At 45.3% G+C, this 72,089-nt stretch overlaps 2 protein-coding genes across 2 annotated transcripts; one reads left to right on the top strand and one right to left on the bottom strand.

The window, feature by feature from the left end:
* The first annotated feature begins 25,021 nt into the window (after positions 1-25,021).
* Positions 25,022-28,153, top strand: LOC120836893. The gene is made up of 7 exons (XM_040205987.3): positions 25,022-25,336; positions 26,085-26,270; positions 26,452-26,511; positions 26,682-26,733; positions 27,067-27,107; positions 27,237-27,323; positions 27,986-28,153. The coding sequence occupies exons 1-7, from the start codon at positions 25,087-25,089 to the stop codon at positions 28,138-28,140; spliced, it is 831 nt and encodes a 276-aa protein (XP_040061921.1). The 5' UTR covers positions 25,022-25,086; the 3' UTR covers positions 28,141-28,153.
* Positions 28,154-28,192: 39 nt separating this feature from the next.
* On the bottom strand, positions 28,193-33,352 carry LOC115322762 (putative nuclease HARBI1). The gene is made up of 4 exons (XM_029983115.4): positions 32,942-33,352; positions 32,144-32,413; positions 29,389-29,658; positions 28,193-28,763 (listed from the first exon to the last, which is right to left on the bottom strand). The coding sequence occupies exons 1-4, from the start codon at positions 33,057-33,059 to the stop codon at positions 28,651-28,653; spliced, it is 771 nt and encodes a 256-aa protein (XP_029838975.4). The 5' UTR covers positions 33,060-33,352; the 3' UTR covers positions 28,193-28,650.
* Positions 33,353-72,089: the final 38,737 nt, after the last annotated feature.

Below are 72,089 nucleotides of genomic sequence, written 5' to 3' on the forward strand. Positions count from 1 at the left end.
ACACCTGGGCTTTCAAGCAAGACACAGCTAGCATTCTAGTGGTTCTATCATGGGTACACTGAATGACAAATACGCTGGCGCTGATCCGCAATGGCGATGGCACTGACCCGCATTCATGCTGGCACTGATCTGTTACGCTGGGACTAATCTGCAATTGGACTGGCTCTGACCCGGAAATACGCTGGCTCACTGATGGTTTTCTGCCGTACCGCCGGTTTCGTGCCGGGTTTCTGTGTCGGGAGCTCACTGGGAACATCCCGTATTCCCGGCATCCCCGTTTCCCAATAAGTTCCCGGTACCGGCCGGATTCTTGCATTCGGGCCCGGCCGATGTCGCCCCTTGGGGCGTTTCCGGTACTGGCCGGTATTAGTATCCCGGCAGGCCAATACCGCCCCATATCCATCCCGAAGTGGTGTGCTACTTGTTGTTATTCATAAAAAAACTGATATTGAAAGATCGTTCTCTCGGTTCAGATATGTCCAAGAGCAGGACCCCTCTTGGTTTTAGATTAATTATTAAATAAACAAGGACACTTTATGAAACGTCAAAAAACCGAATGAGCCATTTTAAATGTGGTCATGTCAGCATTTACTTTAAATATTTGGTTTCATAACAAATATTCAGTATACTAAGAGTAATATAACCTCGTTATTGTTAAGCATGCATATTTATTTTCAAATATAAACAGAAAACGGCGAATCGCACGGCATTTTTTGTTGTAAAACCCGATATTTAGCTGATTATGAACGTAGAAAAAAAACGCCCGATATTTATATACCCCCCGCCCCCCTTCGATTTCATCAATCAATATAAACGGAATACAAAGGACCCTATTAGTTAAATAGGAGGAAGTTCAAATTGTCGTCAAAATTTGGAGGCACGAGATTTTCTTGCAGCCATGGTCCATCTCAAGATAATTTGCTCGCTCGTAATTTCTCTCGAACATTAACTGTCATCATCGTCATAAGAGCTTAAAAGAAATCCGTTGAATAAATAAACAATTACTAATGCAATTTTTGTTTTGTTTATAATTCAATTACTTTTGAGGTTGCTTTGTTGGCCTTTTAAATTATGCACAGAACGTTTTCGACAGCTACACAGGCGTGAAAAGTTAATTCACAAACAAGCCGATGAACACTGCGCATACATATTTTTCCCAAACAAGTCTGGAGGCGTTGTTTTTATCTCATTCATACATCGTGAGTCTACGTTTTCTGAGCAATATGCAGGAATAAAACAACCTGGTATTTTTTATGCAAAGGCAGAAAAGTACAACAAACAGTTTATTTAAGTTTATTTCCAGCTGCTACTCACATATCGTGCAGCAAAAGCTCCATTTTTGTTAGTCTGCTTGAGGGCGTCAATTTATTATAACCTGTCAAACAGTTCTTACATGTGGTACCACGATATCCTAGCTTTCCTACTATTTCTCACGTAGGCTGCTATATAGCAATATTTTACTATTTCATTAGGTTGGGCCTAGTCATTGCGCTATAGTCTGTGTCCCAGTTTTCATCTACATATTTTTAGACCGCATTTCATTTGTTGCAAAACAATATGTTGAAACCGATCTCGATATAACGCGCATGCTTCGAATTCATGCCTTCAGTGTGTGAATCATGTAATTCTTGGATCTGAAACATTCCTACATACACCCGAAAGAGGTCTTAACATTATTCGTGTTGTTCATTGTTAACGAAACTTCATTTAAAGGGCTTGTTATATATATATTAAACTTTTCCATTTTCTTTTAAATTATCTGTTTAATAATAGTTCGCAGGTGTAATCATTGTAAGAGTTCGCGGCTTTTATAATGTTTCCACCTGTTGCGGAGTTAGGCAGTGTTAACAATAATGTTCTATATTTGCAAGGACCTCTGGTGTACAGACTTATTGCTCACGTACTATGTAGATCTGAGAGTTTAAATTTTACCAGGTAAGAACTATTTACGCGTGCGAACAATTCAAAGGATATATTGCTTTTTGTTTATATATTGATCACAGTTATAAGACCTGAATGTTTGATTAATAGGAGTGTCTAATAATGTAGATTTATATATTGTACAGCCCGGTTTGCCGAGCCAATACAGGAGGCATTTTTTTAGGTGGGCTGTGTGAGATAATATGTACGTTTGCGTTAGGCACTGAGTGCAGACTATTCACGAGAATTGACTATCGAGCCAAAAACCTTCAATTCTTCTCCAAAATTACCTCTGGGTACTCGAAACCAGTCGCACATTACAGTTCTGAATATAAGGTAACACTGGCAATTACTTATATATTGTATTAACAATTTGAACGCCTAGCTCGAATGACTAATACTCTCTAAATATGTATACATCTCAGACTGCTAAAAGTTAACCTTTACTTCAAGGGGCACTGACACATCAAAATTATATTTTTTTTTATTATCCTAAACGATTGAAAACGATGCCGGGACAATACCCTCAAAATCTGAAATTTGGGAATTCAGTATTTGTGAAGTAAAAAACAATTTCCAAATGCCGAATTCGAAGTTCCCACGCTATCCGCGCCGGTGCGTTGACGCCAAATATTGCGGAGTCCTGAGAGTCCACTTTTTTCACGACTCCCTGCTGTTGCCATGGCGACCCAAAGCGAGGTGGAAAGGAGCGAGTGCTCGGCGGACCGGTTTTGAGCGGTGTCGCCTGTTTTCCGTCGGAGGATGCAAATCCAGGAGACGGCGCCACAACGACCTTCCGATTTTTTGTACTTCAAAAAAAAGGGCCGTAGTGCGTTCGCGATTGCGTTAAAAAAACATGTTTTAGGATTGCCGTTATTAAATGTTATAGAGATGCCGCCTACAAAGTTTCTAAATATCATGATTATTGACGTCACGAGGCGGGAGAATCAAACGCCTTTGCCTCCAAGCGAGGAGGCAAAGGCGGGAGAATCAAACGCCAAAAATAAAAAGGCGCGCGCGCGCGCGGGAAAATTTGTTTCGCGATGCGGCTTTTTTGCGTGTTTATGACTGCAACTTGCATCGTTTTAGACAATAAAAAAATACGACTTTTGGGGTGTCAGTGCCCCTTTCAGTAAATTGATTACACTTAGCGAAGAAAATTGACATGCATGCTATAAACAAAATGTTTATTTAATATTAAACAGAATAAGTTCTGTCCTATTGTATTTTGAACACTGAATTTGTCTGTATCTAGTATACTGCACACTCTATAAAAGTACTGATTTTGAAGAAATATAAAAATAAAACAGTACTTATTTTATGCGTTTAATTTTCTCTTTTTGTGTTATAATGTGTGACGTCGTTAGATTTTCAAATTCCGCTTTAAACTGAGAATTATGATTATTTTTTTAAATCACGAAAGCATCAGTTTTAGGCGTGTTTATAACAACACAATATTCTTCGCATTGAAAGTAAGCGTTCGAAAGCTAACAATAGCAAATGTGTTAACCAGACTTGATGCTTCACATAAAGATCGACTCATGTGAGCATACGACTTTAGTACATATAGAATACATACGCCGAACGTACTTCGTTAATTGACTTTTCAAATAAATATGTTGACATTGAATGCCTTATCTGCCGGTTGTTTTTTCTGAAATTTGACTAAATATTTTTTTTCTAATCCGCCATCGCAATAAAATACTTTTAAATATAGAATTAGAGATTGCATACTCCATACTAAGTGCTGGTTGTAGTAGCAACAAACACGGAGAGTGAGACTCATGTACCAGAAGAAGTTCGTGTGTTACATCTGTTTTTTTTATTGTATTTATTTTTTATCGAAACTTGTTTTTTATACTGCGAAACTTGAATATAATAAATCTGAGTCGCAAACTTTACTATGTAGAACATGTATTTAAGGTGAGACTTAGATATTGACTTGTGCTCGTATATGTTGCGGTGCTGCAAATAACCGCTATTAAAAGCAGCCTCCACATCTGTGCGTCAAAATGTACCGGAACGTAAAATCATTTAAAAACTTTTTTGAATAAATTAAGAGAAAAACGCACGAGAAACTGATATGTCATGGTAAACCAATCAGAGACAAATACGGATATAGGTGTAGCGCATGTTTAGACTGCAGTTTTTGGGTCAAAGCGATCATGGTTTGAGTTACGAAAAATTGAAAATGCAGATTGTCAAAATTTCACTAAAACGTCGGTTTAAAAACCAGGCAAGTTATAAACCAACACAAAGTTGGCTGTAACACCTGAGCAAAATAAATCAAACTCAAAACAGCTATGTCTGGACTACAGTCCTTGGACTAAAGCGATCTTTGCTTTAATTGCGAACAATACATAATTCTCCGGCTGTAATTTTACGGAGCCGTTGGTTTCTAAAAAAAAGAGAACTGATGTTGTGAACAAAGCTGGTTCCAGTACCTTAGCGAACGAAATCAGACAAAAGCAGGAATGCCAAGATGCAGTCATTGGGTCGAAGCGATCATTGTTCGAATTACAAGCAATTCACAACCAGTCCCAAATTTTGACGTGGGTGTTGAGAACAAGCAACGCAATGCCATGAACGAAACTGGCTGCGGCGCCTTAGAAAAATACAGCAAACACAAAACAGCAATATCTAGGCTACAGTCAATGCGTGGCAGCGATCATTATTAGAATTAAGAACAATGCGCAATGCTTTGTATGTAATTTTTACGGAGACATTGGTTTCGCTAGCGAACAAGCGTATCCCGTGAACAGAGCTGGCTCCAGCACCTTAGCAACAGAAAGCAGACAAAACAGGTTTGCCTAGACTACACTCCCTCGGTCGAAGCGATCATGGTTTGAATTACGAACAATGCACAATGCAGAGTCTAAATGTTGGACTACTACGTAGGTTTGAATAACAACACATTATTGCCATGAACATAGCTGACTGTAACGTGTCAGAAAAATAAATCAAACATAAAAGCTATGTCTGGACTACAGTCCTTGGGATGAACTGAACATTGTTTGAATTACGTGCAATGACAATGGCCCGTCTGTAATTTTTACGAAGACGTTGGTTTCGCTAACCACCAACCTGATGCCGTGAACAAAGCTGGCTCCTGCAACCTAGCAAACGAAAGAATACCAGAAAAAGAGGCATCTGATAAACCAGGAAATGTCAAATCAAATGTGCGAAAAAATATAATTGTTACATGCTAGATAAGAGGTTGATATTCTGCGATAATTTAGATGACCATATCTCTGGAGTTCATGCGTCCCAAAAGAACAGCACAACATTCCCATTTTATAATTGACAAAAATTGTGAATAAGCATACCTTGTTCTGAATGTTGTAAGCTTTATTTACGTTTCGTTCATTGATACTGTGTTTTCGATTATTATACAAACAAATCTTCTGAATTTATCAGGATAAAGACGGCTACCTTTGAAGTAACGGTGAATTAGTTATCTAAAGAAATCAAGTAGTACCTATTGAATTCGTTGAAGCCAAGTGTAATTGTAATTGTAGTCAATATTTTATCCAACTATTAGAAGACTAACACCAATGAGGATCCAACATTGATATGTTTGAACTTTTGTGAATGAAAACGGTGGCTCCATATCGATGTTATTTCTGTTTTCAATAGTGGATCCATATATTTTCAGCAGTGGCGCTACGCATAGGTTTGTGGGCTATGTAGGAGCAGCTTTTGTTTTGTCCGTGCCAACACAACTTCCAGATGAAGCTCTGAAGTATAAACAGGGTATAAACAAACGAAACGTAAGTAATGTCCATTGAAACCCTAAACTGCCATGAACACATTTTTTTTTTGTCAATAATTAAGTTATGTGTTTAGTGTATTAGATTATGGCTTAACAGATATTTCTAAAAGCCTTGAATGGTGCACTGATATAGTATAGGCAAATTATATTGCCGTCCGCGTTGCCAACTGAGCCGTGGCCGAATGGTTACCGCGATTTTTTTATCACGGAAATGCTCCGGGTTCGATTCCAGTGAGCGAAAGTCCCATTTTATTTCTTCTTTCAACATAAGATTCTTGTAAATTAAATTAAATAACTTTGTCATCTGGTCGAGTTAGGAATGTTCTACGCGCTCAACGTTCTAGGCCGAATGTTCCAGAAACCCACGTGGCTACAAAGGTTCTCCTTTTGGGGAGTCAGGGGCAGTCTCGCCTCTAGCGATCCTGCTGTTTCGCCGCCTTCGACGCTAGACTTTTTCTATTCTGTTTTAAAAACACGTTCGGCCCATTTAGCGTTTTGTTTTGCTTTTGTTTTATTCGCCTCATCAATTGTCATTCGTGACAATATGATATGTTAGTTCGATATAGTTGAGGGAAGTAAGCGACCGAAAAACTATTCCTGAACCAGTTATTCTTTTTCTTTTTTCTTAAGTTTTAGGTTATATTTAGCCAAGTATATATTATTAGAGGATATAAACTGCAACTTATTAGCTTATCTTAGAAAATATGTTTTAGCCTAATTGCGCTCCGAAGGCATAACACAAATTCTACGAACCCTTTTATTTCAAATAAATCTTCTAAATTTCGCCTGACACCTGCTGTCATAACCTTAGTTTTGATACATAGCACGACAAATTGCTTAGGTAGTCACGCAAATACTTGACCGTTAAACTAGGCAAAAAAATATAGAATGAATTACCTGCGGGCATTGTTAAAAAAAAACATAAACAGTGCTTTTCAGGTGAATATCTTTTGCGATAAAAGCAGTCAAATCAGATCCCTTTGCATACTTTCATTCATTATTGTTCATTGCAGATAAATGTATAAGAAACTCAATTTTGAAAGGTTAAATAAATTTTGTTTTATATAAAAAGGGGATGAGCATGTTTGTACAAGAAATTACAAAAAAGAAGTTGTCTCAGTGAAAACAAATTTAAGTACCTTGTTCCAGTAAGTGTCAATGGGAGACACAATTCACCTGATTTGTAGCTCGGGTCCTCGCTAGTCTTGCTTCAGGATGCCAAGCCTGCTTTTGTTGATATTGTTCAGGCTTGATACAGTTCAAGCTTGATTGTTGACCTTTATTTTGTTCAGGAGGTACATAGAAAGTCCTCCTTTATGCTTGTGGCTCTCCTGCCCTGTGCCTTGAGCTCGGTTGAAACCATACCAGCCAACAAGTCTTGCGGTGCACAGCAATGGTCGTTTGTTAAACGGAAGTGGATCATAAGTAGCTAGTGCCTCATACTACATAGGCGAAATGAATTCACTGTAGCTCTTAGAGAAATTACAGACGTAAGTTTTAAAGCGGGCAGTAAGCGCATCAGTCAAATGTTCTTTGCCTTCCCGACCAGTTTTTTTTTTTAGAATGGAAAAGACTCCAAAGATTAAAAAATATTGAATAATAATGAATTACTTACACATCATGAAAATAATGACTACCCAGGAAGCACGCCAGAGGAATGCCCAACTTGGGCAAAGGTCTGGCAAACATAAGAGCCCAACTTTGGCGCAGTCAGGTTTTTGCACCATGGCACTCATCAGAGCCAAAGTACGGTGCCTAACTATAGCCTTAGTTGGGCGATCCTAGGGCATGCCAAAGTTTGGCTTCATGTTACAAGGCGCAAAAACACGGACACAAGAGAGAAAGAGACAAAACAGGCGCCACTCACAACTATATTTGAAAAGTGCAGAAAGAAAGGAATACAATCCTCGTCATCTTCATCTCGTCCACGCACGCGCTTAGCCATGTGACATACGCTTATCGCCCAATTTACAAAAACTTATCAAATAATCTAACCTCGGCATTATAGAGTGCAACAGATGTGTCACTTACGCATCGTGCACCCCTTTTTCTAATGAAACTGCACTCTATAATGCCGAGGTTAGATTATTTGATAAGCTTTTGTAAGTTGGGCGATAAGCGTATGTCACATGGCTAAGCGCGCGTGTGGACGAGATGAAGATGACGAGGATTGTATTCCTTTCTTTCTCCACTTTTCAAATATAGTTGTGAGTGGCGCCTGTTTTGTCTCTTTCTCTCTTGTGTCCGTGTTTTTGCGCCTTGTAACATGAATACCAACGTTTACCAACTAGCCCAACTACAAGTTCTTCTACAAAGTTTGGCTCTTCTCTGGTACGCCAGAGGAGCGCCAAAGTTGGTGCCATACTTGAGCCGTAACTGCCATAGTAAATCCTAATCTGGGAATTCCGGGCATGCCAAGGTGTGGCGTTTCTCTCGCCCGCCAGAGGAGCGCCAAAGTTGGTGCCATACTTGAGCCATAACTGCCATAGTAAATCCTAATGTGGGAATTCGGGGCATGTCAAGGTTTGGCGTTTCTCTGGTCCGCCAGAGGAGCGCCAAAGTTGGTGCCATACTTCAGCCATAACTGCCAGAGCAACGCCTAATTTTGGTGTTTGGGAGGTGCCAAAGTTTAACTTTTCTCTGGTCCACCAGAGGAGCGCCAAAGTTGGTGCCATACTTCAGCCATAACACCCATAGTAAATCCTAATCTGGGAATTCGGGGCATGCCAAAGTTTGGCGTTTCTCTGGTCCGCCAGAGGAGCGCCAAAGTTGGTGCCATACATCAGCCATAACTTCCAGAGCAACGCCTAATATCGGTATTTGGAACGTGCCAAAGTTTGGCTTTTCTCTGGTCCGCCAGAGGAGCGCCAAAGTTGGTGCCATAGTTTAGCCATAACTGCCGGAGCAACGCCTAATTTGGGTATTTTAGACATGCCAAAGTTTGGCTTTTCTCTGGTCTGCCACAGGAGTGCCAAAGTAGTGCCATACTTGAGCCATAGCTGCCGCAGTAAATCTTAATTTGGCGATTCGGTGCAAGTCGAAGTGTGGCTCTTCTCTGGCAACCCACTGAAGTGCCAAATAAGTGCCAAAAGTGGCCAAGCAAACCAAGATGCCTGCCCAAGTTTGTAATATCTCTGGTGTATCACAGAAGTCCTCTTTCACGCGCCCCAGAAAAGAATTAAATTAAATAAGCATTGGAAACATGATGGTCAGATGCCATCACCTCCATTCCCAAGCAGCACGGCAATACTTTGCAGTATCGTGACAGTACCGGGCGAAACTCGGTTCCAATATCACTCAATCACCCAGTTTTGCACCACCGTTTGATATTCGGCAAGCATCGGCGTACAGCCGTTTTGCCCGGCCAAGCGTTCGCGCAATATTGTCCGAATACTCTACGATGCGTCTGCTCCGTATTGGCCGAGCTTCGTGCAAGTATGATATGTTGCATATCATCTGTTGCATATCAATCCCATATACGGACAAACAAAATGTTTTGGATCGCTACCAGAAGTTTATTAAACCACTATCATTACACACGGTGTATTCTCGACATATCTACAAAGGTCACACTTCTCTGTAAAACGAAAAGCAAATTATAAAACAAAATCCACACTGTCCTCATGCCAGGCAAAACTCATCACACAAAAGACCGCGGAGATTGAGAGAAAAGCAGGACTACTATCAGAAGCGTGCTTGCAGTGTACTTACTACTAAAAGAGCGATATCATGTAGTCCTTGATAGATGCATAATCCAACTCAGGCACCGCACAAACACACTTGAGAACGAAGGTTGCGCACATTCGACTGACGTCTCGTCGTCGGCGAAGAGCAGTTTTGGTCGAAGCGCGTCCAACAAACACATCACCAGAATTGCACAATCTCCGCTGAAAAAAAAAATGCTGTTACCGAAAAATCGGCATGGACGTATTCCGATCGTTTACGACGAAAAAACACAGCCGTGTCTGCAACGCACGAAAGCAACAGAACACTGAAGAGCAAATTTCGAAAACCGGACCTACGTGGCCCGCCTATTTCTATAACTAGGCAAACGGCGAAAACAACAGCCCCAGAGATCCCATCAGCGTGACAGCGAGAGTCACGTGACAAATTTTCGTCCAAAAGTTTTTGTCCTATGCGTCTTACATAGAGAGGTCACGCGTTTCGCTCCACCCTTTTGATCTGCTTCAAGCGGGTGTCGCTTTCGCTGACAGCCACACGAAGACAAAAGATCAATTGCGGAGGATTTGCAAAAGGCGCGGTTGAAGGGGCATCAACAACGCAAATAAGCTCCCTCTGCGCTTTAGAGTAAAAAAAAAAACAAAAAAAAAACAAGTACAACTTATAAAAAAAAAACAAAAAAAACAAGAACTCTTCTGTACAGCCAAAGCTACAGGGGAGAGAGTGTATCCCGACCTGTTCAACAGTAGGGAAATAAGGGACGGAAGAATCCCAGCCCTTCTCTGGAATGAAATGGACCGGAATGAAAGGCCAATTCTGCCGGTGACCTTGTCGCCTTGCCTTTTATAGTCTGTTAGCGTTCGGCTTCCATTGTGAGCCTCAAAAATAATCTCCTTTCTCGAGATCGAAATGGACGGGGTGCTTATGTTTTGCGGGCTTGTCGACATCCGATAGGCCTCAATTATGTCTCTCCCGACTCGCTCGCAGTGGCCTCCCGTGGCTTTTGTGCCGGTAAAATTAGGAGCGCAGCCGGGACATTTTCTCCAGTGAATGACGATCGGGTGCTGAGAAGCAGCTCTTTCGGCGGCCATTTGATATTCTCGGAGTCGGTCGTTGAGGCATCGCCCCGTTTGCCCGATGTACCTGGTCCCGCAGGACAGAGGGATCGCGTACACTTCCTCCGCCTCCTCGGGTTTCCTCCGCCTCCTCGGGAGTACGGGAATTCACTTTCCCGTACTCCCACGGAGCGGGCGGGCTTTGAGCTCGACGCCGAATATAAATGTTGTTGAAGTTGAAAGATTGTCCCCTCTGTATCATCGCTTGTGTGTCTCCACTTTCTAAATGTTTAAAAAGTACCAACACGCTAAAATATTACAAGTTCCGGAATTTAATTTTAATTCCCCAAGTGTGATGCGGGAGCGGCGCCACGGAGCCCCGGTCGTTTCCGCTCTTTGTTATTGCTAGGATTTGACAGTGCTCAATCACAATACTAGACACGCACAGAGCCACGCTCGCTTTTGCAAAGTGCCACCTAATAATAATATCTGTCGAGGAGACGTGCGCACATCAGTCTCGCGCTCGCTAGCTCGACGGCAGCACTTTTTGTAGAGGCGCATTCTCACCGAGGATCTAAGATGTCGCGCGGCGCGACTAAATCGCATCGAAAAAAATATAATTAGATGTTCACTCTGGCGTGCGCGATGAGCGAGTCCAACGTCCTCTTTGGCAAGTCGCTTCTCAAAGACTCTCGCTTCGAACGCCGTTGATTGGCTCAGCCCCTCCGCGACTAGATCGCATCGCAAAAAGTCGGGTCAGCAAAATAAGATGAAGTGGCCAGCCAAATAAAACTTGATTTCTATTTAATTAAGATGAAGACCACCCCCGCACATCAAATACCTCATCAGCCGAACTCCAAGGCAGTATGCCTAGTTCTGGCACATGTTTGGCAACTTTGGCCCGTAGCTGCCAGATGACAGCCGAACTATCGGGAAGTGAGGCCTATCTTTGGCACTTTTTTGGCGACTTTGGCCCGTAGCTGCCAGATGGCCGCCGAACTATCGGGAAGCGAAGCCTAACTTTGGCACTTGTTTGGCGTCTTGGGCACAAAGATGCCAGATGACAGCCGAACTACCAGGCAGTGAAGCCTAAGTTTGGCATTTGTTTGGCGAATTAGGGCCAAAATACCCAGACTGTTGCCAAGGGAGGTGAGGTTTCGCTCTACTTTGGCCTCTTCGGGTTTTTCAACGCCCTAAACTCCCAGACAAAAGCCACGTTTTGGCCCAGAACTCGGTGCTACCTGGGTAATTCCATGAGGTGTATTTAATGTTTTTACAAGCAAAAGGTGAGCTGGGGTTTACGGGTTTGGCCATATCTCAAGAATAACAAAAGGCAGAAAAATGATTTTGCTTTTCAAATATTTAAAAAAAATAATTTTGCGTGCTCATAACGCAAACATTATATATTATAGCTTAGTGTTTAGTAAGAGAGAATACGCAATTTGTTCTAGTTAGGAACTTGCCCATTGTCACCAAATGCTAATAAAGGAGTCAATTTTAGAATGATTTGTAGCGCAACGGAAGCTCTGTCGTGCTATGAAGTTACAACATTTGCTACAGATGCAGGGTTGGAAGCACGTAAACGCGGAGCACCGGAACTACCTCGCGAGCGCGTCGGATTTCGGCGCATTCTCGAGGGACAAAAAGAACTATATACGTTCATTAAATATTTCTATCAATTCATATCTTTTTATGACGCTTAGAAGATGTAATATCAAGAATGACTGGCATGTTTTCAATGAGTAAAAATTCAGTAAATACGATTAATTCATTGTTTTAGTTATCTTGGCGACTAGCATGCTGTCTTCATGGTCCTCATCTCACCTGTATATTCTTGATTACTGCACCGTTCACGATTTCATTTTTAGAAAATAACTGTTCACCTTAATATACAACATCATGCATAAGGACCATGATCTGGTTAGCTAGTTCTTAATTATATAAATTAATCAAAACTCCACAAATTAAAAATCGTAATTTGGTGCCGGGTCATAAAAATTCTTTATCGATAATTTACACTGTATCAGAGGTTAGACAACACTCACGCAAGCGATATGATTTTATAAAGACCACCCCAGTTGTACACTGATACGTCTCACTCCCGAATACGTACATATCAAATCACAACTTACTAAAACAGTTGTTCATAGATAGTGCCAGATTACGTTATAAATCGTAAATAAAGGTGTGATTGCCAACAAAAGACAACAGTCTAGAAGTGCACTGTCACGGTATATTTTTGGTGTTTCAAAGCTCAAGGCGACACTGGCATTCACAAAAATTATTTATTTATTTATTCACCTTACATCAAAGGTCCAATTAAGGGCAATATGTAAGGGGGAGGGTACATTCATGATAAGTATCATCAATAAGACGACGCTTCTTGTGACCATGTCATTCCGCACCATTAAGCTTCACCTATCGAACTTATTATGTCGCCTTATCAAAGCTTTCTGGTCATAAAGAATAGAATTGTCGATATTAATCGCGCATTTTAATAAAATACGAATATATGAAACCGATCTTTACGCAAGTAGGCTGTAGAAAAGAATGATTCTCTAGTTTTTTTTTTTCTTTGGCGGGCTTCCTTATAGTGATATTTTATTATTTTATTAAGCTTTTCCAACAAAAAGTGAAGTTTTATCCTTCAATTTATTTTAATTTAAATAACGATGTTCTGGAACGACAGATAAATATTATACTTTTATTTTATTTTCAATTATAGCACATCCGATGTTTATTGGTGGACGGGCCAACCTAGTAGAAGCAAGATCGCAGCGCCATGGCGCCTGTCACTTTTATATACATGTGCTCTTATTCATTAAACCAATCAGCCTTAACCACTGGGCCGTGTAATTGCGCTTTAATGTGTGTCTCATTTTTCATTACATAAACGAATAACGGCATAACGTGCATCCCTCGAATTCCGCCTTTAGTATGTGCATCCTGTACATCATGGATCCGAAACATTGCTACATCCACCAAAAAACACGTCTGATCTTTTTTATATTGTTAATTGTTAATTGCACTTGATTTAGAAGGCGTGTTATATATTCTGTACTTTTGTATTTTTTTTTAAATTATATTTTTAATATCAGTTCGGAGGCGAAATCAGTTTGAGATTTCGCTGCTTTTATGATGTTCCAAACTTATGCTACCAGTTCCGAAGTTAGGCAATGGTCCCAACTACAGTTCTAGACTTGCAAGGGCCTTCCCAAGTAGCACAACTCGCTGGTTTGGGACTGGGGCGGTACCGGTCTGCCGGTAAGATCCCACTGGGGCGACGCTGGAAATGCACCGCGGGGCGACAACGGGCCAGTGAGATGGCCAGTCACCGGCCAGTGACTGGAACTGACTGGTACGCCCGGCACTGGGCGTCCCAGCGAGTTCCCGGGATGCTGCCAGCACAAATCCCCAGCGTAGTACCAGTAACGCGGTAAGATACCAGCAAGACCCCAGGCTAGCGGCCTCAAGCCATACAATTCCCGGGCTTGTTTTGTCCCAGCGTCTTCCCGGGATGCTGCCAGCACAAATCCCCAGCGTAGTACCAGTAACACGGTAAGATACCAGCAAGACCCCAGGCTAGCGGCCTCAAGCCATACAATTCCAGGGCTTGTTTTGTTCCAGCGAGTTCCCGGGATGCTGCCAGCACAAATCCCCAGCGTAGTACCAGTAACGCGGTAAGATACCAGCAAGACCCCAGGCTAGCGGACTCAAGCCATACAGTTCCCGGGCTTGTTTTGTCCCAGCGTGTTCCCGGGCTGCTGCCAGCACAAATCCCCGGTGCACTACCAGCAGTACCGCAAGATACCAGCAAGACCCCAGGCTAGCGGGCTAAAATCGTACAGTTCCCGGTGTTGTCTTAAAGCCTAAGATGTGGTTTTGTGTGCAATTTACACCTGCATAGAAATGATCTAGTTCATAAGAGGGTTAATTTTAACAACAAATGAGTGTAAACATTTATGTCGGAGTGTACATGAAAGTTAATTTCTGGCGTAGGTATACACCTTTTTGGTAAAGCGGCTGCCACAGCCATCTGTCGCTCATACACATGGTAGCAAATAAAACACACAAAATTGTTACCGTAATTGTTTATTGTCAGCTCCAGTGAAGCTACAGCTTGGCTGGTCATCATGGGCTTGTCGCTAGAGGAGTGCGCTGGATGAAAAAGGCTGCATGTCACGGGCCTAGGAAATGTTCGTCCCACTTTTCATGCAGCTTGTGATGCAAGTCGACTATGCACCCAGTAAGGGGAGTCCTTCATTAGAGCACCTGCAAAGAGAATCAACAGCACAGTAAAATGACAGGGTATATCAATACCAGCTGCACATGATAATCCAGAAATTCCAAAGTGGGGCGAGGGCTTAAAAGGTTAAAACAGCGCAAAGGACGACGGACAGGGTAAAGGACACGGACAGAGCGCTGACTCGAAACCAAATTTTCATTGAACTCAACGGTGCAATATATACACACTATTGAGAACAAGAAGAAGAAAATCAGCCTGAAAAACACCCAAAACGAAAGCACAAAAACTAAGTATCACCTTTAAAAAGATAAACCAAGGTAATCAAGTGGCCAGAAAACCTGGGGGCATGAGACAAGAAGCCCATGTAAAAGAAAATCTTTTTGTAACTAATGCGTTAATTGTCTTCATTTCATTTTCAATCTGGAAACTATATCAAAGCAAAAATACTTTGATTTCCCTAAGGGACACCTGTTACAACACACTGGATGACCAAGCGGCAAAAATGGCCCAGTTATTTCATAATCAAGGTCAGCTACTTGCATGAAGAAGGCCCACTTCAGAGAAAGGCTCGTGGAAATCATCTACTTTAATTCAAAAGCGCGTGTCGAGAGACGGGCAAACTCGCCGGAGTAGTTGGCATGTAGTTTAACATTACCGTTCGTCCCGATAGGTACGAGATCCAGCATTTTTAGGTAAATATAGCGATTCATTAGGCTTACTGAGACAATGACAAATCATATCCTTGACATAATCGCGACTCCAGCAAGACGGACAGCACCAAGCGGGAAAACCGGGAACCAGCCAGAACAGGTCGCTCTGCGCGTCTCCACGTCTCTGGCGGCTTTCGCGGACACGTGTTGTCGACGCGGTGGCAACCAATCTAATTTGATGAAGGTCCGAACAGTTCTCAAGTTTGCCTGAGTGTTCATTAGTGTGGTGAAGCCTCAGTAAATTGTTTTCTTCTATCACGTGTTTGAAAGCCTGTTTACTCCATAACACACGATCGCGTGCTTTCAATTTCTTGGATGGGGAGGAATCAAGGAAAAACATTTTAATTTCTTCTCTGTCTCGAATGACATTCAAAGTGACGACTACTCGGTAACTGATAAGTGGTATGTAGAACAGTGGACTGAGGACGACAGACGAGGTGTTTCACTGGAGGGAACCCCATTGCTGCAGTCAAGTAAATGGGAAGGTTCAATAGCTGCTTTTCTTGAATTTGTTTGTGTTTGATTAGCGTCAAGATTGAGCAACCCACGCTGGTCGGTGCATTGGCTATTCATCTTGGCTGCTTTTCACCGAAAAAGCCTCTGGACCACACCGAAAAAGTTGGGCTGATTTCACATTTACTTGATCTGGAAAACCTGCTCGCTGCATACGAATAATGAAGGATATTGTCTGCTTTAAAAAGGTGGGGGACGCGCCTCACAAAGTTAGAAGCTGTCACGACATTATGATCTATTGCGCCTCCAATATTTATAACATACCCTCGTTGAAGCCAGCAGCAATATTCGTCTACATTGCTCAGGTTGTCCGGCCACAAAAGATACTCTATTTCTCTATTCAAGATTTCAAGTCAAGTTTAATGCAGAGGGGTTCTGCGTGAATCTCCGATGAAGACTCTCTTCAAATTTGTCCGCAATCACCTCCGTGCTGCCGGCTAGAACCCTATGGCTGAGTTTTGGTAGTATCTCTCTGTCTGTCAAATATACTTTAATTCAGCAGTTCAACTAATAGCTTGTCAAGTAAGCTCATATTTCAGCCCAAATAATATACTAATATCCCTTTAGTGGGACATGGTACATAATATAATGCATAACCCGCACATTCGTCAAAATGACTTCTCGATTGTCACTAAAACCTGAGTTGAAATACGAGTATCAGCTGCTTAGTGGGGATCAAGAAGCTCAAGCTTGGCTCAAGAAGCGCTTGCTTAATTTTCGTAATTTTCCTGCAGCCTGTGTTGCTGATCGAGCAGACGACTGGAGCTGTTTCTTAATACGCACAAAAGCTCGATTTCGCCAACAGATAAGTCGTATGGTTGAGGGATGCAAGTTAGTTAAAAAATTACTGTCGGTCGAACAACTCTGTAGTCATTGCTGCTTTCGTTACCTGATCAAAACTGATTAGAGTCTATTACCGTCTCTCCGGAGCCCATAGTTTCGGTAATGAACGAAACCTCCGAAACAAACGTTTGACATGAAAAGAACAAAAAGCACCGAGAAAACAAAACTATGCTCTGCAATTTATGCGCACCGGCTACACTTAACCGTAGCAGTTGAAATACCTATAAAATAGGGCATTAAACAAAAGAAAATATGTTAAATTGAATGCGCTACCCGTTCAGACGGCCCGGCCGAGCCGACGCGACCTGTTCCCAGCCGCGAAGTTTGTTTGGTGGTGGCGCCCCCTATTGATCGTTGGAGTCGCGAATACAGCTCATTGTTGTACACATACTAATGAGATTGGGTAGACACATGTAAACATATAATATATTGCAGAGTATGGCCCCTGTGTTCCCACATAATGGCAACCTGACTAAAAGTCCATCTGCAGACTTCACCAAATAAAAAATAGCGACTTACACAGAAACTAGTATATATTATTAGCGTCTACCATAAACTCACATTGAGTGTTTACCATCGGCATGCCCCATAGCCCATGAAAATGCCCTCAAGCCTCAGTTACTTTAAGCATATGACATCATATGACAAGAAACATTCCCTCGTGATCATCATTAATATCTACAGGTGCGAACAGTTCAGGCAAATCAATAGAAAGATAACAAATCAGTAGTGAGGTGGTGTACAGGGGCTGGTAGGTGCAGGTTAATATGTATGGGACATCTATTTTCTAAGTAATATTGTTTATTTGGTCAATTTGATTCACAAACCCATCACATACTGAGACAAGGTTCTCAATACAGTGAAAAACAGGAAGGAGGAGTGAGTTCCATATCTAGTTTTGCACAAGTTATGTGGCAACTGACTTCATCCTCTTTATTGGAGTGGATCTGGGTATTATTATGTCTAGCCCGGCAATACTGCTAGGAGCACCTTCAAAACCTTCTGAAAGGGGTAGAGGAAGTTTGAATCATAATTTCTGTATTGCGATGAGAGCTGCTCATACTGAGAATTGATGTGAGCCAATGTCGGCCATCCTTCTGCCTGAAATATCTATGCGTCAGCCACCCCCTATCAGAAAAAGTTTTAGCTGAGCGCTTTTTACGGCCCGCTCCGCTCAGCCACTGAGCAGGAAAGTAACCAGGCACGCACGTAGCGCTCAGTCGGCAGTGGTCATCGAGGTGTAGGAGTTGTCTGCTCCATCGGCATCTGCGCTCCGACTGGTCGTTGCTGACTGAGCGTTGTGAGCATGCAGGTGCTTTCCTTTTAAGTGGAGCGGGTAGTAACAATGCTCAGATAAAACTATCTAATGTCTATGTCGCAGCCTTAACAGCCAAACGAGCACTCTTCTTCCTCGCTTGCACAATAGACCAAAATTGCACTGCATACAGCTTTAGAGGTTTGTTCGCATGTTTCACACTCACTCTCTGCAGACAGCTAGGACTGTCAATAAGCCAGGAAAAAAAAAGTGTGAACACATATCATGCACTCCAAAAGAAAACATCCATGGGACTACACGAGACTGCATTAGAGTTGCCAATTGGGCGCGTTTTATACCGCACAGCCACTGTGTGTGCACAAGTGAACTAGCTCTACATATACCGCTCAGAACACCACAGCTAGGCTGAATCACATAAGTGTCACACTTGCCGAGCTTGAAGTACAGTCGTGATCTCTACAAATGTGAACAAGCGATCGTCGTCTGCTCAGTACTGGGAGCATCATGCACCAGCGGACTTGCTCTCCTTTTAAAATGCCTTGCGAACCAAGCATGGTAAGTCATCTGATAAGGAGAGAACGTCACCACGGACAGCACTGAGCAGTTGATAATCACCTGCTTACCTTCATATGCATCAAGTCTCTACCTGGTCGAAGTAGGCAGTATGTGTGCAGCAGAAACGGCTGTACTGAAATCTCAAAAGGATGGAAGATCAGAACAGGCTTGGTAAGGTTTCACGTTGCAAGTATGCCCATGCAAATTTCACTTTCTAAAACATAAGCACGCATTTCAAATTGTCATCCAGGACAAGCTGCTATTACACAGCTGTACCTATAAGGCAGCTTACCATCAAAAACCTTTGCAGACTGCCATGGACCTGATCCTCGGGTCGGCTGGTGATGCAAGAACGAATTGGCCTAGTCGATGCTAGCTTCCGTTCGGCAAGGGCTGCACTGAGTATAAAGGTGAAAAAAGTGTTATAGATTATGCGAAACAAACAAAAGCAATCCTAGCATCCACAATTCGCTAGAGGCACTGAAAACAAAAATAAGGGGTTGGGTCAATTATGTTAATGCAATATACTTCGGACACATACCATGACTGCAGGTAAGATATTTGCTGCCTTCAATCTAGATCTGCTTGAAAATTTAGAAGCCAAATAACAAATATTTTATAAGCTGAAATATATTTCGATGGAACTACAAAATCTGAAGACTATCTTTGCAAATATGGTGCTATCTAGTACACCAGAGCTGAGTTGAATTGGATTACAGCGTCCCCCTTACAAAGATTGAAGCAAAACAAGTATAGAGTCTGCCGTGCCACTACTACAACAGAAACAACTCTACTGTGATCTCGTGGAGATCAGAGTTCGGAACAGGCATGAAGGATTTGGCACGAGAAATATGCCAATGTCATTATTCATTTTTTCAACATTAAAATGACTCTGAAAGTGCGACCAGCTGCAGGGTGTATTCACGCAAATCTTGCAAGTGCTGAATTGTAGGCACAGTGCCCTGGTTGTGTTCATGTGCCATATATGACCAAACACCATAGAGACCAATACTGCAAACCTCTCCGAAAACCAATGGGTGCGGTGGCGAACGGCGTGAGTGGCGCTGTTCACCTCTCTTGCCGTCCATTTGTGTTTGTATGTTGCCACTTCCAATGGGAAGGCTTCAGCCATTATTGGGAACACTAAATAAACAAACAAAAATACTAACACAACACACACAGCAATACCGGCAGCAAGTCGAGACGCACTTCTGTTGTAAACTCAGCATTCCACTTACGAATGGGATGCGCAATTGACCTACAGGATTTCATTCCGCGTGAGTGGCATCGGAATCGCTAAAGGCCAGTTCATAAGCACAGTTTGTGCTAAAAACAATCCTTTCAGCAATAACTTGCTATTATATTGCTCAATGTATAGAGCACCTTACCATGAACAGCCTTGGCAGTCTTCCACGAAGCTTGGCCTTCAGCAGAGGAAGCTATCATTCTGTGTCGTCTCCGGACACTCACATCAGGATGGCGGAAGTGAATGCCAACTTCTACTTGGTAAGGACTGCAGTAAGTATAAAGATGAAAACACAGATTAGAATATACGATAAGAAATATCATGGACCAACTTGAAAAAAGTGCACAAAAAGACAAGGACAAAAGGACTGGAACACATAGGACGAAGACTGGTGCACACTCACAACTTGATCTGTTAAACATAAAAGAAAAAAGAAAAAGGATCAGAGAAATCAGAAAGGCTGTGTTCGGAGAACGTGAGCTTCAGAAACCGGGGCGTGAGCAAAAGATGTCAGGTAGATTGTTTTACAGACACTTCGGGATTAACAACAGCCTTTTCATGTAATAAGGGGGTGAGTACATTCTGACTGAACGTCCTGAAAAATAACAGACAAAAAACAAGGAATAAAGGAAAGGAATACATACACTACATACGAGTGTAGACTCCCAACTCACAAATTGGAGAAGAAAAAAAATAAAGAATGCGGAAGGAGCTTTAGCAAAAGTTCGAACAGGTACAAGCGGAACGTGCTAACTCCATTCATATGCATAAGACTGTAAACACGATTTTCTTGGCAGCTCAGGTAATAGACGGATGTGCGGACACATTGGCCGCCCATACTATGAATAATAAAGGCCTAAATTAATTCCCTTGTATTTTTTTCACAGTATCTGCTAATTATTCACGTTTTCTCTAAAACCCTCGCCCCACTAGAGTGAGAAACACCGATTTTTGTCCGGAGACACCACATAGTTCCGTGTCGCCGATGCTCTCCCACTGCAACGGCCAACACCCGCGACAATCGCCGACAAACCATCGACGATGGACGAGTTCTTGTCTGTTGTTGAACTTGAAGCGCAGCAAGCAGTCCCACCGAGGAACATCTCTCGGATACAAACTTATCCTCCTCGCCCGCTTGTGCCCTCTGTTGACTCTCTTTCAACCCTTGTACCCTTCCTCCCGTGGCTTGCTCCGCCGCAAGACCTTCAGAGAAGCCCTTGGCGGCCTCTCCTTGTTCCCGCAGTTCTGGTCCCTCGATTGCTCATAGTGGTCGCGGGCGTGGCTTGCTTGCTGGCGCTGGGCAGTCATGTTGCGAAAGCGTTGTCTGGGGCAGGTTTTGCTCGCAAAAACTTGGTGCGCGATTTGGTGCTTCAAGACGCCGAGCTTTACGCCCCTGCATCAGGATGGATACACCCATGTTCGAGGACTGACCAAAGACCGCTCCGCACGAAGTAGGACACGACGCTCCGCGGCAAGCCATTCAGGCAGTCGAGACTTGTCATCACAATCTGTGATAATCGGCATGCCGTATTGTCCCCCATAAAACGCCTGCCCTCGATCATTCGGATATGAAGTTTCAAACATCCTCAAAATCGGGGTGAAATTCCTTGGTGCTCACCTAGAATCCTTCGAGCGACCCCCTCCAAAAAAGTAACGATTCGAGTATTCTACTTCAGAAAAAGTTTGGCGTCAATTGTCACGACTGTTTGTGGAAAGTCGACAACGGCAAATGAAGAGAAGCTGAAGCTTTAATCAAGAAATAAAGTAATCGTCTCCACTTTCACTGTGTTTGTCGTCGCGTTTAATGCCCAAAGAGCAAAATATCAAAACCGCGTCGCCAGACTCTGTTTTTGTGTGTATTTCGAAGTGTTTTGTTGACAACTCCAGTCCCACTAGGAAAGAAGTTTCCTTTTCCCCGTGTCCTGCGTCGTGTCCGCTAGGTGGGACAGCGTGCGTCGTGTGTTGCTCGTCGTGTGTCGCTCGTCGTGAGTCGCTGTCATTTGTTGCTGTCTGTCGCTCTAGTGGGACGAGGCTATGAGGATGACACACGAGCAGTGTAAATAGTGCATAAGTAGGTGAGAATTCATTGTAGATTTTAGAGAGAGATTGAGCTGTCTTTATGTATTGGCCATTAATCTGCTGCTTTAACAGACAAGGAAATTATGGTTTTAAAATCTGCTCTTGCTAATGGGTGAATCGGTGCATTCCACTTGGGCCTGTGCTTGAGCTCCTTCCGCATTCTTTATTTTTTCCTTCTCTGTTTATGCGAGTCGAGAGTCTGCGCTTGCGTATGGTTTACGCGTTACTGCGCTTGTCTCCTTGACTTTTTGTGGTGAACTGTTTTTCAAGGTGTTCAATTAGTAAAGGTCACCACCTTACTACAATCATGCAACAACTAAAAACAATTACAACCTACACCATTCGCTCAAGGCAGTACCAAACGAAAAAATACAGGTATTGGGTGAGGTATGTCTAACACTATACACTTACACTGAACTAAATATACCTCTCATAAACTGGGGAGACACTGCCTTAATTCAGGACATGCTTGTAAATTTCCCCAGAAGCCCAGAGGCGGCATCAAAAATTATTTCGTGGGCACAAATTTTTGCGATCAGGAGCGGTATGCTATGCAAATCACCATGGGATGAGTTCAACGCGGCACCAAATTTGACAATTCTTTTCTGATAACGAATCACGAAAATAAAGTCGTTTGCAGACGACTGCGCGGCGGAAGCTACGGACTTGCTCGATCAATCAATCTCTGCCTTTTGCCTGGCCCAGCTCTCCGGACGCAAATACGCACACAGCGCGGTGCCCGTCCGCCTAAGCTCTAACCTAGAGGCGGGGGGGCACCGCGCTCTTTCACACATTCTAGTTTACCAGTGAACAATACGGTGGAGGGAGGCAATCAAACAACCCCCCCCCCCTCTCCTTTCCGCCTCCACCCGCCGGCCGCCCGGCCGCCGCCGCCAGCGCCGCCGAACCCCCCCCCCCCCCCCCCCATCTCCCAAAAAGTTCCGCCGCTATTGATGGACCTGGACCGAGTACACAGCCTATTAGTGAACGAAGCAAAACATCCTCGCAATGCACCATTCGCGCACAATTAGTAATACTGGTAAAAGCAAGCGATCTAGACATTAACAAGCATTTTGAACGGAAAAAAGAATAATCTAGCCCTAACGGGCAAAGAAAGGAACTTACTTTGAAACGACCGTGCCATGATCTTGGCTGTTGAGCAGATTTGACGTAGTTCCACGGCTCACAGTCGCTTCCTTCTTTTTCTGACACATTTGAAACTAAGTTAAAATCCACGCATGACGACTAATCGGTAAATTGACCTCAAGACAGAGACGTGAAACACACACGGCCACCACGGCCGGCAAAACAAGGCTGTGGATTGGATTGGATCGCGTTCGTTGGCTAGTATGGATGTCTAACGACTTTACGGAAGCTATGTGCGCGTATCTTCAACACGCTTGTAATAAAACGATCAGCAAAACGCATTAAAGAACTGTTAAAAGACACAGCATTAATAAATCATTGAGCATGTAAACATTGCCACAATATTAGAAATAAGTCCTGAACACGCAGCAAAAAATTACATACGAAACTAACCGTACACTGTATTCAAACGAACTCAGCAGATATATAAACTACTGAAAACATCATACTTCCGATTTGGCGATTTGGTGGGAGGAAGAAGAAGCGACCGTGAGTGGAAGCCATTACTTTACCTTCCTGCAATTCAATTCAACAACGGGGGCCCGGGGCTTCCCCGGGTGACCCTGTTTGCCTAATCTTTGCCTCGAGAGGATGGCGCACGCCACGAGTGGGGAGATCAGCTCCGGAGGGAGCGGTTCGACGGCATCTGATGGCTGGGTTTCCAGGAAGACTTTCGAATCTTCAGACTACAGAGTTATTTTACCAAGGCTACCACAAGGTATTCTTTTCCTGAACTCAATATTTATTCATGCGGACATCACCGGAAGGCCATACAAGGCCAGAGATTTCAAGGAAGCCCTATTTTCTATCGTCGACCGGAAGGACGTCGTGGGCTTAGGCCAGTATCAAATGAGCCACGTCTGGATGATCACCTTCGGAAACGCTGCTGCAAAGAACAAGCTGAAGTCACAGGAGGAGCTCGTCATCAAAGGGAAGAAATGCATCATCATTGACCCGTGCAAAGAAGAAATCACGCTCAAGCTTCTATGGGTGCCTATTCCTAAGCCGGACTCAGAGGTGAGAAAGGTCCTAGAACCCTTTGGAAAAGTCAAGGAAATGACGAGAGAAAAGTGGAGATTTTCAGGTCTTGAGGACTTAGAATCAACGACATTAGATGTAACCCTCGCTCTGAGGCAGGATCTCACGGTAGACAAGATCCCACACATCTTAAATGTATATGGGTCGAACGTGCTCGTTGTAATACCAGGAAGGCCACCACTCTGCCAGAGATGCAAAGCGATTGGACACAACCGCTGGCAGTGCCGCACTCCTCTGTGCCACGAGTGCTGGCGGTATGGGCATACAACTGAAGAGTGCGTCGTGACGTATGCCTCCAAGCTCCAAGGAAATGCATTGCCAGAGACTGACCACAGCGAGCATCTAATGGATATGGAGGAAATCTGCAACGAGGAGCTAACACCTCCGCAAGCGACAGACGACCACGCTATCACAGAAGACGACAACTCAAACAGCTCTACCAAAGACGTGCTAGCGGAGCAAAAGACCAGCGTAGAACAAGACTTGGGACAGGAGGCACCACGAGCCGAACCAGAGATGTCTACAAACAAGGAAAAACACCCGCGAAAGCAACTGACGCAAGTCAAACAGCTGGCGGATGATGACAGAACAGACAGGCGACACAGCAAAAAACCCAAGGTTGATGTCACCGAGTCTGCAAAGAAGGAATCTCAGGCCACAATATTTCCAACAACCTCCAACGACCCACAGAAGAAGCTGAGGCCAGATTCACTAAGAATGTCTTATCTTAAGACATTTTTTCTAAGAAGTTCGTAACTCAAGAACTTCTTAAGATGTGCCGAAATCGGCATTCTCGAAGGGGTTCTTACGAATTACTTACGAACGAACTGGCTACGACAAAATTAAGTGAAGGAAAGAGAGAAACTTCCGGTATCTCGCGATGCTCGCAAACAACGAGAGCTGCGAGAGCGAAGCGTTGCCCTGACGACGAGAGGAGACGCCTTGCCCGCCCCACGTGTAGTTGCTTCATCGACGGCAGTAGTGCGGACCGTAGTCTACGCGAACGATGGCGACAGAGAGCAAAAAACAGCGAAGGCCAAACTTTACGGAGGCTGAATTGGAAACACTAGTCGACGGTTACGAGGCACGTAGGACCGCGATAGACGCGAAGGGCGATGGCCCGCATGGCTCCGCCGCCAAGCAGCGGGCCTGGCTGCAAATCACTAAGGATTTATATGCCGTTTCCGGCGTAAGACGAGACGTGGCCGAGGTGAAGAAGAAATGGGCCGACTACAAGAGCATCCACAAAAAGCGAGGTAAGGCATCCTTTCAGCTTTCTTACAGTTCGCGAAATACGCGAAATAAGTTGCGATAGGACGCAGCAGAAACCGACTATCTCTAACAGTGTCGCGCTGTGTGTATAAGGCCCGAAACGTTTGGCGTGAATGCAGATTCGACGACCGAGCGCATTTTATTACTTAGCTTAGTGCTGCCAGATAATGCAGAAGTCTGTTAGCTTCTTTCAACAACAAAGGACATCAATAGCCCAAGCGTGTAATGAGGTAGATCGGCAATTAAGTTCGCTCATACCTAGTGCTAAACACGAAAAATGATCGCATAGCTCGAAAATATCCTTCGTACATTCAACCAACTAGCCCAAGCTTCAGTCTTGGCAACCTTCATACCCACAGACATCGACTGCACAAACAGTAGGGTGGTAGACTTCGCTACGCGAACGTAATTCGAAAATTAGTGATATTGCTTGGATTAGCATTGCAGTAAAATCTGTTGGAAGTTATGGCCAATCGTTGTCATTAAAGTCGTCTCGTGCTTGTCCTTTTTGTGTCTAGGGTTTGAGAATGTTTAACAGTAACCAGCTCGACTGCCTAATCACATTTCCTAAAAAAAACAGGTTGTATGCTTTTTTTTTACGCAATTGTTTGTATTATTTAATTAGTTCTTAGTACGAACCAACTAACCTAACGAAGAGTCGTGATGTAACTGATAATTCGCGCAAACTGCACCCCACTTTGACCCGTTACTTGATACTGACATGATGCACAGGTGCATCCTTGAAGCGCAGCCAGGGAACCACCGGAGGCGGCGTTGGTGACAAGCCTCTCAATGATGTGGAGGAGAGAATGGTGGGGCTCCTGAGCGTGGAGGCAATGGCCGGCATCCCTGGCGCCTTCGATATTGGGGTTGCGGTCGAGGTACCAATGGACGAGCCCTTCAGCCTGCCGTTCTTGGGTAGGTTTACACTTGGATGAACAAACTGCTTGCATCCCCTCATTAATGGGCGTCATGTGTTGTCACAATTGGTTGCCAAAACGTTCCACAATTGTTATGAGGTTCTGCACATGCAGTAGTTGCATTTCATATGGTCGTGCTTCCCTACTCCAACAACCGGTTTAAATTCCAATCTTCCCAGGCACTCCCGCAACATCACAGGCAGCAAGGCCGGGCTCAGTCGAGCTAGTTCCCTCCATTGGTGAGCTTATCAACTTCAAAATTTAAGTGTAGCATGACTGATCATTTTGCTCTGTATTTAAATGATCTAGACAATGGGACCTAATTATTCCGTTAAACAGGACATGACTGTTCTACATTTCTACGAAAGATTGTGTTTGTATCAGAACAATGTATTTTTTTTTTTGCAAGATACGACTCCAGGACCATGCAGGCCTGCTTCATCGAGACCGCCACGTGCAAGGTTTGCTGCATATAACTTTTCGATTGCTTCTATAATGGTAGCACCTGTATCATTGGAGGAAATTGCATTTGGCATCCAGAATAGACCTACATTTCAAAGTAGAAACTGTTATTTAACTCTTTTTGTTCGAACAGCGTTAGAATGGAGAGAGTTTGATCATGATCTGTTTGCACCTGCATTTTGACCGAACAAGTTTTCTGAAACCACCTCTCTGTAATAATGCCTTCAGGACACTGCAGGTAATCATCGGTAAATAAATACATAACATTGCCCATAGTGGTTATAATTTGAACACCTAATGTTTTTTGTTTGTTTGTATTTTTTGTCTTTCAGCTTATTTGGCGTTCAACGCGTACACCCACAGGAAGACGCAGGTGGGTGGTTTTGGTTCTTTGGGTTGAGCAATCAAGCTTGCTCATCACAACTTGTTGTAGTCTATCGGTCATATGTTAGCCAGCAGTTTACAAGGCAGTGTACTAAGCTCTATTCGTTTTTCTATTCAGAAAACCACGATGCCAGCGGATGTCTGCTGCAAGACGACGGTGGGGCTTCGCTCCGCACTTCAAGGAGTCACAAACCCAACCAAAGGCGTTAGTATCATTCTACTAGATGTGGATTGCAACACCAACCTCACATTGAATCCAGAGCCACACTGCATCAAATATCCAGCAGTGTGATAAAACTAGTCTGCAAATATCAAAACAAGGCAATCTGCCCAGTAACATCTACCGTAGAAAAGACCACTCCTCCCGTCGGCTTTTTTTCACTTGTTCCACGTTTTCTGGGTGCCGTGCATTTCTCTCCGAAAAAAAGTATGACATTTTTTTGCTGGCTAAAACTGATTAAATACCAATATGCCTTTCGTTAAATCACCTAAGCTCCAAGAAACATGATGTGTGTTGTTGCACGCACTGCACATGGTAGTGTGTGCAGCAGCAACTGTTCCATAATAGATACCTACTTTACAAATGACACCTTGCACATGCTTTTGCCTACTTTATTTTGATCATTTACTTCCCTAATTTTCTATAAGATAAGGCGAGTGAATGTACCTACTTCTTGGTGTTCGGGTAATTTAGCAAAAGGTCCCTTGTCTCGTTAACAACTTGTTTTTATCATTCATGCACGCTTCCTATGCCCAACCTGGACATGTATTCTTCACGCGAGTTTCACAACAGTATCATGGAAACATTATCACAAAATGGTTTTCCAATTCTCAATAAGGCAAGCAACCATTTTCCTCTATGTGCAGGTGACATGGAGGACCCTAGCCACAAGATTATCGAATCTCAGCAAGCTATTGTTGAGCGCCTGGACCAGATTATAGAACTGCAGAAGCAGAGGGTGGCACTTGAAGCCTACAAGCTCAACGTGCAGTTTGTAGATGGCAAAATTGTCCCTATGTAATAATAAGAAGACACTCGAGTACAATAAAAAAACATTGTTTCTTTAATACACACAAGGCTTTTCTTTTACCTGCACCCATTGATGCTTAAGGTTTAGACGGAAGAGCTCCAACCGAAATCCAAAAAATGGTTCAGCCCGACCTTTCAAAACCTGCTCAGCTTCTTCATCAGGAGTGACTAAATCGTGAGGAGCAGCAGCAGTTTTCATCTTCTTCTTAGTTGTTTTTGACTCGAATTTTCTTCTTCTATTATACAGATGGTTTCTCGTTTGTTGCCGTCGTCAGGTAGCGGAATCCATGGACATGGACTGCGCCACAGAAGAAAACTCAAGTCGAAAACAACTAAGAAGATGAAAACTGCTGCTGCTCCTCGCGATTTAGTCACCCCTGATGAAGAAACCGAGCAGGTTTTGAAACGTTGGGCTGAACTGTTTTTGCATTATGGTTGGAGCTCTTCTGTCGAAAATGTTCTCAATCAAGCCAATGATGCTTTGTAGCATGCTATCACAAACTCACTTAAAAACGGTGTTGACAAGCTCATTTCTGACTGCGGTGCCAGAGGGTGTGTCTTGGGCGGTGCTCGGCCTGTCCTCTTCTTCCTCTTCCTCATCGTCGGATTCTTCAACTGTTCAGAACACCATATTTAGCACAGCACAAAGGGACATCAACAAGGCTTGCAAGAACAGTTACAACATTGCAATAACTCAATAAGCTGCTGGTAGCACTTTCCAAGGAACGTGTTTACAAACTATAGGGTTCACACATCATTCTACAGGCTCAAACTGAAATATGTAAATTGAACTGTAAGAAGACAACAATATGCAAAGGTTACGGTAAATGGTGCCACCGTACTGCAACATCCTGGAAATGCCCAGACTTGAGTCACTAAATAAGCTACGCTCAGAGTAACCAAACTTTCTCTTCAGACTGTGTTGTGGGGGTACAGTTGGCGATCATTATAATTTTTAAATGTGGCTTCCTGAGCGGTGGCAGGAAGTTCAGGTGACACTGTTTCGCTCTGTTGCGGATTCTTTGAATATTTCTGGAGGATGGAAATCCATTTTTTTTTGCTTTTCAGACATTAGTCGCCCTCTACCATCACGTCACTAGCGGAGGAGAATGGTACCTCTCGCAGAGCAGATGTGAAATGAGCCCAGAGTCGCACCAAACAAGGCTGTTGCTAGCCTCAATCATTTGTGGCATTTTAGTTCATCAGAGCACGAAACCTTTAGCAAATATGTCTTTCTTACCGGGTGGTTCTGCAAGGGAGATGTGGTGGCGAGTGCAGTAGTTGTGCAGGACTGCGCAGGCTACGATCAAGCGGCAGCACACACTAGGAGAGTATTGCAGGACACCGCCGGACCTGTCCAGGCACCTAAAGCGGGACTTCATTATGCCAAAAGTTCTCTCGATGACTTGTCTCGTCTTCGTCAGGCAGTCATTGTAGTTCTCCTCCTCCTTCTTTTGGGGCTTGCGGAAGGGTGTCATGAGCCATGGCTGGAGGGGGTAACCTGCATCTCCTACAATGTTGCAAATAACACAAGATTTAATGTCAGAATGTGCATAAGTAACGCACTCATCACAAGGTTGAACCTGAATTAAACTAACTCACCCTTTCCGCCTCATACCTACATTGGCACAACTCCCACCAATATTTTCTTTTTTAACAACCAAGTCAGCTATTTTAGGCATAACGCAACAAAGCACTCGAGCAATGCTTGGGTTGAGAGCCAAAGGGTCGGCAAATTTAGCTCCCACTATCTGGTAGCTCCGACATGAACAGGCGTAGTATTGGTGTGCTTTCCTAGATAACTACTTTGAGATTTATAGTAAACTCCCAAGAAGGTAGACACGCAGCACTTGCCAAACTTCACTCGGCACAACACATATTGACCGCGAAAAAATTGGTAAGACGCTTAAAGGGCCCGTAAAACAAATTTTGGGCTGGGATAAACGAATTTGGATTGGGATTTTACTAAGAACATTGTTTAGTTGGCCAAAAGAAAGAAGGCAGAAAGTCAAAAACCTAACTGCAAGTACAAAAATTTGAAAACACAGCAGACTATGTCCTACCTCCTTCCCTTTGAAAGCTCTCTGCCTTTTCACTGTGATACATCCGCGGTTCCCAAAGCGCGTCGCCCGGCCAAAACGCACGTCACACTACACCGGACCACACTTATACCCGATACCCTTCAGCTGACAGTGTGGTGAAAGCTATGCAATTGCCGGACCAACCAGTTGCCTCCCTTTCATCACTAGTCAAAGCGTGGCTGGCCCAAAGAGCACGTAGCTTCCACAGCATTGTCAGCTTCGGGGTGAACGGGGTGGGGAAAGGAACTTTTTTCAGAGTTTTAAGCGACAGGTTAATCTTCTAGGAGTAGAATGGCAGTGTCGGGTACACAAACGAGGGTCCAAGCAAGAGTTGAGAAGGTAAGCTAAACAGGAAAAAGTTTAAAAATTGTTTCTTGACCCCTTTAAGCTTAACCGAAATCTATATTTCACAAAACATGGCGGCAGACGCGTGCAACGGGATACTACGAACACCAAAACATCACTCGTGCAGCGATATCTCGAACGGATGACCGTATTTTTCTAAAAAAGGAGGCACATTTGACAGGTATGTTGATATCTTGTTTAGTCGAGGAGAGGAAATGGCCTTGCGTCTTCTCTGCCTCGCCGCCTTGAAGCGAAGAGAGGAGGAAACTAGATATGTTCACGTCGCGCGCCTTGTTCAATCTCGACTTCTTTTTCAAAAATACAGTCGTCCATTCAAGATATTGCCTTGAGTGTGGTGTTGTATAGATTGTAGCGTCCCACCTACCGCTCCTGCATTGTTTTCTGAAATCCAAAATTTGGTTCACCAACCCTTTAACAATGGCACGTGGCAGTTTTTTTTTTTTTTTTGTGCCCTATGTTTATTGTGGCCTCCGAGACTCCCGCAGAATCTAGGAGGCTATACCATATAAGCCCCGGCTCGTTCCCAAGGCATGCAAGCGGGCTTGCGTGGCCTAGTCGGTAGCATGCCGGGCTCGCAACCAAATGGTCGTGTTGGCAGAACAAGCTTCATGACGCAGTTCAAGGTGTGCAAATCGCTGGAATCCCACGATTATTTCACGAGCGCCTCTAAAAGCAGCGATTGAAAGTTCTTCTTAGTAGCCAAATTTTTTGGTTACTAAAAATTTGACTACTTCTTAGTAGCCAAATTTACCAGCACCAAAGTGCTGGTAAATGATGTAGGGCTACCATGTCTGATTCGCTGACTGTTGCCAAGCTGTTAAATTATTGGTACAATGAAGCAAAGGGCAACCATGTCATGAACGTGGAAAGCCGATGCAAAGGCTTGCATGAACATAACCACATTAGAAATGTGCTGTCACACACTGGAAATGAAATGCATCCAAACTAAATAATTGACACTGTATAATCAATTTTCATTGTCTTTTTGAGCTTTCTCTGCCACCCATACCTTTTCTTTCTCGACAGCTGCTCTGTTACAAGTATGCCGATGAAACGATTACCGGCATATGTTAGAAACTTTGTTCCTTAAGGGATTTCTATGCGGCGCAGTTTACCATAATTTTCAATGCAAATGGCTGTCGACTCAATCACCAGCATGTGGTGGTCGCTTGTGCTTAACATAATCTGCCGCAGGTACAGTGGGCATCAGTATGAGCTGGCTCGACAGAACGCCGGCCGGAGCGGTCAAAATCCCTCATGGGCCGCCCCTGATGCAATAAGCTGTCAGAAGCGAGGCTGGCATGTACTGCCGCCATTTTATGCAAGGGGCAGGGTGAATCTATGAAAGTCACCACCGATGCACGGCTTATAGCTACTAACATCCCCCCCTCCCCCCCCCCCCCCCTCCCTTGCATGAAACTTCGGCATTTGTTCCAGCCTCTATCAGGGGAGCCCAATGCGGAATTTTCCCGGCTCCGGTCGGTATCTCGTCGAGCCAGCTCATATGGATGCCCACCGTACAATCCAAGTAAAAACAAAAGTATGTACCAAGCAACCACCCTTCAGGCATGTCCCCCGCCTCAAACTTGTCGGCAAGGTCGCAGTTCCGCCACATGAAACTGTCATGCGTGCTGCCAGGCCATTTCACCGTCAGCTGCGTTATTTCGTTTGAGGCATTGCAGATGGCCTGCACGTTAAGAGAGTCATATCCCTTCCGGTTCCTGTAGATGTGCTGGTCTTGTTTGGCAATCTTCAGGGCGATGTGGGTGCCGTCTATGCACCCCAGCACCTTGGGGAACCCATTGATCTCCAGGAAACCTGGAGGATACACATCAAACAAATGTGCAATATTCTGTCATGCCATGTGCATTCTGAACACTGTTTGCAGCATTGAAACAAGTGATGCAAACACTTTGCCCGAACCAGAGGGGACTTTATAAGTCAGTCATGCCTTGAATGAAGCAATATAACAATAATTTAAACGGGATTAACTGAACAAGAAAGAGGTGAGGGTGCCACATGCAATTTTACTTTCCTTTTTTTTATGCTGGCCATCGTTCAGCCTACTGCTGCGCGGACATTCAATATGCAATCTATTACTCACAAAACATCGCAGCGAGCTGCCTACGCACTCGCATTCCGTACGCTATTCTAGTTCCTGATCGGCTCCCCCTGGTAACTCATAAATTAGCGGCGCGCACGGAAAGCGATCTTCGATGGCAGTGTTTCCGCCCCCCCCCCCCCTTATCAAATACGAGGGTCAGGCAAAGAGAACGGGCTAGAGTGCTTCTTGGTGCGCGTTTATGTCCCTAAGCAAACGGTGCACGACATCAGCGAAACACTTACCGCGTGCAGTGCGCAGTGCGGCCCGCGACGTCGCTGGAAACTTGATTCCGGATTTCGCGAGTTCGCACAGGGCACCGCTCACAGTATTAATAATCCTCGAGGCACTGGTCTGGCTCATGTTCGCAACATCTCCCACCACAGATTGAAAACTGCCGCTCGCGTAAAAACGGAGCGCCAGCAGGACTTGGGCGTCTACGGGCAGCGAATGTGACCGAGCCGTCGGTCGGCGAAGCGCTGGCGCTAGGGCGTCGCAGAGCCGCTGCACAGCGGACCTCGGCAGCCGGTAGTATCGCTCAAGGTGGTGATCGGCTATTGCATCTAGTGTCCGACGGGTCCGGAAGACGCGCTGCTGCCGCAAACTTCGTCTTGCGTCGTTTTCCTGCTCAATCACGAGCGCGATGTAGGCAGCCATTTTGGTCGAACGGTTGCCAAGAAGTTCGTAAGTGCATTTGGACCCCTGTCGTAGGATTTTGTCTTAACTTACGAAAAAACTGAGAACATTTTGCTTCGGGAATACCGAAAAGTTCGTAACTTTTGCGTAAGTTATATTTACGAACTTTTTTGTCGTAAGATAGCTTTGAGAATCCGGCCTCTGGTTCCTAAAGAGCAATGGCTAAAGCTAAAATTCAAAGACCGGAAACCATCTTTCCCGGCTGCCCTAGAACTCGACCCACAAAATGAGTAGGAACCGCGTCACCCCCGCCCAGATAAGTCCCTTCGCTATTTCCACTTTAAATGTGCGAGGGATAAATTCGAGAAAAAAACAATACCAACTGTTTTGGTTTCTAGAGAAACAAGACAGCGACATTGTAGCCCTGCAGGAAACCAAAGTGTCCAAACAGAATTCCTTATTTTCGGGATGTAACCTGTGGATGAACACCTATGATGTGGTCCATTGTCGCGCAATCGACTACTCAGCAGGGTGCGCAATTCTGTTCAAAAAGCATATGAATTACAAAATGTGCAGCGTTCTCGAAGGGACTGACAGCGGGCGGCTAATGGTAGCAAACGTCCTCCTACAAAACCAGCCTTGGCGAATAATTATTGTGTACGCGTACAACGAGAATGCGCAAAGGGAAAGCCTCTTCTCTCGGGCTAGAATTTACGCCGACACTAGGTTTAACGTCATTCTATTAGGAAACTTCAACTGCATTTTAAACAAAAAGGATAGGTTTCCACCAACAAACATTGTAGATCCAAGCGCAGAAGTTTTAAAATCACTGGTACGAGACTGCGACTTGGTAGACTCATCAGCAACATCAAACCAAGCGATCTGCTTTACTCACTTTTAAGGGTCGTCTCATGCACGATTGGATAGAATCTAGATCTCCGGAGCAGTCTCCGGTGCAATGAGTAGCTACAATGTGATTCCTGCCATCTTTTCTGATCATTGTATGGTTCAGGTGACAATAGGCACGAAAACATCTCATAGAACAAGGAAGTCACAGGCCTGGTCCCTTTGGAAAATGAATGAGAGCCTACTTGAAAACGAAGAATTCAAGAAGGGTGTAGAATCAGCTCTTAACAATATCGAGTGTACTAAACATGGGTGGGGACAGAAATGGGAAATGTTTAAACAAGAAATAAGGAAGATGAGCATCGAACTGTCATCAATTGTGGCATACCGACAAAAAATGGGAGAAAGGAGACTTAATGAAGACATTCTCTACCTGTATCGCCTTGAATGCCAGGCACCGGGGAAATACAAAGACGACATAAAGAACCTTAGAAAACAAATGGAAGAACATGATAAACTGCACTACGGAGGAGCCGCAGTATGAACACGTGCTTTGCAAGTCATAGAGAGAGAGCAACCGACGAAGAGGTACCTTAATGCCGAGAGAGAATATGTGAAAAGAAGCGAATTGACACATTACAAGGAAATTATCGGATTTGGACTGATGAAAAGGAAATTCGCGAAACATTTGAAGCCTATTACGAACACATATTTACCTCCAAGCCACTTGCCACAACCACGCAAATGCAGGAATCCTTATTATCTGGGCTACCAATACTACCAAAAGAGACGACCGAAAACCTGAACACCCCCATCGATGTAAGCGAAGTTGAATTAAATATAAAAGAGATGAAAAGCGGGAAGGCCCCAGGTCCAGATGGTTTAACAGCTAGTTTTTACAAGAAATGGAGCAAGAGACTGGCACCTGTACTATTAAATGTTTTCAAGGAATCGTACTGCAACGAATGTCTACCTCCATCATTTCGGAAGGCACACACAGTGTTAATACCTAAATCCAAGGACTTAGACAAGCTTCAGAGGGTAGAAGGTTATCGGCCTATAAGTTAAGTCAATAACGACTACAAAATTTTTGCACGCGTGCTAGCAGGTCGATTGCAAAGCGTAATATCTTTAATTGTTGGGGACCACCAGACTTGCTCTATCAAGGGAAGGAATACACAAACCCACCTTCACATAGTTCGATCTATGTTAGAAATTTGCCAAAAAACACACGAAGCCTCGGCAATTTTACAACTCGGTCTTGCAAAGGCCTTTGATAAAGTTCAACACTCCTTTCTGTTCTCTCTTCTGAGGCACAGACAAGTAGGAGAAAATGTCGAGCGTGGGATAAAACTCTGTTATACTGACATATCAACCAAAATAATAGTCAACGGAGCTCTTACACGATCAATAGAAGTTCAACGTTCGGTCAGACAAGGATGCCCCCTGTCACCCCTTCTTTTTGATCTCTACTTTGAACCACTCTACAGAAGCATCCTGAGCGACAACAAAGTTCAAGGCTTTCGTCTCCACAGCTGCGAAGTCAAGCTTTTGGCCTACGCCGACGACGCTGTGCTTGTGTGCTCCAACAAGCCAAGCATAGAAAATGCAATGTCGCGCGTTTCGCATTTTTGTGCCGTGTTTGGTGCGGCAGTAAACAACGACAAAAGTTGCGGTTTGTGGTGTGGGGAGTGGGGGACGACTCCACCTCTATTTGTTAACATAAAATGGTCCACCGAGAAACCCCGACTGTTGGGAGTACCGCTGATGGCAGTGGACAACCCAAAGGCAATGTGGGACAACGTTGGAAAAAATGTCAAATCAGCTGCACGCATGCGGAACCTCAGATATCTATCAACCTTTGGTAGAGTCGCCGTTTGCAACATTTATTTTTTGTCAAAACTAACATACCTTCTACAGGTTATGCATTGTTCCAGAATAACAGTTAACGGGTTCAGCAGGATATTTGTGACATTCATCTGGCGGTCACCGTATGAGCCAATGAGAAGAACAAATTTATTTCGGAAAATTCAAGACGGGGGCTTGGTCTGGGTCACATCTTTGTGAGACAACTAATTGCCAGATGGAAATTTTTTAGACACGACCAGCATCCTTTCTTGGAGATGTGCAAAAAGTTCTTTTTGGCAAAATACTTGGTACCAGAAGCTGATGACTCGCTAACCACAAGTAAAATATTGTTACGTGGATATTATAAAGAAGTAGCAGACACGTTGGAGTTCCTAAGAGCGAGGTTTGACCTAAACTTTTTAACATCGTGCTCAAAGAAATTACTGGTAAGGAAACTTCTGCTTTCGCTGTTTCCGGACCCAGTGTTTCGCCTGTACCCTTATGACCCTACACAGAATTGCAGAACGAATGTTCTAAAACGAGTCATGAAAATGCAAATTCCTCCCAAGTGCAAAACTTTCTTTTACAGATTTCATTCACATACCATCCCAGTAAAAGAGTGGCTCGACTCCCGCGGCATTGGAGTATACGGAACCACCAACTGTCGTCTTTGCCAAACAAATGAAATGTTCACGCACGCTTTCGTTTTATGTGTAGACGCTGTCTTTTTTTGGGACGTTTTCAAAAGGACACTAAAAAAGGACTTTGAAGTGGTTGAAAAAAATTTTCGGCACTTACATTTTGCGGAAAACATGGATACAATCCAAGATGTTTTAGTTGTACTAGGACTTTATAGCTTATGGAAGACGCGAAAAGTAGATACCGAAGCGGGAGCTGCAAAGCCCTCCTCGGTAAATTTTAAACACATAGCAATTCAAGTTGACCACAGAATACTTGCAAGCCAAGAGAACGAAGAATGGAAAGAAATAGTTAAAAACCTCAGTCAGTCGCCAGATATTGTATAACAGGCAACTACTCGTGGAGAACATATTGTCACGGGTGGTGACCAATAAATAAGAAATAAACAGGAAGAAATAAACGTTTAGTGTGGCGAACTTGTGCCAAAAAAAATAAAAGGGTACAAAAGATAATAACAGAGCGTCGCGGGCGTCGAAGTCGGCGTGACAGCAGAGTCGAACGCTGGGACGAGACTGACTCCGGCTTGCCCACGGAGCCGCTTTTGTACACACGTTGGCTTCTGGAGCATTCGACGTTGAAGGTTCGACGCGTAGAACATTCTGACCTCGAATCAGCTAGACAGTTCTCGATTTCACCAGAACATAACATTACAGTGTTAACAAAAATGTATATCCCCGGCCAGGAATCGAACCCTGGCCCTTCGCGTGGGAGGCAAGCGCGATAACCGTTAGGCTACGGCCGCGCTGCCTACTTGGCGCGCGGCATTACTCCCCCCTTAAAAAGTGCATCGCTCCGATGCATCCCAAAACAAAACAAAGCACATAAAAAGAACGGCGAACTAAAGAGTCACTTCAAACACATAAGATTCACAGTCCTATCGAGCGTAGTACGGCTTCAGGCGCACGACGTGGACGACTTGCGGTCGTGGTGGGCGGCGTGATGATGTTCTTGTTCCGTCAGGCATCACCTCGCAGTTCAGCTCGCCGACGCGACGAAGTACCTTGTATGGTCCAAAGTACCGTTTCAGCAGTTTCTCACTAAGGCCGCGGCGACGCATGGGCGTCCACACCCACACCCTGTCTCCGGGCTGGAAGTGAACGACCCTGCGACGAAGGTTGTAGCGGCCCGCGTCGATGCGTTGCTGGTCTTGAATCATGAGTCGGGCGTGCTGGCGGACTTCTTCGGCGCGTTGAGCAACGGCCTGGGCGTCGTCGCCTCTCATTGTCAGATGGCTCATGGGGCAGCATTGCGTCCAGCATGGTCGTTACCTTCCGACCATGCACCAGCTGGAAAGGGGTGAATCCAGTGGTCTCCCGAACCGCCGTATTGTAGGAAAACGTGACGTAGGGCAACACCTCGTCCCACGTCTTGTGCTCTACGTCGACGTACATAGAGATCATATCGGCGATTGTCTTGTTGAGTCGCTCGGTCAGCCCGTTGGTCTGAGGTTGGTATGCAGTGGTTCGACGATGGCCGGTGCCGCTGAGACGAAGGATCTCTTGCCTCAGCTGGGCCATGAACGAAGATCCGCGATCTGTAATCAGAACTTCGGGAGCGCCGTGCCGGAGGACGATGGACTCGATGAAATACTTGCCGACTTCCACAGCAGTCCCTGAAAGAAGAGCTTTCGTTTCGGCGTACCGCGTGAGATAATCTGTGGCGACGATGATCCAGCGGTTCCCCGACGTCGAAGGCGAAAAAGGACCAAGTAGATCCATTCCGATCTGCTGGAAGGGTGTAGTTGGAGGAGAAATGGGCTGCAGAAGTCCGGCCGGCCTCGTCGGTGGTTTCTTGCATCGCTGGCACTCGTGGCATGATCGTGTGTATAGGTGGACGGTCTTGGGGAGCTTCGGCCTGTAATACTTTTCACGAATACGGGCCAGTGTCCGGCTGTAACCAAGGTGTACAGATGTCGGGTCGTCGTGGCAGGCTTGGAAGATCTCCTCTCTAAGGTCACTCGGGATTACCAGCAACCACGGTGTGTTGTTGTCGCCGAAGTTCTCTTTGTAGAGTACACCCTGTCGGATGGCGAAGGTCGGCAGTACTCGTGAGAAGACACGTGGCACGGTACCCCTGCCCCCTTCCAGATGCTCGATTAATGCGCGCAGCTCAGGATCGTCCCGTTAACGTCGTGCCATATAGTCGGTGTTCACTGCTCCTAGGAAGCACTCGTCGTCATTGTCGTCGCTGCAGCCGGAAGGGGTTTCGACGGGGGCTCTGGACAGGCAGTCGGCGTCGCTTTGCTTCCGGCCTGACTTATAGACCACTGTCATGTTGAACTCTTGTGGTCGAAGACTCCATCGAGCGAGGCGTCCTGACGGGTCCTTAAGGTTCGCAAGCCAGCAGAGCGAGTGGTGGTCCGTGACTACACGGAACGCGCTCCCGTACAAGTACGGACGAAACTTCGTTATTGCCCTGACGACCTCAAGGCATTCTTTCTCAGTCGTGGAGTAATTTTTCTCCGCCTTGGACAATGTCCGACTTGCTTAGGCGATGTCTCGCTCGATGCCTTCTTGCACTTGGACTAGTACTGCGCCCAGTCCCGCGTTACTTGCGTCCGTGTGAATTTCTGTTTCCGCATCCTGGTCGAAATGTCCAAGCACAGGAGGAGTCTGGAGTCGTCGTTTCAGTTCGTCGAATGCCTGCTGTTGCTCCTCGGCCCATTCAAACTTCTCGGCGTCCTTCGTGAGATTCGTAAGTGGTGCGGAAATCCTTGCGAAATCCCGAACGAAGCGTCGATAATAGGCACAAAGTCCAAGGAATCTTCGCACGGCCTTCTTATCTGTCGGCGCTGGCAATGCCGCGACGGCGCGAGTCTTCTCGGGGTCTGGGCGGACGCCTTCGTTACTAACCACGTGGCCAAGGAACTTCAGTTTGTCATAGGCGAACCGGCACTTTGAGGGCTTGAGTGTGAGTCCGGCGGTCTGAATGGCTTGAAGAACAGCTCTGAGTCGTCTCAAGTGGTCGTCGAAGTCAGCTGAAAATACTACGACGTCGTCAAGATAGACGAGACAACTCTGCCACTTCAGCCCTGCCAGTACGGTGTCCATGACACGCTGGAAAGTTGCTGGCGCCGTGCATAGTCCAAAGGGCATCACCTTGAACTCATACAGTCCTTCCGGCGTGACGAAGGCTGTCTTCTCTCGGTCCCGTTCGTCGACCTCGATTTGCCAGTAGCCGCTCTTCAGGTCCATCGATGAAAAGTATCGAGAGTGGCGCAGCCGGTCTAGAGTGTCGTCGATGCGGGGGAGTGGGTAGACGTCTTTCATCGAAACCGTGTTGAGCTGCCGGTAGTCCATGCAGAACCGAAGAGTTCCGTCCTTCTTAACCAGGGGCCCTAAGCTGGACACTTGGCGAAGAGGTGGGCGAGAAATCTGGCGGCCGTGATTGGCCGACGCCGCACTTGACCTTGGCGCCGGCCAATCATAGCCGCCAGATTTCTCGCCGTCTTTCTCGCCAAGTGTCCAGATTAGGGCCCCTGCACGACTGGAGAGGCCCATGGACTGCTTGAAGGTTGGATTATGTCGTCATTCAGCATCTCTTGAACTTGCTGATGGATCACCTCCCTTTCTTTAGCGGAGACTCTGTACGGCGATCGATGCACAGGGCGCGCGTCGTCCTCGGTAACGATGCGGTGCTTGGCAACTGCGGTCTGGCGCACCTTCGACGACGTCGAAAAGCAGTCGCGGTATTCGGCGAGGAGGTTAACCAGCTGAAGCCGTTTAGGGTCCGGAAGCTTAGGGTCAATGTCGAGCTGCGCTGGCGACGTACTGTCTTGCTGGGGCGGCGAGGATTCGTCAGTAATCTCGGTAATTTCGGCGGGGTTTCGGAGTTTCTCGACGTGGCCCACGGCTGCACCTTTCGTGAGGTGTTGCGTTTCGTTTCGGAAGTTCGTCACGAGAGCCACAGTCCGCCCATCCTGAAGTTCAGCTACTCCCCTTGCGACGCCTCTGCCTCTTCCCAGGAGCGATTGGAGGCTTTCATCGAGGAGAACTTCGCCACAGGAAGCTTCATCGATCCCGACAAGTACGAAAACACTCGACCGCGGTGGTAGGTTTACGTGGTTTGCGAGGACTCGGACCGTGGGTGACGTCGCTTGGGGTTCCTCCGCTGGTGGAGCAGGTTTTCGTAGCGTCGGCCGGTTTGTTCCGAGGTCGATGACGGCGCCATACTCGCAGAGAAAGTCCATTCCGAGGATAACGTCCCTCGAACAGTCTTGCAGAACGGCGAACTTGACAGGGCGCGTTTCACCGTGGATCTCGACGCGAGCAGTGCATCTCCCGACTGGTGTGATGAGATGTCCTCCGGCGGTTCGTATTTGGGGTCCTTACCACGGCGTCATGACTTTTCGAAGGCGGCGGGAGAGCCTCCCACTCAAGACTGAGTAGTCTGCTCCGGTGTCCACGAGTGCCGATGCGTTGTGGCCGTCGATGATGACGTTTAGGTTGTTGGACACCGTTGCAGGGGCGTCGTAGCGATGCGTGGCGTCGGGAGAGTGGGAGCTCTCCGGCGTTCTCGGAGGCTCTTTACTCGGGTCGTCTTCGGCAACGGCACCTCCAGGCGTTGCCGCACTTAGTTTTCCCGACGAGATAGGGGGACAGGCTGTCACGGCGCGACCGACGGAAAGGCGACGCGGAACGTCGGGGGGATGGAGAACGGGAACCTCGTGGTGCGGTGGGCGCTGGTGACGAAGGGCGACGGAGGTATTCCTCGATGTCCCTTGGTCGTTCCCCAAAACGAGGTCGATGGTCGTTTGAAGCGAATCCTCGCAGGCCGAGCTGGCGGTAGGGGCATCTCCGGTAAACGTGGTCAGCCTCCCCGCAGTGGAAGCACACCGGGCGTCCGTCATCCGTGCGCCACACGTCGGTCTTTCGAAATCCACGCTGCTCTTGGCGCGGCGCGTACTGCGGCGAAGAGACCTCTCGTTGGGGTGCAGATGGGTACTGCCGAGCAATAGGAGGCTGCGGACGACGAACAACGGCGGCATAGTTCACAGCTGGTGGTTCCGGTAAGCCGTCGGCGAAAACGTCTGGCTGGAGCGCTTGCTGGACGTCTTCTCGAACAATATCGGCGATCGAGAGTTAAGCTGGACGTTCGGCGGCAGATATCAGCTTCTTTAGTTCTTCACGGACGATGTCACGAACTATTTCTCGGATCTCCGGAATATTGGGGCTGAGGACGCAGCTTGACGGCGTGGGTGCAGCGACGGCAGGAGCTCGATGGAAGTGAGCGGCTCGTGCTTGCAGGGCCCGTTCAATGTTGGTCGCCTCTGTTACAAACGTTTCGACGGTGGTCGGCGGGTTGCGGTCGAGGCCTCCAAAGATGTCATCTCGTACGCCTAGCATCAGGATCCGCAACTTCTTTTCGTCGGTGGCTTGAGGGTCGGTGCGAGTGACCAGGCGCAGGACATCCTCGACGAAACTGGTGATGGTCTCGTTTGCGCCCTGGGTTCTCATTCGAAGAAGGTCCTCGGCCCTCTCCCGTCGATACCGGTTAGTAAAAGTTCGCCTCAACTCATTCTTGCAGGCGGTCCACGAGATCAACGAAGTTTCCCGATTCTCGAACCAGTGCCTGGCAGTTCCTTCAAGCGCGAAGTAAAGGTTCTGCAGGCGCTGGTCGTCCGTCCATCGGTTGTGCTGGGCCACCCGCTCGTACTGTTGAAGCCAGTCCTCGACGTCTTCGTGGGTGTCCCCGTGGAATGGCGTCGGAGTCCGGGGTGTGACGGGCAGGTAGATGAAGCAGGAGCGGCCGGCGTCTGCGACTGGTTGGCCATCGTCGTCTTCTTTGGCTTCGGCTTGTCCAGTAACGAATCGTATTCAGGATCCTCTCCCTTGATGCGCCGGCTGGTCCGAGTTTCGGGTTCCGCGGGGACTGGTCTCCTCACTGGGCTTGGAACTGGACTTCCACTGCGGGCTCTTGGAGGGGAACGCTGCACGGGCATGCGGTAAACAGCACCTCCACCAAAATGTCACGGGTGGTGACCAGTAAATAAGAAATAAACAGGAAGAAATAAACGTTTAATGTGGCGAACTTGTGCCAAAAAAATAAAAGGGTACGAAAGATAATAACAGAGCGTCGCGGGCGTCGAAGTCGGCGTGACTGCAGAGTCGAACGCTGGGGCGAGACTGACTCCGGCTTGCCCACGGAGCCGCTTTTGTAAACACGTTGGCTTCTGGAGCATTCGACGTAGAAGGTTCGACGCGTAGAAGATTCTGACCTCGAATCAGCTAGACGGTTCTCGATTTCACCAGAACATAACATTACAGTGTTAACAAAGATGTATATCTGCGGCCAGGAATCGAACCCTGGCCCTTCGCGTGGGAGGCAAGCGCGATAACCGCGAGGCCACGGCCGCGCTGCCTACTTGGCGCGCGGCAATATTACCGTAGCAAGATGTCTCCCTTGCTAAGGTCACGCAGGTGCCCTACCACCTTATTTAATTTACGTATCGCTTACTTAAAAGTTTTTGCGTCATTGACAAAAGTCGTCACCTGTATATATTGTACATAATTTGTACAAAATTGACCACTGTTGATATTGTGTAAAAAGATGTAAATAAATGTTTCAAAAGAAAAAAAAATTGGCGATTTGGTCTTGGTGGTTAACGCGCGATGCATGTGATCGTGTGGTCGGTGATTCGAGTCCCGGTAGAGGAAAGTTTTTTATATATTTTTTTTTACTGTGTTTTTTATTTTCTTTTAATAGTTTAAATATTTTCTATGTTTTTTGCAGTTGCCGGCCACTTACTTAAGGGTAAAAATCACGCAGAATGTGAAAATAGGAACTGCGAGCCCAAATTTAAATTGATGCAATGCACAAACCGTGGCCCTCTTGTTTTGCCGGGATAATTCGCTCCCTCCGTGCTAATTTCTGGGTCAGTGTAGAAGGCAAATAGCACAAGTCCTTTCAACGAAGTAAAGAAGGTAATAATAATGGGAATATTGAGAGCAAAATCAGCAAATGTGTAAGTGGTCAAACTGACACAGTGATAACTGACACAGTGACACAGCCGAAGTTTGTCTGAAGGTGGTCAACTTTACCCAGTATTAAAACAGAGATACCGCTATTTTAAGGCAGTTATTTAACTGAGCTCACAGCGCGGTACGTATTAAGCACATCTCTTATTTTTCTTACTTACAGAAAGTAGTACTTAATTTTCTTCTGGTACATCAGTGATATTTCCCTCGCCTGCCGCCTGATTTTACTTATCGAGGTTGCGCTCCGCAGTTTTACTTTTTTATTGGGCCTAGACATGTTTTTATTCCTGAGATCCAAGAACAGTGCGGATAATTAAACTAGCTTTCAGAAACGGCATTGTTCGGTATTAGAACATTTATGTTCTAATGTCTCCATTGGTCGTAACAGTGCTGCAAGCCCTCTGCTGGGTGACTTTCACCTCGTCGGTTACGCTCTTCAGGACATTATCCAAAGCACAAAAATGGAGCCCTTTCAAGTGGTAGTTGAGTCGGGTAATGAAAGGTGGTCGCTGCGTATGTGTGCTTATTCTGCATAGAGTTCCGCAGAACTAAGTGTGGCAGGCATTGGAGTTGCGGGGTCCTAAAGAAGTAGCGCCATTGCCTTCTCTTCGTGCTAGCCGGACAAAAATAGATGCAGGTGACCAAAACCTCACAAGGCTATTAGATGATCGATGTCTGTTACCATAATAATCGCCATTTCGGCACCTTGAGATCTTCGAAGCCTCGACAGGGTCGTTTTAAACCAGCCACACCAAGACCGCCATGAAGCATCATCCTACTGAAGGCGTTCCTCGCCAATATAAACTTTTTCGGCACTGTGCGTGCAGTAAACTTCTCAATCACGCTCATCTCCACAGATCTCTTAGAATGATATTGTTCTTATTGCCTATTCGAAAACGATACATATTTTAAAGCGATAACTTTATTCTCGACACTTAGAAGAGATTTCGTTCCTTATACCTTGTCGTCGCCATGCAGACAAATTGAAAAAAAAAATTCAGTCTTTTCACTTTGGTGAAGAAGGAAGACCAGCGAAGCTGTACTGTGGTGGGAATGAAGCAATGGCCGGCCGCAAGTCGCCAAGCTAGAGTGGAAAGGCTGGAAAGGTGGCCGGAATCTATTAACTACGGCGGCAACCAAACAACTGGCAAGCCGGTTATCTGGTTGCCGTCGTTGTTTATAGATGGCGGTAGCTGTCAAGAGTTTTGTGTTATCATTCTTTTGCTGGCGGACACGATACTGGCACAACTAGGTCTCAACAGCTCCGCTGTGAAAACTTTCTCTTCCTTCCCGCGATTAAAGGGGAGTCGAGACTTCCCGCTTCCCGTCCGCCGTGCCTCTCAAAGAGAGCCAAGAGGGCACCCTTGGCGTCCCGCCGAGAACTGCGCGACGAGGGTAAAATTATCGTGACGTCTGCTTGAAAGACTTGTCTTCAAACATTACTTGCGTTATGGGAAATCCTACTTTGAGAGTATTCATTTGCTACGCGTAATGCTGAATGGCTTTAGAGACTTCCACCGCGCTTGCTCACTGACTTCACGGATCTCTTGCGGCATCGTCAGTGACGTCCACGACGCCAACTACGGCAGCTATGAAAATTAAACACGTTGTACCTCCAACCTCTAGTATTCGTGACGGCACGATTCCACCCGCATTTCGTGACCGTGCTACCCTATTGAAACTTCCATCAAGATACGTAATTTGGGACACTGACTGCCAGTCAGCAGCCTTGGAGGAACGTGCCCTGATGGCCCATCAGATGACGTCTGACTGCCACTTCAAGGAAATTTCATCAACAAGGGCAGCATTTGTGTAAGAGTAAAGCTATACGCACGCATAAATATCGCCAAATGCCTCGACAAAACAAAAAGTTCAAAAAGCTTTGACTGCACGTCAAAGCTTTTTGACCTACAGTCAGAGAAAATCGATGTACAATCAGAATCGCCACCAAGCCATCTTGCTGGCATTTCGCGGCGGCCGACCGCCACCAGAAAACCATAAGAAAGCCGACAAGCGGAGTCTGACTGGAGTTTGATTGTCGGTCAGAGTAACTTGTTGGCCAATCAGACATGCTTGACCTACAGTCAGGCACAGTCAGCGGTCCACTAGAAAACATTGACTGCCAAACAGGGTTACATTGACGGATTTTTCATTCAGGTATAGATATCGCTTTCATGTCTTCGTAATTTTTGGCAAAAAATAATTTTAGAGCGCAGCTCTTAGGGGCCCGTTCCCGGCTTGAGCGGCGTCGGCGTCGCCGCCGGCGTCGCCGTCGCCGTCGGCGTCGGCGTCGGCGCAACCAAGGTCATTCCAAGGTCACTTGACCCCCAAGGTTATCCCAAGGTCACGTGACCCCAAGGTCACCCCAAGGTCACGTGACCCCTCCCCAAGGGTCATCGGGGGTCACGTGACTCCCCAAGGTCACCCCAAGGTCACGTGACACCCAAAGTCACGTGACTCCCCAAGTCACGTGACCCCCAGAGTCACGTGACTCCCGATGACGTTATCAGTGACGTCACTGATAACATCACCGGCATCCGCATCGTCATCGTCATCATCACTGATGACGTCACCGGCATCCGCATCGTCATTGTCATCATCACTGATGACGTCATCAGTGACGTCACTGATGACGTCACCGGCATCCGCATCGTCATCGTCATCATCACTGATGACGTCACCGGCATCCGCATCGTCATTGTCATCATCACTGATGACGTCATCGGTATCCGCATCGTCATCGTTACTGATGACGTCATCGGCATCGGCATCGTCACGTGACCCCCCTAGGTCACGTGACCCCCACCCAAGGTCACTTGACCCCCCCCCCCAGTACCCTTCCCTCCTTTTCCTCAGGAGCTGCGCTCTAATTCGGCGTTACAGGGACTTGTAAACGGCTTTCACTTTTTAAGTGCCTCAAAGTAGCGACACCGCATGTGGTGACGCTCCTTGCAGGAAACGTCTCCATAAGGTACTCGCCACCAGCGAATTGAGATTTGCACACGAAAAACGGAGAGGTCAAGGAAAATTGTTCATTTGATCAGCAAAAAAAAAGACCATACGGCGAGCTTGGTGCGACTTCGCAGGATTCCGTGACTTTAGGTGGCAAAAAAAATGGGAGGCGGATTAGCGCTTTGTCTAGTCAATCGGGAGAGTCGCCTGAAGTGCCCATGCCGCAGAGCACGTGGCCTCGGCAGGTGTCCAGAGCGAAGAGCGAATATTGTGGAATCACGTCCGCCCGAGCTGCGTTTACCACCGTTTCATTCAGAGCGCAGCGATTCGAGTCAAACGAGAAAGCCAGCGCATAAGAAGGGACGCTTGTGCGCACTGCCCTGTTTTTGGCGGTATTATCTGTGTTACGTCCATCGACCTTTCAGCTTTGCACACCCTTTCAGCTGCAGAGAAAGACGTAGTTCAATGTCAAAAAGAAGTCACATAGACTGAGATCCGGCAAAAAAGGAGGCTGGGCACCAGAGGAATTCCTTTTAGAGCGCAGCTCCTAGGGGCCCGTTTCCGGCTTGAGCGGCGTCGCCGTCGCCGTCGGCGTAACCGCGCGGTGCATCATGGCAAATGTCCCATAATGCACCGCGCGAGCCCCCCACCGGGGTCACGTGACCTCGTGGGGGGCACGTGACCCCCCGAGGTCACGTGACCCCCCGAAGTCACGTGACTCGTCTGAGGTCACGCGACCCCCTCCTCGAGGTCACGTGACCCCCGAGGTCACGTGACCCCACGAGGTCACGAGACCCCCGCCGATGTCGCGTGACCCCCCGATGACGTCACCGGCATCCACATCGTCATCGTCATCATCACTGATGACGTCATCATCACTGATGACGTCATCATCACTGATGACGTCACCGGCATCCACATCGTCATCGTCATCATGACTGATGACGTCACCGGTATCCGTATCGTCATCGTCATCATCACTGATGACGTTACCAACATCCGCATCGTCATCGTCATCATCACTGATGACGTCATCAGTGACGTCACTGATGTCGTCACCGGCATCCGATCGTCATCGTCATCATCACTGATGACGTCATCAGTGATGTCACTGATGACGTCACCGACATTCGCATCGTCATCGCCATCATCACTGGTGAAGTCATCAGTGACGTCGCTTATGACGCCATCGGTATCCGCATCGTCATCGTCACTGATCACGTCATCCGTGATGTCAGTGATGACATCATCGGCATTGGGGGTCACGTGCCCCCCCAAGGTCACGTGACCCCCCCTGTTAGTTGAACCCCCCCCCAGTGCCCTTTCCTTTTCCTCTTCAAGAGCTGCGCTTTAATTCGGCGTTACAAAGAGTTGTAAGCGGTTTTCACTTTTTCATACGGTAGACTAGATAATATTTTTTTCCTAACAAACATTGAGTGATGGAGATTGCGGTGTGACATAGGCCGCTTTCGTGGTGTAGGATCCAAGTGCGTGCATCACCGCACACTTCCCGCCATATTTCTGAGGCTTTCAAGGACCTCCAGATAAAACGTTTTATTGAGATTTGGTCCTGGTGGCACAAATTGTGTCCGGACGATCCCCTGTCTGTTAAAACACCGCTGAGCCTTGATTTCATTATTGTTTTTTCGGCACAACGTTGCAAAACACTTTGTCGGTAAATTTTTTAACGTGCTAACTTTATTTGAGATGGTCTGAAGAATCGCGTAGCAACGTGAGCAAATTCAATCTTACATCGAGTCTACTGCAGAGGTTAACCTAATTCCCATGTAAAGATGGAAAAGACAGCATTGCCGATTATCGTACAGTGTTGCCAGTTTCATAACTTTTCTCTCATATTTTTGTGGTGGTGTCTGGTTCAGCACAAAGGAACTGTTCTGGTAAAACATTACTAGCTTTCCAGGCACCGCGAATGTTTTGTGAGGCATAGGGCATAGGTGGCATAGGGTAACTTTTTTTTAATTGCGGCATTTACGTCAGTTGGACGTTATTATTTAACTTAGTTTAATATTACAATTTGAACACTTCAATTTAAGTTAAATTTTTAGTTGTATAAATGACTGACACTGAAAGAAGACCCCTAAAAAGACAATTTGCTTCTCCAAAATAGTTGGATGACAAGGGATCGTTTATTAAGGAACCTTCCTGCTATATTTTAAATGGCGCCTGATGTACAAGGCTGCTTATTCTGATATGAGTCACTTATAAAATTCGGTCGCTTTTGAAAATAAATATATCCTTACGCCTAGTTCAAACGGCCATTGACATGTTCTCAGCGACTGTATATTTATAATGATAACTAAAATTTCGGTATTGACGCATTCTCAAAAGGCCTAAGATTAAATTTATTCGCGTCCAATTTGCCTACGAGATTCAGGGGCAGTATTTCGAGAACCCGATTATTTTTTTTATTTTGTGCGAAACACCATGGGCGCCTTTAAACGTGTGACACATAATCGTGTGTGATGGGTTCCCGCGCGGCGAGGTAGCCGACCGGAGGCAGACTGATTTGTCAACGTCTGAAAATCGCCTGAGAAGAGATCACTCGTGGTTGTCTGTCGCACGACCAATGGCACCTGCTGGTTTCTGTAACGAATAGCAGAAATCCATGTGTGTCTAAATTGTTTTTTATATTATTTTATACGGACCCTAAGAAGGCTATACATATATCTTGCTTTTACTATTATGCTAACGAGCCACGGATTGATTTAGAGCAATAAATAGTTTATAGCAAAACATTTTAGAACACTTTAAGGGTGTTTGAACGGAACAAAACAGGTTCTGTTTTGTTCAAAGTTTGCATTTGATAACCTTCAGCAGCAACGGGAAAGCAAGGTACAGTGACAACAACACGGCTGCATGAAGTAGAACTTACACCCTCTTGTGAAAGCCAGACGTGGACCTCTATTTGGCCCACCTGGGGCAATGTGAGGTCATAATATCGCACTGCTTTTGTAATTCGCGAATGTCCGACACAAAAGAATGCGACTTCTTATTAATGCTTTAGCATTAACTTCACAATAAGAATGAGTTAAGTTAAATTGTGCAGGATCAATTCACTGCCATTCAAGTTAGGGTGCTTTTTTTAAAATTTAATATGTTATTTCGAAATTTGGAATAAATTGTCAATAATTCAAAGTGCTTAACTCTAACAAGTTGTCTAATTATAAATATCAGGATAGTAGGTAGCCTTAGTGAGAATGTTGACAACATGCATAAAAAATCATATACCTAGATTTCGACATTCTGCTTCACTGAAAAGGACGATGAATGCTTTTTGAATCAATAAGTTTTAAAATATACCACGTGTTCGCGTGTTTAAATTCATAACTTGATAATATGGACGGGGGAAATTCTATTTACATCTGCAAACGCTTATTAAGTACATATTAAAACGTTTGTAGCAGATTACACATCTCAACACGAATATAATATTTAGGTTAACTTTCATCGAAATACTACCGTATTATCGAGTAAATTCACGAAAAAAACAAACAAAATTATGTACGACGTACTTTACCTCATAGAACAACGAAACATTTTAGACAAAGAGTATAAAAAGTGCAGCATGTACTAAGATTCTAATGTCAAGCTGCCCATCTCCCTAAGCGCAGATATATTTTCATCGGCGCGTGAATAGGAGAATTTGAAGCAAACGATGCTACTGAATTTGCTATTCAGTCTGACCTCTCGTAAAATATGCGAAAAGATCAATCGTTCCAAGAAAAAAAAAAAAAAAAGTCTTCGCTTGGTACTAAGGAATCTTGGCGGTTTATCACATAGGTCATTTTTGCAAAACACCATTTTATACGCCGTGCGAAGTTAACATCTAAGTCTCGCATTGAACCATCAATTCACGACGTATATAGAATTTCTCGCCAGAATACTGAACAAAGGGGGTATTTAAAACAAGCTTAGATGTGAAACGAGAAAGAATGAACAAACAATAGTTTATGGCGGGGCACACGCACATCGGACGCGGTTGGGGAAGCATTACATGTGTGTTGTTATTCTAACACACACTTTAGTTGAGTCATAGAGCTTGCAGTCGCCGGAATATAGTCAGAGATTCATAATTTATTTTCTGAATTAAGAAACAACACTAATGTTTGTGAGATGTCGCTAGCTCATTTTAAGCATGTCGCAAAACGGGAAATATACAGAAAAGGAAATAAGGGCAAATGCATGGAACCCTATTTTTATGTAACATCTCAATCATGTCTGCAGTAATACCTTCCAACTCACCTAAAAGTTCTCTACACCGGTTCGAAACATTCTAATATATCTTTTTTATTCGTCTTTACAATAAAAGTGATCAGAAATAAACAGTAATAACGAACTTTAGTAGAGCACCATCAGAGACTCAATCGTAAACGAAACGAAAAATCGTTCAGGAACGAAATTCTTACAGTAACCGTAAACGAAACGAAACAGTTATTTGAAATCTAAAAAAAAACGTAACCGTAACCGTAATCGCAAATTGTTTACCGGTGACCGGTATAAACCGATATTAACCAAAAATAAAAATATTAAGTTTTTTCAAGTATGGCCTGGAGGAGGGATCTTCAAATGTCGTGGCCATCTGACAGAGTTACTGTTAGCCAGTGGTGCTCCTTGTAAACCAGTTCCGTAAAACAGCTCAAGGATTAAGAATACTTAGTTGGAATCAGTGGTCGAGCTTATGATAAAATATTCTATATTTCTAAATCTGTCAGACTCCTAAATCGCTACATTTATTCAGTACGTGTCGCCTTCAGGGTATTACCAAACAAGTTAAAATTATCAGATATCCATATAACTCGGTTTAATAAAAAACAACGATGTCCCCGACATGCTGTAGCAAGTATAAAGAAACGAGGTAAATTGACCATCATGCAGATCTTGCGCAAAAGAAAACCTGGTATTCATTTAGTATGTGACGTGCTGCGAGTTACCATTTTGAAACAACAAAGAAAGAAAAAAGAATGTCACAGCTGTGACATTGGCGTTTTTTATTATATGTACATATTTACAGTACTCGTATATGCTCGGGTTGAGAGTGCCGGACGGAACGAGGAAACGTCCGAAGGGTTTCCGAATTTTTTTTTTCTTTTATTTCTCGTGCCGAGACGCTTTATCGAACCAAGTGGAAACCGCCGGCACTGCCACGCATCTCAGTATGACAAAAAAAAAGCGAAGGAGAAGGATACCTCGTCGTCTAACCCGCCAACGCACTTTTCCGCCAATAACGGAGCCGCCCTCGTTCTTTATACTTGCTACTATGTTGTTACAAATGCATGTACCACCTACCCCCTTTATGTAATGCGTCCTCAAAGACGCCCTTGAGGTAAATAAATGAAATTAAATTAAACAGATAAGGGATGCCATTTTTCCCTCCTTCGCCTCAACCTTGAGAGCTGCCCTGCTTCCAATCGTCGATGCTAAGGCCGGTCTTGCGCCACATGGCCAGCAGGTACGGCAGTCCCTGTCACAGAACTCTGAACGCGAGCTATTTGAACGTCATCACGGTGGCGCGAGCATTCACGGAGTCGCAAAGAGATCGCTTCCAGCATCGCAGGAACCCTCTCCCAGCTTCAGGCGAACGAATGGTTTTTACGGGAATAATTTCTACCAGAGCCACCAAAGCAATCCGTATACCTGCGATGGAGCCCCTACCACCCATTCCCGGAGCGAGAGCCCGTCAGCCTGCGATATATTCTGCGACCTCGCCCAGAACACCACAAGTGTGTCCCCGATAGATTTCCATGAGATCCGGCATCTCCACCCGTACCGGTTCTACTGTGATGCCATGCTCCCGAACGTACTTTAGGTCATACACCAACTAAACATTTTAGACAAACAATATAGAAAATGCAGCATGTTCTAAGATTATATTGTCAAGGAATCCATCTCCCTAAGCGCAGATGGATTTTCATCGGTGCGTGAATGGGAGATTTTGAAGCAAACAATGCGACTGAGTTTGCGTTTTTCTTGTTTTTTTCCTTTATTTGTTTGCATATCTTTTCCGCTTAGGGGCAGAGATAAAGGCATGGTGCCTGACGGAGCCTCTGCCCCCCCTTACAGTTTAGCAGCACAATATATACAGTCTACAAAATAAGAAACAAATATTGAACAAATAAAAGACAACTATGAAACAAATATGAAATAACTCTGGAACAATCGTGGAGCAAATGAAAAGCAACACTAGTCAAACAGAACATTAGTCACGCCACTATTACGAGATATACCAATATGAGCAAAATCTTTGCGATCACACTCTCACGGCACTACTTTAAAAAAAAGTATATTCTATTAACAAAAAAAAAATGAACAAATTGAACAGTCTACGCAAAGGACATTAGTTCAAATAAAGTATATGGTGGACACATCCTAAACCGCAGAGCACAAAATGTAATGTCATTTAACACCAGTATCTTTCTGCAATGTTTTTTGAAAGTATATAGCGCTTGATCAAAATATATGTCTATATCTGTTCTGTAAAAGTTCTAGTTATCTGATAGGTTAAGACTTGCCGACCGTAGTTCGACCTTGTGGCCGGCATCTTTCGCTTTGAATCTCGTAAGGTGTATGTATTCAAACTATTTGTTGGTGCGGTGTGAAGTCGGTTTACCTGTATTCATTGGAAGAGTTTGAAATAATAGATCAGGTCTGCCTTCAAGATATTATATTTCATAAATGGTGGCTGTGTGCCTAGATCCCTTCTATCCCCTTTATAATTTTCGCATATACGTAAAATCTTCCTCTGTGGTAGGATTAACTTATTGTAGTTTTTTACCAGTCGTTGTACCCCAGACCATAATGCCATAGCTTATTTTGGAGTAAAAAAGTAAGTAGTACAAGATCTGCTTAAGCCTAGTACGCAATAAATGTTGTATCTTAAAAATACACCCAGTCCCTCGAGATAAGTCAGCTTTGAGTCTATTGATATCTGTTGTCCATGAGAGGTCCTCACCGAACCATACACCCAAAAACTTTTGATTCATCACTTGCTCCAGTACCGTGCCTTCAAATGTTATGTGGACAGTACTGTCATCCCTTTCATTTCCCGGCTTAAAAATTACATACTTTGTTTCATTTTATTTAAATACTAGCGATTCAGTTCTAACCATTTGTATAGACCAGTGTCTGCTCTGTTCCATGGGCGCCGCCATGTTCGTTTATGCTGACGTCATGACACAGAAGGGGGGCTGCGTTTTTTGAAAGGCTCAGTTTCTTTTAGAAACCTTTGCCCATATCGTATACTTCGTTTCAGCCTAGGTCCGAGCACGGCCGATGTTATGAGCCGAAGGGCCAATCAAACAGCGAAAAAGGCACAGCGTCATGGTGTGCTCTTTGCAGTTGATAGGAATAGCCGGTATTCGCCGTCCCTCTTTGCGTGCTCCTCTGCCGGCTAGTCCTATCAAGCGCAGAGATCACGCCATGACGTTGCGCTTTTTGAGCTGTTTGACTGGTCCTTCGGCTCATAACATCGTCCGCGCTTGAACATAAGGTGAAACGAAGTATGGTGCAAGAACGTAAGAAATGTACAGTCATGAAGCTCCAAGAACCTTACCGACGCCAAGAGTGTTGTAAAAAGCAAAAATATTGTTTTATGCGCAGCCCCCCCCCCCCCCCCTTCTTTACAAGAGCCTGCGTTTGCGATTATTTTTTCCCATTTTTATCGCTGGGGGCTAGGATATCGGACACTGGTCTATATTTTCAACAGATATTCATTAGCTAGTGTCTCTATACCTTTTTTTTGTTGCACCAGAAAAGAAAATATTTGTGTCGTCGGCATACATTATTAGCTCCTGGTAAGCAGGTAGTTCCGTTAACTCATTTATATATACAAGGAATAGCAGGGGTCCTAAAATAGAAGCTTGGGGAACGCCATGATGAATTTTCATTTTGCTAGATGACTGATAATTTATGCATACAGATTGGTACCGATGTGAAAGATAAATTTTAATTAATTGTAAGGCTACACCGCGTACTCTGTTTATTTAAAGCTTTTTATGTAAAATATCATGTTGTACAGTATCAAATGTTTTTTCTCGTAAATAAGTATAAACCAAGCGTGATTAGTTTTCTTTCAATATTCTCAATTATTTTATGTTATGTGGATTAGTGCTAGTTCTGCAGACTTACCCTTCTGAAATCCATATTGAGCTGAGTTATAATATTGTATTTTTTTTCAAAAAAATTTCTCAGCCTATGATTGACGACACGCTTGAAAATTTTTGAGAATACCGGTAGCATTAATATTGGCCTACAATTATTAATTTTGGTTTCTCTCCCACCTTTATATACAAGAATCACTTTAGCTATTTTTAATTCATCAGTGAAATCACCGGACTCAAGCATCTTCATTATTATGTGGGATAAAACTGGACTTATCATGCAAACGGTACGATTAATTGGTAAGGCTTTTACTCCATCATCACCAGCCGCGACATCGGTCTTTAGACTAGTGATTATTTTATAAATTTCAAGCGGAGACGCTTGCATTAGCATAATAGATCCTGGTTCATTTCTTATCAGTAAACGGTCATCTGCGTGAGCATTGTTTCCCGTAAACTGTACCTACGTCAATAAAATAACGACTCATTTCGTCTGAAAGTTGTTTTCCGGTGACACTTTCATTATTAATTATTAATTCCTTCACATTACAACGCGGTTGCTCTCCGGAGGTTAGATTGTTTACTGTCTCGCATACACTCTAAAAAAAGTCTGTGCGTCTACTTTCACGTACAATACATGTTAGGAGAGCCAATCAGCGCAACTTAATAAGGCAGCTCAGCGAATGATGTTGCCGAAACATATATTCAGAGCAAAAACCGCAGTCTCAGTTGTGACATTAAGCAATGCGAAACGTCACGCTTGCATTGCTTAATGTCACAACTCAGACTGCGTTTTTTGGTCTAAACAGATGTTTCGGCATCGTCATTCGCTGTGATGCCTTAGTAAGTTGCGCTGATTGGCTCTCCGAGTGTAGTGCGGGAAAGAAGTCGCACATACCTTTTTTAGAGTGCAGCTTCCTATAGTCATTTTGAAGATGCATAATTTTATTTTAAGAATAATCACTTTTCGCTTGTTTAAGATCGGAGCTCAACTTGTTCCCACAATTCTTGAATTCATCCAGTAAACGGGGATCACGGTGCTTTATGAAGGCTTGGTACTTGCGGTCTGTTTGTTTAATTTGTTTATATTGATCGCCAGTAACCCACGGTTTTCTGGTTTTTTTAGGTCGTAGTCTAGGTTCACAAGGAGGAAAAGCTGCATCATATGAGTGTTTAAATTTAACCAACAATTTTCTGTAGGCAATCACTGGATCATTTCCTGTACAAACGTCATCCCAGATTTCTTGCCCTATTAAGTCGCTGAAAGTTCTTAGAGTTTCTTCGTTTATTTTGCGGTGCAAAACCCGTTTCAGTCTGAACTCTCGTCAAATATTCGAAAATATCAGTTGTTCAAAAAACAACCTTTTTACCTGATGCTTAGCAATCTTGGCGGGTTATCACATAGGTCATTTTCGCAACACACTGCCTTATACGCAGTGAGAAGTTCACATTTAAGTCTCGCATTGAACCATCAATACGCAACGTATATCGCATTGCTCGTCACAATACTCAACAAAGGGGGTATTCAAAAACAAGCTTAGAAGTGAAACGAGAAAGAATGAACAAACAATATTTTATGGCTAGCGCGCACCCACATCGGACGCGCTTGTGGCAGCATTACATGTGTGTTGTTATTCTAACGCGCACTTTAGTTGAGTCATAGAGCTTGCTGTCGCCGGAATATATTCAGGGATTCATAATATTATTTTCTGAATTCCTAAAAAACATTAATGTTTGTGAAATGTCGCTAGCTCATTTCAAACATGTCGCATAACAGGAAATAAAATTATATTCTGAAGGGCAAATGCATGGAGCACTATTTTTATATAAAGTCTCAATCATGTATGCAGTAATACCTTCCTACTCACCTAAACTTTCTCTACACCGGTTGAAAACATTCTAATGTGTCTTTTTTTATTCGTCTTTACATTAAAAAATGATCAGAAATAAACAATAATTACGCATTTTCTTAGAGCACAACCAAGGACTCAAACCGTAACCGTAACCGAAACGGAACATCGTTTAGAAACCTAATTCTTTCAGTAACCGTAACCGGAATAAAACCGTTATTTGAAATTTACAAAAGCCGTAACCCTAACCGTAAATTATTTACCGGTAACCGGTTTTAACCGATATTACCTGAAAATAGAAATATTAGGTTTTCTCAAGTATGACCTGGACTAGGGATCTTGAAATGTCGTGGCCATTTGGAAGAGTTACAGTCAGCGAGTGGTGCACCTGGTAATACATTTCCGTTCATATAACTTAAGCAGTAAGAATACTTCGTTGGAATCAGTGCTCGAACTTATAATAAAAAAGTCTATATTTCTAAATCCGCGAGACTCTTACATTGCTACATTTATTCAGTACGTGTCGCCTTCAGGGCATTACCTAACAAGTTAGAATTATAAGATGTCCACCCAAATCGGTTCTATTAAAACCAACGATGTTTCCGACATGCTGTGGCCAGTATGAAGAAACGGGGTAAATTGATCATCATGCAGATCTTCCGAAAAAAACAATAAAAAAACCTGGTATTCATTTACTATAAAACAGGCCGCGAGTTACGATTTTGAAACAACACAGAAAAAAAGAATGTCACAGGTTTGACATTGGCGTTTTGTGTCATATGTACATATTTACAGTACTCGCATATGATCGAGCCGAGAGCGGCGGAAGGAACAAGAAACGTTCGAAGGGTTTCCGAGTTTCTTTTATTTCTCGTAGCGAAGACGCTTTTTCGAACCGAGTGGCAGCCGCGGGAACTGCCACCCCTAGTGGAAAAAACCATTTGAAATTCAAACGGGTGGCAAACTCGTAAATCAAACGGGTACAAACTTGTCGACCCGTTTAGATCAAACGTGATTATGGGATACGGGTAGCCGTTTTAAACGGTACCCGCTCGACACGGTACCCATTTAATACAGGTGCCCGTTTGATACGGGTGCCCGTTTGATACGGGTGCCCGTTTGATACAGGTGCCCGTTCGACCTTGCACGTGACCACACGTTTGAACGTGCCATTCGAATCGTGAAATTATGCGCTCGCCCTAAACGGGGATCGTTCGGTAGGTTGGTTATCTTAAACTTATTTAAGACGTTCCGAAACTCATAAACCTATTTATAACATGGAGGAAACACGTAGAACAAATGTGCTCACGTAGGTGCTTGCAAATGGACAGGAAAACAGACACAAACGATTGTTTTCAATTCTCCTCAAAGTTTATTACGTCTTCTGTAGACAAGTACAAACGTGCGAGCGATCTGTGAAATGTAAGAGGCACTCTGAGCTTTTATACAACTGAGAAGATAGCAACCCAAACAAGAACCGAGAATTCTAGACTATGAAGGTAGACTTTCGGGAAATTATTCGCCCGGCTGCCGCGAGAATAGTGGCTGCAGAATTATATAGATAATCTGGAAGAGTACGAGTAGAAGAACGGTCAATCGTTGCCAAGAAGTAGGTTGCAGTGCACTTACCATAAAGATAGCGGTTTGAAAGATGTAATCCGTGATATTTGTCGACACGGTCAAAGCAGACAACCGCACAAACACAAATGAGAGGGAACGGCTTCTTGGAAGTTTCAACACGATGTGGCGCACAAGCTGTCAGTTGCCGAACCCAACCAAACCGCAAGAATTCCTGACTTCTTCGAAGAATCGCGTGTTGCCTATATAGACGTAGGACTTTTCGAACACTGATAGCTTTGGTGCACATCCAATACGTTGTCGAGAGACATCCTAATAAGACCGCAGGGTTAGGCGACAGATCGAAGCAGGTGGACGCGCGAAGTTCGAGCTGGAACTGACAACAAGCAGACAAAGAAAAAAGCGGCTGCTAGGCGCACCCTTCCGGATCTCGATGCTTAACAGCGTGTGGCTCGTGCGCGGCAGCGGGTCACGTGACGGGTCACAAGAGGGGAGGGAGGGGGCGAGGACCACAGGGACGGCCCCTCTCCCTCTCCCCAGGCATTCCAGTGAGATGTGTTTGTGTAACCTCAAAAAAAAAAAAAAAAAAACACGCGCGCACGCATTTTAGCACTTTCGAACCTTGGAAATGGCGGCGGGGTGGCCAGAAGCTCGGCTTGCGCCCGAGCAAAGAAAGTACTCAGCGCGAGCTCGTAGTTTGACTGCTGCAACGGCGGGCGTGCTCTCGCAATGCTCGATGTTCTTGCAGCCGCGTGTACTCGTGCTACCTTCGCTGCATCTTGAATTAAAGTGAAACGGAGTCTAGACGTACATTCTTTCACGCGGTCGCGTCTTCTGCGAAATAGATTCGAGCTGAATAAGTAAATTGAGGCAACAAAGATGGACAAAGTTTTAAAGTTCTGTCAAAAATATCGGCCCACCAACGTTGCCTGTTTACGTAAAACAACAACAACAAAAAAAAGATGTTAGTTTTAGTTGCAGTATAAGCGAACATCAGCGCAATTGAAATATAAATATAATTACTTGCATTCCTCTGAGGATCTGAAATCGATGAACCGGCGCTCCCAGCCTTCCGGAAACATTGGCTGCCACGGCTGAAACGCTAGGCGTGCCCACGCCGCCGATCTGTACATTCAGTATCAAACGGGCTCCAGAGAGCCGTTTGATTAAACCGGTGCAGTTTCCAACATTGTCACCGGTTTGAGCAAACGTGCGACAACTCTGCCCAAACGAGTCGCCTATTTGCCCAAACGAGAGACCCATTTGCCCAGACGAGCGACGCGTTTGCCAAAGGAGTGACCTGTTTGTCCAAACAGGTGACCGTTATGGCTCATACGGGGTACCCCTTTGAGCCATACGGGCGACCCCTTTGACAAACTGGTGACCGGTATGGTTAAACTGTTACCGGTATGAACCCGTTTATTTTCATGTAAGCGCCAAATGTTTTTTTTCAGCAGGCACTCATCTCAGTATGACAAGAAAAAAAGCCAAGGGGAAGGATGCCTCGTCGTCGAACGCGCCAACGCACTTTTCCGCCGTTAACGGAGCCGCCCTCGTCCAACAGGTAAGGGAAGCCATTTCTGCCCTGCTTCCAATCGTCGATTCGATGCCAAGGCCGGTCTTGCCCCACAAGGCCAGCAGCCTCGGCAGTCCCTGTCGCAGCACTCTGAACGCGAGCTATTCGAACGTCATCATGGTGGCGCGAGCATTCACGGATTCGCCAAGAGATTGCGTCCAGCATCGCCGGAGCCCTCCCCCTGCTTCCGACGGACGAATGGTTTCTACGGGAATAATTTCTACCAGAGACACCAACGTTATCCGAATACCTCCAATGGAGCCCCCACCACCCATTCCCGGAGCGAGAGTCCGTGAGGCCTACGACATACTGCGCGAACTCGCCCAGAACACCAGAAGTGTCTTCCCGATAGATTTCCACGAGATTCGGCATCTCCGCCCGTATCGGTTCTACTGAAATGCCATGCTCCCCGAACACCAGCACCTCATTTTCGATAGACTGGAACACGTTTACGTTGTGTCCAGAAGCAACGGGAGGACGGTTATCATATTCCAGATGTCCACGCTCGAATCCGACGATTTCATAAATCTACCCGACCAGCTATCCAACCAGCCTCAACGCGGACGCCGCACGTCTCGTGCTTCCGCGAACACCAGCTAGCGCCGAGGCACCAAGTCCAAGAGGCCCCGTAATACTAAGTGAGTCCGGCAGCTACCTTAGGTATTCGAGACCCTCCAGTGCCATAATTGACGACACGGTGTTTTCCTCGACGCTCCTGGACGTTTTCCTGGTCAAGGACGTTCACGCCTTTGCTTTTTGAGAGGCTGGCGTCTCGGCCGACCTAGCCCGTGCTGGATATTGGACCGAAGAAAACGGCCCATTAGATCCGAACTCGATGGCCACCGCCGCCAAGCGTATCCTGGAGTGGTTCAGCAGGACCGTTAGTGTCATCGAGCCCATCGGCGACGACGACTCCTTCGACACCTACGATGGCGAGGAGGAAAAACACACCGACACAAAAGAACACTACAGACAAACAAAGCGACAACGAAGACTCCGAGTCGGACCTGGGTAGCACCGCCTACAAGTCGCAAGCGACGGGACCTCCGCCGCCAGTCCACCCGACCCAGCAGGCACCCCAAGTCGACTGTTTAGTGTTTAGTGACGCATGTAGTTTTCACGGGCCGCCTGACTTCGGCGTACTTTCCATTTGATTCACGGCCCACACCTCTCTCCTTGACCAGGTGCCCACGATCGATGCCGCCGTAACCAACATGTTGGTGTCATCATCGAACGCTCCTCACGTGATCCGCACCTCAAACACGTCTTCCTCGTATCCAAGTCAGCTACCGCGTCCCGATTTGTCCTGTTGCGTTGCACTTGCTTCTTACCTCATAGCGCCTCACTCCTGTCTTACTCCGTTACCCCAGGCTGTCAAAATGAACCCCCTCCCACCCCATGCGTATATGGTGAAGCTCCACCTTGCCGAGGCATTTTACCGTATCAGGCTTCATCCCTCCTCCCGTGTCGGTTTGTCATTTTGAAATTATTTCACTTTGAAAATTAGGTAAAATTTTCAATATCTCAAAGTTCTTAATTCTAGCAAGTAGTCTAATTAGAAATATTAAGATAGTAGGTGGCCTCTGTGAGGAGGATGAAAAGATGCATAAAAAATCATATATCTAGATTTCTACATTCTGCTTCACAGAAATAGACAATGAAAGCTTTTTGAATCATAGGTTTTGAAGTGTAGAAGGCGTTCGCGTGTTTATTTTTATCAGGTGATATATTTTGGGGATGATATATTTACATCTTTAAATGCATTTTGAATAAATATTAGAAAGTTTGTAGCAGATTACACAACTCAACACGAATATAATATTTAGGTGAACTTTCATCGAAACAATTACGTATTATCGACTAAATTCACGAAAAAAACATGCACCATGTCAGACGTACTTTAGCTCATACAGCACCTAAGCATCTTAGACAAGCAGTATAGAAGGTGCAGCATTTTCTAAGATTCTAATGTCAAGCAGCCCATCTCCCTAAGCGCAGATAGATTTTCATTCGTACGTGAATAGGAGAATTTGAAGGAAACAATGCTACTGAATTTGCGCTTCACTCTGAACTCTCGTCAAATATGCGAAACGATCAGTCGTTGAGAAAACAACCTTTTCACTTGATGCTCTGAAATCTTGGCGGTTTATCACATAGGTCATTTTTGTAACACACTGCCTCATACGCAGTGAGACGTTAAGATCTGAGTCTCGCTTTGAACTATCATTTCACAACGTATATAACATTGTTCGTCGCGATACTGAACAAGCTTGGATGTGAAACGAGAAAAAATGAAAAAAATAGATATGGCGCGGCACACGCACATCGGACGCGCTTGGTGAAGCATTACATGTGCGTCGTTATTCTAACACGCACTTTTTTGAATCATAGAGCTTGTAGTCGTTGGAATATATTCAGAGATTCATAATTCATTTTCTGAATTCCCAAGGAACAAAAATGTTTTTGAGATGTCGCTAGCTCATTTTAAACATGTCGCATAACTGGAAAAACACAGGAAAGAAAATAATATACCAAAGGGAAAATTCATGGAGCCCGTTTGGCCCTATTAGTATGCAACGTCTCATTCATGTCTGTAGTAATACTTTCCCACTTACCAAAAGTTCTCTACACCGGTTCAAGATGTTCATCTATGACTATTTTATCCGTCTTGAGATTAAAAAGTGACCAACAATAAACAACAAATCCAAACCTTTGTGATAGAAAACGTAGTGTGTCCACCATGGAATGTTGAATTGTAATATTGAACAACCGAACCCTAAAATTCAGTGGTGCTGAAATCATCCGAACACTTAAAAATAAACTAAATACACGCGAAGATCTCCCACGTGATTGTCGCCACGGCGATCGTCACGCGGGAGATCTCTGCGTGGAGCCCTTGTATTCACATGGTAGAAGTTTGTACGGCCTATACATCCGGTGTTGACATGTCCATCAGCTTGTCGGCGAGCTCTACCAGCTGTTCAATCCAGATGTCGCTACCTGACGCCAAGATCACGCGCACGTTGTGCGGCAGACGCTCTACGAACAGGTTACGCAAGGACGAATCGTCGATTATAGATGTCTTCTCACCCATCCGCTGGTGCATGCGACGCATGAACTGGGCAGGTCGGTAGTCACCAAGTTCATCGGTGGTAAGGTGTTGTTGTAGCCGTCTTTCGTCAGAAGCTGCTGTGCGGCGGATTAGCTACCGCTTAAGGGTGGCGTAGGCACCGCGGTAGTTATGTCTGGTCGAAGGCTGGTAACGATTTGAGGATTTGAGGATATTTGGTGCGTTCGGCACTGATCTTCCGAGTCGCGAACTGCGCTTCCATTTGTAGAAACCACAGTTCGCGATTTGTAGGCCAGTTGGGTGGGAGCTTGAGGGCGACGACGGAGATGCCTTCCGCAGTGGCCGCTGATGTTGAGGAGTTGGCAGAAACATTTTCTTCTTCGAGGTTACTCGCAGTATTTGCGATCGGATTTTTTGTTTCTCCGGGTCGCCAATGTAGATACAAAAAAAATGTTCTATTGAATGCGTTTAATTTATTGAAGACTTCATAATAATAACAATATTAAAACTGCGAGCGACTTTCATGCGTCCTAACCAAGCGCTGCTCATAAGGCGTCTGCTGTCTTCTCTTCTCCTCTCTATTGCCGTGGGGGTGACATTAGGTTTTAGTTTACCCTCACGGTGTTCTGACCGGCTCGTGGGGCCGGTACCCGGGGCCCCCGAGTTGGTGTCGAGCAATTTCGGTGCGTGGCAGCTTCCTCCACGGCTTGGGAAAGCGGGTGGCCGGTAAGACGGTGTTGTGGCTAAAAGGAAATATTTTATAAAGGGGAATACATTCCACTCCGCTGATTTGCATTAGACAGAATGCCTACAGCACCGAATCAAACCCTGACGGAGGGGGGGAGGTCCACGTCACTGAACACGCGTGCACATCAGGGTGTTCGCGGCGGCCTCGGCGGTGTCGCCTTGGGGTTTCTCTCCGCCGCGCTGAGAGGTTTTCCTTTTTTTTCAGATGAACTATTATTATAATCAATCGCAGACATTGCACGGCCACGGGCTATGCTACGCCGGCGGTTAGTGCGCAAGTGTGACAACAACGTCAATTGTTTTGTGTTGTATTTTTGCTTCGATTTGGGAAATATTTTGGTATTTAGATGTGGGAGTAGTGGGGACCGTGTTTTCGGTTCGCGGCTGCAAGTACCGCACAGGACAATGAAAATACGTTTCCTTCCTACATTTTCCTCGGTAGGAAGACATTCAAGTCTACAGCTTTCATTATCTCCTCGTTATCGTTCTGACCTAATGTCGTTAAAGAATATAATTGAATATTTAATTCTAGCTGCTATAAATGGGCAGTTCACTGCAGGTGGGAAATATTGACGCCGTTTCCGAGAAACACAGAATGCAGTCTTTGCATAAAAAGCGCGCACGCTCCGATCACTTTCAAGGGACCGACTACTGGTACCCAAACATACAAAGTCAGGTGTAAGTACATACATACAGGCATTGTCGATAGTATAGCCCTTCATTCTTGACATCCGAGTGGACAGTTTAAAAAAGTTAGCTTCGTGGACTGTTTTTTAAGATCGTCGAAATTCGACGTGCTCGCGTGGCACGAACTCGTTCAAGCATCGACACTCCCTTCATCGACAGCACGTTTTATGGAAAACTTGTTTCATCGACAGCACGCTTAGAGAACTCTCGCCGCGCGTGCAGCACCTGGACCCGCGTCAATCTATGGCGACTACCCGTCCACGCCCCTTCGGGGTGGCAGACAGGCGGCTCACTAGAAAATGTTGCTAATTCGAACTATCAGCGAAACGTCGTTCGATGAACTGATTACAACCGTTCAAGCAAAAGGCTTGTGGTGGCGGACATTTTATGTCCCCGTTCTCTGTACCAAACCCTCCCGAGGCCGCACTATGGTACAATAGTAAATTCAACCTTGCAGACTAAAACAAAAAGAAGCGTGCCAACAAGGCGTCTGCCGTTCTGATCTCAACGACTAGACATCACTCAAAGCAAGAATCCTGGGAATGTCGCATGTGGCCAAAAGCGTAAGAATGTATTAATCAAACTATAATATCATCAATCAGACTTCTGAGTTTGACCCTTTGTGTACGCTCGCTCTCATTATCTGATAAAAGATGAACTTCACTTGCAGCACCCCTGTTGAGCCTGACCACTCAAACACAAACTACCGAGCCTTAAGTGGACATGCGGCCTCCAACCATGTTCGACGACGCTACATCGCTCCGTTATGCAGGACAGGCGCAGCGTGAGTAGGATTTACAACATCATTTGTACCTTTTTTCCAGCTTGAAGGTTAGCTTGACCCTTTGAGTACCCTCCTTCACATTATAATAATAATAATGTGTTTTATTTTCCGTCAAAAGTGTATGACGGAGGGAGACCGAGGAAAAAAGCTGCATGATGGAGCTTTTTCCTCGTTCTGATTCAAGATGCACTCAACTTACGGCACCCGTGTCCAGCCTGACAACTTTCAGTCATTCAGTAAGCAGAGGTTTTCTAAAGCATGTGTCACTTAACTCCCTGGAGCCATCTGGTGCCCATACCTCTGGGTTTACAGAAGAGCTAGACTGCCTTTTTGGCTCATACGAGTCATCTCAATGAAATAGCCTGAAGTCTTACAAGCGTGGACTCGAAGACGTATCGCCACACTAGGAACTCAGGAAGGAAATGGCGGCCAGCTACCGCGAGGTGCGGATTCTCAAATCCTAAGCCCAGAATCGAGCTTGTTTTGAAGCTTGGTTAGAAAATATTCATGGTGTCCGACCTCTCTGGTCAGAGCTGAGCGATCTTTACGGTTTTAAGTTTCTGTTGTTAAGAGCATTAACACAGGACTGCATTGAAAAGTTCTTCTCGATTGTTAGATTTAATGGGGAAATAACAGCAACCCTGATGCATTGAAGTTTCGCTCGATAATAAAGGCTGTAATGATGAATTTGCTGTAACCTGCTGACAAGGTAAACAGTGAACACGACCTAAGCGAATTCCTAGCGAAGAAACAGGACAGCGAATAAAAAAAATATAAGGTTCACCACTTGAAAAATCTCCCCAATGAGTAGTCAGCCAGCTCTAATTTTAGGTCTGGTATGATTCAAAGCAACACAGTAACGTATCTGACTAAATGGGCATTCTTCCAGCTGCAACACCAGGAGTGTATTGAAATACTAACCTCTGCTTCACCTGCATCGAGTGGCAATATTTTGCTTGCAATAAAAAAAAGAAAACCTTGATCTTGCTCTTATGTACTTTACTTTGGAAAATGCAAAGAAGTTTGGAACTGAAATCATAAGTCAGTTCAATCAGCATATGGAGGTATACTTGCTGAGTCGACAGCCAACGTGAAACTGAAGCTAAAACGTAAGATTGTCGTGTTACCAAGCCTGAATGTATGCGAACCATGCTGCACCTTGTTTGTCGACAAGATTCTAGAAGTACTTCTGAATGCCTTAATTGAAACCGAAAATGAAGGCATTCGCACAAAAATGAAGAAAAGAAACAAGATGGCCCTCAATGTACTGCACAAGCAGAGTGGTATTGTCTTTTTTCATTCGGTTCTTCAGCTATGTAGCATTTGTGACGTAATGCAAAGTTTTACACTTGCTTTTACCTTCAGTATTGAATACTGGTTGATGAAATGTGCTTGTTTAGTGTTAAATATTGTTTTTCTGTACACCACTGAAACTTGAACAACAAAATACTTTTTTTAGACTCCAAAAATAGTTCGAGAATGAACGTTTATACAGCTATCGCTATTTCTAAATGCAGTTGTCCCTCCTTCATCTGGGATAATTCCCTCGCATTACCCCGCTTTTCTGTTGGTGCTGGTAGTGCGTATCACTAACCAATTTTATTTCCAGATTATTAGGATATTAATGTTTCTAACTCACCAGATTTCATCACTCTTAAAATGTCTACATATCAACATATTTCTGATAGTGATATCCAATAAGCTTTGACCTTTTTATTCAGACGGTGTTTGCTTATAGCGCTTCAAATAATTTAATCTCAAATACAAAAATAATGAGGTTTTTTTTGTTTTTTTAAGCCAAGTTTATGTTAAGCGAAACTGAAATGGCTAAGAATTTTTCCACATCAGTAGGAATTTTAAACAACGTACCGCTACCGCCTGCACGGTAAAAACTTTGTTAGTAATATTACCAATTACAGTTTGATATTCTTATTCAACCCAATGCATCCGATAAACCCCGAGTTTAAGCAAACGTTAGTTTATTTTGGGTTTTTAAATTTGGTTTTTAAAATTAAAAAGAAGCACCACGGTTATGTTTATTTTACGTTTTGGGTTCAACAAACGATCTGTTATTTTCAGTATTGCGTATATTATTTCAGTGATGTGCGCCACTACCATGGTGTAGTTTTGGAATTTTGTATCCTATGAATGAGGAAACAGTATAGTTCTTCCTTTTGAGTCGCAGCCGGCTGTTAGTGAGCACAGCATTATATGTATATTTAATTTATATGCGCATATATGTATCAAATAAAATAACATGGATCAAAAGACGCACAATCGAACGGCCAGCCCGCGCCCACAGGGCACCGTCTTTTTAGGAAAAAATTAAAGCCGTTTACAACTCCCTGTAACGCCGAATTAGAGCGCAGCTTTTGAGGAGGAGGGAAAGGCACGGGGTGGGGGGTCACGTAACCTCGGGGGGGTCACGTGACCGCGGTAAGGGGGTCACGTGACCTGGCGGTTGTGACTTCGGGGGCTTGCATGCGACTCAGGTTGCATGCAACCCGAGTTGCTTGGGGGGGTCAGGTGACCTCAGGGGAGGTTGCGTGGCCTGGGGGTCACGCGACTGCGGGGGTTGCAAGCAACTCAGGTTGCATGCCACTCGGGTTGCATGCACCCGGAGTTGCTTGCAACACGTTGTTACGGTGACATGTACCACTAAGTTGCATGCAACTCAGGCTGCATACAACCTGAGTTACATTCTACGTGCGGTTACGCCAACGGCGACGGCGACGCCGCTCAAGCCGGAAACGGGCGCCTAAGAGCTGCGCTCTAAAAACCAGCCTAAAAAGTGAAAGCCGTTTACAACTCCCTGTAACGCCGAATTTGAGCGCAGCTCTTGAGGAGGAGGAGGAGGGAAGGGTGCTGAGGCGAGGGTAGACCCCTCCTCCTCCTCCTCCTCCTCCTCCTCCTCCTCCCCTCATACTTTAATATGCTCCGGGGGGGTCACCTGATCTCGGGGGGGGGGGTCACGTGACCTCGGGGGGTCACGTTACCTTGGGGGGTCACGGGGGTCACCCTGGGGGTCACGTGACCTTGATCTGACCTTTGAAGGGTTTCCGTGAACTCGGGGGTCACATCACCTTGGGGCGTCACGTGACCTTGGGAGGGGTCACGTGCGGGTCACCTTGGGGGTCACGTGATCTTGAGGTGAACTTGGAAGGGGTCACGTGACCTCGGGGTCACGACCTTGAGGTGTCACGTGACCTCTGTAGTCACGTGACCTGGGGTTCACGTGACCTTGAGGGGTGTCACGTGACCTTGGGGGGTTACGTGACCTCACCGGTTCACGTGACCTTGGTGGGACCTGGGGGTCACGTGACCTTGGGGTGACCTCGGGAGGGGTCACGCGATCTTGGGGGGTCATGTGACCTTGGGAGGGGTCACGTGACCTTGGGTGACCTTAGGTTACGTGACCTTGGGGTGACCTTGGTTACACCAACGGCGACGCCGCTCAAGCCGGAAACGGGCGCCTAAGAGCTGCGCTCTAAAAAAAATCACCATCATCATTATTGTCATTTACCACCCAATAGCCGGGACCTCCCCCACGATAGATGGCTTTGCCAAGCCGCCCAATTCAAAGAGGAAACGTAAAGTTTGCGGGACATCCAGCCATTCTACCTGGGGAAAACCCTGAAAACCCGTCCGCGCCGAGGCTATCGCATTTTTGAGGAGTGGAATATATTCCCCCTAAAGTATTTGCTACGAGCTTCTACAACGTCTTCTGAGAGGTCGTCGTCTTCAACGTACGGCACCATGGTGTCTTGTGTAGTTGTGGCTTCCCTACCGTATACGAGACTCAATGACGCCATTTCTGTTGGCTCTTGCACCTCGGTGTTTTACGCGAATGTTACGTCAGGTAAGCTGGCACCCCACGTTTTATTTTGTACGTCCACGTGCATCAGCACCATGTCTGCTAGAGTTTCGTTAAGTCGCTTGGCCACGCCATTGGTTTGAGGTTGGTATGCCGTGGTTCTGCGGTGGCTCGTTTGACTGAAGTGTGGAACGATTCCTATTAATTCGGTCGTGAAGGCTTTGCCTCGATCTGTGATGACGCTTTCAGGAGCACATTTGCGCAGGGGAATGGTAATTACGGAGAATAGAGCAACCTTCACAGAACTGATGTGGAGGAGGTCTGTGTTTGGGCTAAATGAGTTAGGCAGTAGGTAGCCACCATAATCCGTTTGCGGCCGGAGTCAGGCGTAGGGGTAGGGCCTAGCATATTGATTACCCCTTGTTAGAAGGGGTCTGTGGGGGGTTAATGAGCTTCAATAGTGCAGCACTCCTTGTAGGCAGTGTTCTTTGATGTTGGCATTCTCGACTGGTGCGTACGTAGTGAGGGAGATTGGTGGCCAGGCTCAACAGTAGTAACGTTCCTGAATTCTCCTCAGAATGCGTGTAATTCATATATATTCCGATGTTACTTAGTCCTGTGCTGCTTGAAGGATTGCGTCGCGGAGTGCTGACGGAACTAAAAGTAAATGCTGTGCCTTGTTAGGTGTCAAATATTGTTTTTAAGAGGACGTGGTTTCGCAGACAAAATGCGGATATGCCGCGCTTGAAGGTTTTTAGAACTACGATGATTGAGCCTTCAAGGAAATCGGTGAAGTTTCTTAGGTCGGTATCAACGTGCCGTTGTTGAGCGAATCTTCTAGAACTGATCGCACCCAGGAAGTCATCTTCGTCATCCATGTGTCTGGCGGCGGGTCAACAAGCGCCCGCAAAAGGCAGATAACGTCTAAGTGTTTCCGTCCTAACTTGTGCGTAACCGTGAATTCAAATTCTTCTAGTTTCAGGCTCCAGAGTGTGATACGTCCGAAAGGGTCTTTTAATCGGGCGAGCCAACAAAATGTGCCATTATCTGGGATTACATTGAACAGCTTGCCGCATATGCATGGTCAAATTCATAGATGTCCGATACATTTCAGTGAAATTCCTTTTCGGTCGTGGAGTGATTTTTCTGCCTTGAAGAAGAAATGACTTGCGTAGGCGGAAACTTATTTATGTCCGTTCTGTTGTTGAATAAGAAGCACGCCGAGACCTACAGAGATGGCTTTGGCATGTACTGCGTTTTCGGCTTTCTCGACTAGTAGGCCAGCAGCGGGGGCCACGAGAATCCCATTCGAAATGCATCGATTTGTTCTTATTCTCGGGTGAATAAGACATCATCATGTATCAAGATTATGATAGGCTCGGAAATTTGTCGAAAGACCTTTACAAAACGCATATAATAAGCGAACATTTTAAGAAACCTACGCACTGATTTCTTGTCAGCTGGCCGAGGGAAACGCGCAATGGCTGCAGTATTCTCTGGATCGCGATGAACGCCGTCGCTCCCACTCACGATGTGTACAAAAAAAATTAGATTTTTCATAAGCGAAGCTGCACTTCTCAGCTTTTAGCGTTAGTCCTCAAGACTAAATTGCTTCGAGTACCGTTTCGATTCTTCGGAAGCGCTCATCGAAATTCCTGGAGAACACGTGAACTTCTTCGAGATAAACAAGACAAAATTTGAAAAGACTTTAATATGCTACAAGTCGCTGTATCATTTCAAATCAGTGCTGGATAAAGTGCCACGTGTTCTTTATAAAGTGGAGAAAAGTAAAAACAACGCTCTACGTCATACCGGGGACATTCAATGAGAATATGCAAAATACTTAAACCTTCGTCGCAGGGCTCGCACAAGGAGGCTTCATCCTCACGCAGGAGGTAGCCATGGGTCAGGTGCGTGTGACCGATTCGCAGGCTACACAGTACCTTCTTGAAGAAACGTTATCTGTGTCGTGCGCTTTTCCATTCACCCAGTAGGGGTTTTACACCATGTAGCTTGTTATAAATTGGTGCATTCCATTCCTCTTGCCAGCACCGTCTTATCAGTTTTTTACTGATGAGCGGTAGTTGTTTGAGGAATTTAAGAAAAATTAGTTGATCTTTGGGCGCAGGTGTGCACAAAATGCTCACCTTCTTCGTTTCCTCTGATTCCAATGTGACTGGAACCAAGAAAAATCTATCGTCAATTTATATTTTAATGCAAGGGTTAATTTGTTCCGAACAGCTACAATAAGAAGACATTTTGATACTTTTAAAGATATGAAAAATGTTAACGCACTGAGAGAGTCGCAGTAAACTACTGCGAAGGCAACCCTATTTTCGATAATATGTTCTGCTGCCAGAAGCGGAGCTTACAGTTCGCCAGTCAGTATTGTTTCCGAGTTATTTATTCTTCTAACCTCTTCAACAGAGGGTCCCACCAGTAAAAAGCCGACATATAAATTTGTTTTTTGCCATCAAAGAAGCTGTTGAAACGATAGTATTTAGTTTGCAGATCTAAAAATTCTTGTTGAAGCACCTCGCATGGTGTTTCCTTTTTACTAAGTTTTGTCAGTGGGGGGTCACAATAAAAGAGGACAGGTTCCCACGGGGTAATCCTGTTGAGATGCTGAGCTACGCTGACGTTCGTATCCAGGCTTATCGACTCTGCTATTTCCTTATTTATTGTTGAAATTGGATCAATGGTGTTCGGCTCTGTTTTCGGAAGTCCTTTCAAAGCGAGGCCGCTTTAGCCTTCCTAGATGGATGTCCTGGAACCGAACCGATTCTCAACGAATACATGAGGCTCAAAGTTGCCCTTCTTTCTTAAAAAAAAAAAAATCATATGCTTCAACACAAAGACTATCAATAGGAGACGTACGGAAGTCTCCCGAGGCAAGCCGTATGACTGCGTAGTGAACAGGATCCACCATTTTCAGTGCAGACACCCTTGCCGATCTATAAACAATGCATTCATACTAGAGGCGAAACCCAAGGAGTGAGCGGTAAATACGCATCAGGCACAAGCGGTCAGATCCCCAGCACTTATGAGACAGAACCTCCAGGACATTTAATGTCTTTTGACTACTCTCCTTCAATTTTTTATGGCAAATGAAGATCAAGTTTCGGTCAAACATAAGGCCTAAAAACTTATCAGTCGTTTTGTTCTGGACTGGTTGGCCATAAATGGCAAACGATGGTTGCGGTATAACTTCC

The sequence above is a fragment of the Ixodes scapularis genome, unplaced genomic scaffold (genome assembly GCF_016920785.2).
Source record: "Ixodes scapularis isolate PalLabHiFi unplaced genomic scaffold, ASM1692078v2 PGA_scaffold4__175_contigs__length_147842914, whole genome shotgun sequence".
NCBI classification, from domain to species: Eukaryota; Metazoa; Arthropoda; class Arachnida; order Ixodida; family Ixodidae; genus Ixodes; species Ixodes scapularis.

What these genes read in the sequence shown, in the direction of transcription:
- LOC115322762 (XM_029983115.4), bottom strand. Translation starts at nt 33,059, where the DNA reads ATGAGCCAGACCAGTGCCTCGAGGATTATTAATACTGTGAGCGGTGCC. An exon ending in GCCTGAAGGGTGGTTGCTTG is followed by an intron (nt 29,659 to 32,143) that starts GTACATACTTTT and finishes GCAACATTGTAG; the next exon opens with GAGATGCAGGTTACCCCCTC. An exon ending in CTCCCTTGCAGAACCACCCG is followed by an intron (nt 28,764 to 29,388) that starts GTAAGAAAGACA and finishes TGTTCTGAACAG; the next exon opens with TTGAAGAATCCGACGATGAG.
- LOC120836893 (XM_040205987.3), top strand. Translation starts at nt 25,087, where the DNA reads ATGGCGACAGAGAGCAAAAAACAGCGAAGGCCAAACTTTACGGAGGCT. An exon ending in TCGAGACCGCCACGTGCAAG is followed by an intron (nt 26,734 to 27,066) that starts GTTTGCTGCATA and finishes TTTGTCTTTCAG; the next exon opens with CTTATTTGGCGTTCAACGCG. An exon ending in TCACAAACCCAACCAAAGGC is followed by an intron (nt 27,324 to 27,985) that starts GTTAGTATCATT and finishes CTCTATGTGCAG; the next exon opens with GTGACATGGAGGACCCTAGC.